The following is a 72,089-nucleotide window of genomic DNA, read 5'->3' on the forward strand; positions in this document are numbered from 1 at the left end:
AGTGTTTTTGGATTTGGTTTGCTATCATTTTGTTAAGAATTTTTGCATTTATGTTCACAGGAGATATAGGCTTGCTATTTTCTATTCATGTACTATTTTGATCTGGTTTTAGGATTGTAGTAATAGTGGCCTCATAGAATGAATTGGGAGATATCTTTTCTTGTTTACTTCTCTTGATGAGCTAGAGTAGCATAGATATTATTTCCTTTTTACTGGTAGAATTTATCTATTATCTAGAACTAGAGCTTCTTTCTAGGAAGATTTTTAACTGCAATTACATGTTTTTTAACAGACTTATGGCTATCCAGGTTATCTATTTCTTGAGTAAACATTGTAGTTGTGCTTCATATAAATTGTAAAATTTATTGATGTAACGTTTCCATAATATCCCTTATTATCATTCAAATAACTGTAACATCTGTAGTAATGTCTCCTCTCTCATTCCTTATATCGATAATTGGTTCCTCTTCTCTTTTTTTCTTGATCAGCCAGAGTAGAGTTTTATTCATTGTATTAATCATCTCACAGACCATCTTTGGTTTCATCATTTTTTCTATTCCCTATGGTTGTCCTGTTTCTTATTACACTTATTTTTGCTTAGTCGTTTATTATTTCCTGAATTCTGAGTTTCATATAGGCTGCGTGTAGTTGAGTTTTCTTATTTCTCTAATTTGATAAGCTCTATTTTTAGTTGGGTATTATGCCATTTATATTTAAAGCTATTATTATTAAAGTTGGTTTTAAATTTCTCTGTGTGTGTGTGTGTCTCTGTCTCTGTTTCACTCTCTCTCTCTATATAAATATGTATATACATATTTTGAGCCATGTGGGAATAAGTTACATAGTCTTTTGCTCCTAAGTATTAAACATAAAGATGTTCCCTCATGTAATCACATTACAATTGTCAATTTTATAAATTTACATTGATACAATACTTGTATCTAATTTAGCCTCAACACTTCAATTTTTCCAGTGGTTCTAATAATGTCTTTTATACTATTTTTCCCCTCTAGCAAGGGATCCAGTCTAGGGCCAGATACTGTGTTATCTGCCATCTCTCTTTAGCGTCCTCTAACCTGGAATGTTTCTGCTATCTTTTTTTATCTTTTATGATGTTGACATTTTGAAAAATAAAGACCCCTTTTTAAGACAAATTTTCCCCTTTTTTATTTGTCTGATATTTTCTTATGATTAGGTTGAGATTATGTACTCTCAGCTGGAGTACTGCATAATTGTGTTATATCTCTCTAGGTTATCACAGTCAGAGACATATGATATCTATCTGTCCCTCACTAGTGATGTTAAATTTGATCATCTGGTCAAAATAGTTCCCAAATCTTCACTGTTTAGTTACTAGTTTTCCTCTCTTGAAATTTATAATCAGTCTTTGGGAAGATGCTCTAATACAATGCAAATATTCTACTCCTAATGCAGAGTTCTTTCTAAGTTTATCATGCATTCATGATCTTGCCTAATTCAATATATAACATAGTGTTTATCAAATGATTATTTCGAAGCTTTAGCATTCCCTCCACATTGATCAGTTGGTCCTCAGTATTGACTGTAAAGAAGATATTTCCTTTCTCCATTTATTTATTCCTCTATTTATTATCAATATGGACCCATGAATTCCCAACCATTCAGTGGATTATAATTCATTGAGGTATATAGTTATTTTGGTGATCAAACTGTCCCAGATGTGGCTAGTCAAAGCCTCTTCAAACTGGCACTTGTATTCTTATGACATACTCTCATCATTCTTTTTTTCAGTATTCCTTACTTTCTGGCATAACAAGAAGTGCCAGAACCATCTTATACCTACTGTGCTCTATCCCTGGAATAAGACATTTCTTCAGGGTGCCTTGGTTCATTTTAGGGGAGAGTAGTAACAGAGAAGAAGACATGGGCACTAGGTGGGTTCATTAATACTGGGGTGTCATTTCTTCTTGATTCTTTCCTTGGACAGAGATGGGGAAAAAAACCACACACACACACGCACATATATATATACATTTATCTAAATTGTAGATACCTACATACATATACTTATGCATATGTGTACATAAACATGCATACACACATTGATAAACATATTGAAGAAATTATGAGTTCACACCAGTACCTCCAATTCTATACCCTACTTTTCTCAAGAGTGAAGGTATGTAAATAAGGTGCTCACAAATTACTTTGATTAGCTTCTTACTTCATTTCTTTTCCCTACAGTGTGGTTATGATAGTCAGTGGAAATATAATGAGGTCCATTTGTTACAGAGTTCTTTCAGTTTTTGAGTTCTTTTCTCAATTCCCATTTATATCAATTTATATTTAAAAGTTTGTAGAATATTACATGCCTTCCAATGTCAAAATTACACAGAAAAGTATAGTTGAGAAAGTATCACTTTCTCTCCCTTACGACTTCCACCTCACTCTCCCCTCAAGTTTTCCTAACACTTTTGTCTTTTCGAACAACTGTGAAACTTTGATTCATAAATCAAGCCATGACAGCACTTGAACTTGGGGAAAATCCAACATTCATAAATTAATTATTAATTTGACTTCTGCTATTTTCACTGTTCTCTTAGCGCCAAAAAGCTGTAAACACAAACATAAATATAGGGACTATTGTTTGGCACTATTTGATTAGAAAAGTGTTCTACATATTATCCAAAGTATACATGTGTACACATGTGGTTGTCTGCTTTTCATCAAAATGAGAACACAATAATGAAAATCTCCAAGGGAACTCACTGACCTCTGAGAATTTGTCTGTAGATCTAAGTACACGTAACACGTATGCTTTTCCAATTGTCTGTTTCTCAGGAATCATACCAAAATTCAGAAAAAAAGAAAAAGAAAAAGAAAATGCTGCCATTTTATAAGTTTATGTATAAGCCATTGTTTTTTGCTCTGCAGCAGTGTATACTTTTCATGGGGCACGTAAATAAGAGTTATATTTTGAAAAAATAGGTAAATATGTAGGTTATATTAAATACAATGTGTACATGTTCTTCCTAATGGTATGAGTGTGACTAAATATAAAAAAGCCCCTGAACTCTGACAATTTTTATTCACCTTCTTCATTTAAGTTTTGGTGGGAAATATACTCATTATATGGGATTATTTATTCACTGAAAAATGAATAGAGATTCAATGATAATAATCAAATTACACGTATAAAGTAAAATAGGATTTACCCAACTACCCATTTTCTTATACCTCTTCCTTCTTTCTTCTATTCCACTCCTAAGCCAGCCAGCAATCTGGCTCCTGTGCCACAAACTTGCTCAATACTTTTTCCATCTCAAAATCTCACTCTAGTCAATTCCTGTTCCAAGTTATGCCATATGTTAATTTCAAATTCTTTCTTCTCACTCTTCAGATCTCACTTTATCATATCAAGATTGTTGGTCACATCATAACTCTAGAAATTACATGGCAGTACATTGACAATTTTGTGGTGAATTAATAGCCAACATACTGTCAGATATTTTAATAATTGCAGATAAATCAGAAAAACAATAAATAACCAGTATCAGTACCAGATATTTGGCTTTAAATAATAAAATTTAATGAAATCTTATTTTCTTAGATTAATATTTCATAATTTAAGGCCTCCCTCCCACATTTTACTCCCTTATTTGGTTAGGAAATCTTTGTCAAAGTTACAGATGTCTTATTAAGCAGAACTAGAAAAAAAGTGTTACACTAAAATGAGAGTTGGGGATATTTTGATTATGACAAATAAAAAGTTCAAGGCACAATAAAACAAATAAGGAATAAAATGTTCCTATGTAAAAGGTTTCTGTGTAATTTTTTTTTATTTTATTGTTATTATTTTGTTTTGCTTTTTAGTGTGTATATAACTTTGCCACTTTGGTATGAAAGAGAAAGTTCTATTTAATAATATATGGAAGCTTCTCATCAGCATACTTGTCTTAAGCATAAAAATGAAATTTAGTTATCTGATGATACCAGATGGTGCACTATCCTGCAACATTAGCTCATGGTCTGAGGAAAATTGTAACACGTGGCAGACTCAGCAAAGAGATGGATTCCAAATCCTTAGCAGAGTTCTCAACGATGACAATAATATTTTGGCAAGGAAAAATCGATACACACAGTCTTGGCAGCAATCTCAAACTCAGATTGGTTCCACCCTTTTTCTTCACCTGAATTTCCAACTTTGTTTCAAAATAACTTTTCTTGCAGATTTGAGAGAAGTGGACAAACAAAAGGCCACTAACGGGGCTATAAATTTGTGAGGGTCAGCCCTGCGTTATCTACAGCACTGCTTCCAGATCCAGGCGGGTTGATATTTGGAATACTTGCCTCTGTAGCCTTGAAAGACAAGGGCAGATAAGAAATTTGATCAAAGTTAGGGGAAATAAAAGGGACTCTAATCATTTGGTGGCTTGGAGTTGTTCGAGCAGTCTATTGAGCATCCTGGAAAGCTTTGAATAATTAGTTTTAGAACAATTGACAACACTTATGGAATACAGTGACTAATATGGAATCAATGGACTAATATGTGGAACTTGATTGCCCAAGGGTTGATGCTGCCTGAAGACGTAACAATTTAATAGTGATTTTGAGGAATATATAGATAATAAATAAAGCCAGTTAAGAATTACTTGACTAAAGGTTCATCATACTGAGATGACCTCTGAGGGTTCCCCCATCCATTTCTATCCAGGGAGTCACTCAGTCTTGTGGTGAACACTAGGCTGGGCGAACCATGTCCTGGCCTGGCGGGCATTTTGAATATTCTCACTAAAATACAGTAAGTCTGGTGAACGAAAAATCTGTGTATATTCATAACAACTACCTCTTATCCGGCTGCAAAGAACAGTCTTGTGTGTTATTTACCAGATATTTATTTAGTACCCACTGTGGCTTCAAGAGTCTACTGAGGAGTTAAAACAAGAGAATGACTTGAAGATAACTATTGAAATATTTTCTGCTGGATTTTAGATGTATTTTTATTATCTAATTAAAAAGTTTAAGATAAAAAAATTTATCTCCAGGGATAATCTAAGTTTGTCTTCTTCTAAATACAGAATAAAGTCTAATACCCCTGCCCCACCCTTCCATTCATTCTCTTTCTCTCTCTCTTTTACTTCAAACAAATATCAAGAGTATACCATAAGCTAGGCACCATGCTCAGCTCTAAGGATCTGGGTGTGAGCTAAACAAACAAGATGACTACCTGCCTGGCTCTTAGACCCCAATAGAGGGCACAGAGGAATCATCAACTTGAATAGCATGCAATGACTGCTTTAGAAAGTGCAAGTGCTAAGTAGGTACTTCTCAGGAACCTGGCCTTTCTATGCTTCAGGGAAAGCTCCCTTGGGCAGGACAATCTGACAATGAAGAATACATAAAGTGGGTTGTGAGAAGAGTATGTCAACCAAAGTGTAGGTTGTGAAGGTCTGGAGGGAAAAAAGAAGATAATGAGTTTGAGGAACTTAATTTAGGACAGTCAGAGTGAAGACTGGGGTGCTGGGAGCTGAGATAGTAAAATGAGATAAAGAAAGCTAAAGTGATTCTTTATAAAGGGTAGGCTTTTCTCCCAAGGTGGGTAAAATGCCATTGGCAAATTATAAGTTGGTGAGTGGCAGAATCAAATTTGGATTTTAGAATAATTTCTTAAGAGATGGTGTAGAGAATAAATGTAAAAAGAAGAAAGACTGAAAGCAGGGCTAAAAACTAAGAAGGTTTTGCCCAAATCCAGGCAAGAGATGGATTATAGTGGCAACATCTAGGATGGGGATGTGTGACACTCAGGAAAGACAGCACAGATGAAGAAAATGTTTAGAGTTTGTTTCTTCATTCATTTGTTTTACAAATATTTATTGAGGATCTTCCACGTCCAGTACTTGGTACTCAAGTGTACTGGTATTAGGTACTGGTGCTGCAAGAAAGAACAAAACAGACAAAAGCTCTGTCTTCATGGAACTTACAATCCACTTGGAAAGATAATAACAAAAATAAGTTAAAATACACAGTATATCAGAGGATCCTAAGTAGTGAGAGGAAAAATAATGCAGGAAAGAGAAGGCAGAGAGCTGGTAAGGATATGAGATTTTAAATGAGATAGTCAAGGAAGTACTCACTGGGGTGATATTTGAGCAAAGATCTGCAAAAGATGAGGAAGCAAACTACGCAGATATGGGAAAGCAGTGATCCTGGTGGAGGGACCAGCAAGAGAGAAAACCCTGAAACATGAGAATGCCTGGTGCATACATCAGTATATGTTGGAGGTTAAAGCCATAGGACACACAAAAAGATTGAGGAAAAAAAGGGAGAGAGAGAAGAAGGAGAAGAAGGAGGAGGAGGGAGAAGAAGAGGAGGAGGAGAAAGAATTAAAGGGATATCTAGATTACTCTAAAAATAGACATTTAGATAGAACTCTTTCTCAAATGTGTTACAAAATTACCTAATCCTTGAATAGGATAGAGTATATAACATCTCTCTCTTATTGGTAAACATTATTGACAATACTACGTAATAGGGCTTGATCGGAGGCTAATGGATTTTGTAGATGTGTTCACTCCAACTCTGAATGTTTTGAGGATACTAGGATTATGATCTAGAAATAAGAAAGAAAAACTAATCTGCCTTTTAGTCTTCTTCTATCTATCCTCTTTCCTACTTTATCACATAAAAAATTTACTGGGCTGCACAAGCTAAATGCAACTCTTGTTTCTTATCAAGGAGAGAGAAGAAGTACTGTGAAAGGTCTTTGGCTCTAGAATCTATCATTGCCCAATTTCACCTCTATAAAACTATTCTAGATGGTTGAGGAAGTAAGAAATGACACCATGTTCAACGTTTTCCAGACAGTGTAGTGGACGGAGAACGGTGGCAAGATTGTTGTAGAACAGGCCAAGGGCGAGATCTAGATGTAACTGGATGAACCTCTTTGTGTGAGATTGGTGGAAAATATAAGAGGTATCATTTTTGACATCACTGCCTCTGGAAAACTCATCTTGACTCCTAAAGACTGGATCCTGTGCCTTTCACATGTTTTGGTACCACCTTTATCATAGCATTTGTCACTCTGAGTTGAAATTACTCCTTGTCAGCCCTCCAAACCAGACTGTAGACTTATTAAAGACACGGATTAGATCTGTTCCTTCACTAAGCCCTGCGCCTAGCTTAATGCTTAGCACTCAGTAAAAGTAGGTTTAATTCGTGAACCAGGGCATGAGCAAATTCGGCAGCCATATTTTCCCTACTAGGATCAACTGAAAGCTACCACCTTTTCTTTTTCATATCAGCTACTACTATGCAGCCATATTTCTCTTCACCATATTCTTGTGCAATCAGTATTTAATGGATGCTTTTACACTTATCTCTTAGACAATTTTATTATGTTAATATCAGCCCACCATCACTATATTCTGATATTTTTATGTTAATCCTAATGCTATCATGCAACATGTAGCTTTGTATCACCTACAAATTTGATAAGAATTTCTGCTAGGTCTATTAGTCAATTCTATAGGAATATTAGTTAAACTGATTTAGTAGCTCCTACTTCAACACCATCCCTCCAAGAGGTCTTCATTTATCTAGCAAAGGATAATATAAGACACTGCCAAAAGTCACTAACATGAGCATCTCTAATTAGCCTCAAGCATGTCGTCCAATTGCAAGGTAGTGATTTTGAGATTTATGTCCCAGCATTTTTAAGCATAATCATTCTTTTCTATGCAAATAAGGATTACATTACTGTCAGCACTTTCCTAAGTTAGCGTGAAGCACTTGATTAGAAATGCTCGAAGAATGCATGCGTGCATAATCTTGAGTCTTCTATAGAACAATGTGGAGCAGGCTCAATTGCTGTGACTGAAAAATAGAACAACGTGACAGCCAGATGAAGAATATGCCTGCCATAACTCAAGAAAGCAGTCACGAATAGACTAACTGGCCACCTCTGGATCATGGATATTAACAGTTCCAATATTTATTAACTAGTTAATAATATTTTTAAAACCCTACAACTTTTGATATGTTTCTTTGATCTCTTGGTATAAGAAACGTTGTGGTTGGAATGAGAAGGTAAACCTCTTTCTTCCTTTTTTCTAGGCTTATCTGAGTAAACTGTACACAATAGGAAAAAAAATTGATGTCACCTATCATTAGTGAGAGTTTGAAAGCTGTCACCTCATTCTGAAGCATCCCATTCAAAATTAAAACCTATCAGTCAGGCTACTCCAACTGAAAACAAAATTGAACTCAAGCATAGTAAGATAAATAAGAACAATAAACAATTACAGTAGGTACAATGCTCTATTTTTAAGTATAAAAATTTCTATCATGACCTTTAAGTGCAAAACATCCATATATCAACTCCAGAGGAAGCTTAACCAGTTTAACAGTTGAGAAAACACTTCATGTGCAATTTAAAAAAACCTTTGGTTCTCTTTCCCTGTGTTTTATATTAATGTGCTCTAGGAAAAAGGCTAACATTCTGTTAAATCTAGAGAATAGATGCACCTACCTCTGTGGGAGCTATTCGGAAAACAGAAACTTGTCTCAGATATAAAACACATTATAGGAAGGAGAAGCAAATTTGCGTAAATAATTGAAACTTCACTTTAATTGGGGGAGAAAAAAGCTTACCATATGATTTTCTCAGAAAATCATTGAATGTTCTAACTATAATAAACCCTAGTCGAATTATGTTTAACCTTGTCATTTCATAAATGAATTTATGCCAAGTGGCCAAGTGATTTGTTTAATATTACATAAATTATCATCTCTTTAGGGCTAAAGATTGTACATTACTTTTCTGTTTATACCCTAACAAACTCAGTGTGGTGCCTTGCACACAATAGGTATTTGAGTATAATTAATTAATTGATTGGAAACTGTTGGAATCATCAATTCGACCCCACTATCCACCTAGAGACACTTACATGAATTGTTGGAAAGTAATTTGAAGGCAAAAATGTAGAAAGTGGATAATGTCCTTGAAAACCAAATCTATAAGGTGAGAGCAAATCTATCAAATAATTAAAGTAAAAAAATAAAATAAAATAAAAATTGGAATTTGGTTAGCTGCTTTAATTTATTTAACTGTAATAATCTGCAAAGTTTCCTAGTTTAACTGGTTTTCATTTTCTGTAATTGCTTCTTGGCACTGACTAAACATGTACATCAAAATAAAAATGTTTGAAGAAAAAAATTCTCTTTGAAGAGATTGCAAAGTAATCAAGCTCTCTTTTGAAAAAATGATAACGAGAGAGAATGATAACGAGAGGGCCAAACTGAGAAATGTTGGAAAGTCTAGGGAATACTGTTGTAAACAGAGATGTAGGATCCTTTCAGAAATATTTGTCTAAGTATGTCATTTCGGGACAGCTCCCTGCCACATATGTAAGTTTTCTTGGAAGCTGTGTTCATTTCTGCACTGTCAGGATGGGATCATTTTGTACAGTTTACAACGTGGACAGGCCCTGAAGGGAGGGAAAGCCTAATTTTTCACTTTCTGGTTTTGCTTGGCTAATCCTACCTCCACATCGACTACAGTAAAACTAGGATTATCCTAACAGATTCCGAGAAAACCAAAAATAGGGTTAAAAAAATACAATTTAGTAGAATGAGATTCTGCTCACATAGACCTCTGTCTACCCATGTACATCCACACTATCTCAATTCAAGACAATAGATTTAAAGGACTCTTTCACTGATTTTTAAATTCCATAGAGTACTGAGATTTTCTCTTTTCTCTTTTCTTTTTACTAACACAACAGAAAGAGTACATCTTGACTACATCCTCACAGCATCTTTTCAAAAACAGTTTTGGATCTATTTTATGGGATTGCCTTTAAAATCATTTTATGAGACGCCACAAAATCGGAATCATTGCCTTATATTCACCTTATGTTTTTTGGTGCAATGTCACAAACTTGCTTAATTCTATGTATTCACCAGAAATTGCAACAAATTGTTTTTAGTAGTTTAAAAGAATTAAGCCTATGCTCAATGGATCCACCAATGGAAACTTTCAAAATATGTTTCAAAAAATACATAGCTGAGGAGAAAATAAGTAAAAGTAGTTACCCCAAATTTTTCATTGAAGAGGAAAATGCTCATTTGAATATAAACTTTCTGATCTGTTTAAAGGCATTTAGGGCTACTAAATTCACCTTAACATATGGGGATTAAAAGAACAGATTTTAGAACCAGACTTCCTGGGTTTGAATCTTGGCTCTGCCATTCATTGACTGTGTGATCTTTGGCAAGTCATTTTACTCGTTTGTAAAACATGTATAAAAATGGTGCATGCTCAAGAGGAAGATGGGCACGGATGCTAGCTCAGGGCCAGTCTTCCTCAGAAAAAAAGAGGAGGATTGGCAGCAGATGTTAGCTCAGGGCTAGTCTTCCTAGGAAAGAAAAAAAAAGTAGTGTATGCTCATAAGGTTGTGATGAGGATTAAATGAAATATATTTTTTATGTATTATATTTTAACATATATTAAATACATATGTAATTATATAAATAGAACAAGGCTAGCACATGGTAAGTACTACATAAGAATTGCTATTATGATTAAGAAAGGCTTTGTTTATGGTTTTAATTATGGAAGATCGTCCACAATTATGTTTCCATGACAATAACCTTCTTGACACTAACAGAATCAAAACACGTAAACTCTCCTCATAACTCATTCACTACACAGATGTTTACTGAGCACCTTATATGCCAGGAACTGCATCAGGCATCAGATATTTAACATTGTTCAGATTTTATTTTGAGGTGATTGAAGCACTCTGCATGATACTTTTTAGGGCTAGGTGCTTGAATGGCACAGTCAAAAACAACTTCTGAGAATATTTTAATTGTGGGAGACTCTCTTCCTCTTCCTCACTCAACCTCATTCCTTGCCTTGATCTATGTAAACTAACATTTAAAGGCCAAGCTTTCTCTTATAAGCTTAAAAAAAATTATCTCTTGAATACTGATCCAAAATAAACAGTTCAAATAAGATATTCTTTGGGAAAATGTTAATAAACTTGCCTCTGGCAAATTATTTGAGTTTCCTTGTATTTCTTTCACTTGGCAGGGATTTTTTAAAAAACAGGAATGAAAAAAATGTCGTAAGACTTTACAGATGGAGACTTTTATTCTAAAGAGACGATTTTCTTGTAAAAGCACTATTCAAGGTTGAGAATCATGAGGCTTTTAATTTACATACAAATTATGTAAATTAGACTGAAAAATAATGAAATCACCGGAAAGCTTAGAATCCTTGGTGTTGGACTGGATTCTCCGCATCTCGTCAGTCAGTCAGCCCTTACTGAGTGCCTGCTCTTTGAGACCGCGTGATAGGTACTAGAGATACAGTGACCACCACAACGAGCACAATCCTTTCCCCACGGACCTTAAAGTCTTGCAGGAAAAATAAAGTAATAATTACGAGTAACCAAGTAAATTATCATAATAAATAAATAACTACCGGAAAATAAATGAAGAACCTTTGGAATGCCGCCATTCAATAAGGTCCATATTTGGGCATTTTTTTCATTATTTTAAGATTCTATGTCTTCAGATTTCTTCACCCTAAACTCTTGATGGCCATTTCGCCCAAGTTTTAAGCTGTTGAGAAGAGGAAATGAGAAATGTTATCTTTATCTTTTTTAGTCAGGGAGAAGCAAATTCAACTACGCCAATGCAGGGCTGGGAAGAACAACAATGAAGGAAGCTAACACTAGGATGGTACGCATGGACAGCCGAGGTGTAGACTGGCTATCATTATTGCTGTTGATTCCTCCAGTTCACTTGCTATCCTTTCTTTTTATTAACAGCTAGGAAGGATTTTGCTAACTAGCATGGCTGCAATCATCAACAATTTGGTGAAATTCCAAAATCCACAGCCCCTAGAAATTTTCCTGGATCCTCTACTTGGAGAAACACTGCAAGCAACTTACAATACACTAAATCAGAAAGATTGGCCTGGAAAACCATTTATGTAATTTCTCTGCTTTTGTTTTGGGGAATCTTCCAAAAGAAGTGTCTAGAGAATCAGATATAATTTTGAGCAGGGTATGCTAACGTGGCTTCAACAATGACTTTACTTTTCTTGTAACTTTGCACTCAACATCATTTTTTCCAGTGGTGTGTCATGCTGTCCCAATTGACTGTCTGGCCATATTTTGCTCTGGTGTTTGCTATAGCAAAAAGTGTGGATATAAAATTACCTTCTTCAATTTGATGCTAATTTCAGTGAAATGTCCCAGGATACATCCTCTCCCCTCTTCCTCCACTAAATCTATCTGATTTCAAAGAGTCCATCAGTTCTAGACTACATTTTGAATAGGAAATAGTAACTCTGACATGTTAAATAATTCAAGAGCCTTATTTTAGCTGTGAATTTCTTCTTACTTAGTCCATCATTATGATACTTACTAATAACTAGCAGACATATTTCTTTCTTTTTTCTTCCCTTCTCCACCATAAAAGTATGTTGCTTATAGCACAAATTGGAAGATGGGGGGGGTCAGGGAATCCTCACACAATCCTACCCATTTTGATTGCGTGCTGCTTCCAACTGCGTACTAACCCTCAGCTGTTGGCCTCCCAACTGACAGTCACGCCCTAACTGAAATTTTAGGAGTGGCTGTTTCAGCTCACACCAGGCAGCAATCAAGAGTGATATAATCCTGATGCTGAATCTAGGTTGATGCGACTGCCCACTTTGCAGCTAACCTTGCCCCTAACAACCAAAAACTGGACTCCAATGCTTACATACAAGGGGCCTCTTGAGAAGACTATTACCGGACTTCTATATAGTATTCCTTGGCATACTCAACTCCACTTCAGTTAGTTTCCACACTTTTCCAGGGAATTTAAACCAAAAAATCAAGCAATACAGAACAAAGCTTGAAACATTCGTCTTACATAATGTGTGGGTGTTTATATTTGTAGAAGGGAATAGAAATTTCAATATTTTGACTTGATATTTTACATTTTTTTCTTTTTTAAAATTTCAACTGCAAGGAAATTGAGTCAAGGGAAGTGAAACAATTCAAACAAAAAAATGTGAGAACTCAGCATTTTGTTCTTATGATACTCATTTATATGCTATTTTTAATTTTTAGCCCCAAAATAAAACATTAAAACCGTGATGCATTTCTAGTTCAATTATTTAAATTTGCTTTGAAATTAACTTTTGACTTTTCTGTTGTTGTCTCTTATAATCCTTGGTAAATCACCTATGTTCTTTCTAGTTTACAAATTGGTTTATTTTTTAGTGGTCTCTTACTTTTGATCTCGTGGTAAGCACAGAGTTTCACTGCTTTCAATTTGTTTGCTAACCAGTTTTATTGTTTATTTTTTTTTCTATTTTAGAAACAAATTCATAACATCTGGAAGTTTTAAAAATCCATTATAAATCCAAAGAATTCCTATGCTGGAAAGAGTGACCTTCCTTTTTTCAGAGTAATGGAAATACTGGGAGTAATTAACTTATTGGAAATTACATGAATCCTAAAGGATACAAAGGAAATAGGTTACTTCACATGCATTTTGCTGGATTAAATGTTTCATATTTTAAATCACACACCGTTTGATACCTATTAATTGTCTACTATATGCAAGGCCATAGAATAGCTACTATGAAGTATAAAATGATGAAGAAACTCCAATCTTGCCCTGGGGTAGCTTTGAGTCTAGTAAGGGAGGTAAACAGCTGAGAATTAAAAGAAACTAAGAGCCCTGGGAGAGGTAAGGGAGGCTAGAGGAAGAAGCGAATTATTGCAACAGGGAAGATCAGAGAGATTTCCTATATTAGGTGATCTTTGGGTCAAGTCTTAAAAATTGTGTAGGATTTGAGCATATGGAGATGAGCAAAGATCATTTCAGATGGAGGAAGCATAAGCAAAAGCATGGAAACAAATAAATATGTTAGGGTTGGAGAAAGAGAGCCATTTGATTTGTTCAGAAGGTAGTGCCTAAAACAAGATGAATTACATATCAGAAATTACGTAAAAGAGCATTTAGCCCCTTGTTGGGGTGTGGGGGTGAAATGAAGAGGATGGTTGAACATGAAGAATAAATATAAAGCAATATTAATCTACTCAGTATCATCACCCAAAGATTAGTACTTTGAATAATCAAGATGGCACAACTTTTATGTGGAAACTCTCTACTTGGAGTGGTTTGCTTTCATTAGTCAGATGTTTTGACTTAATCACTTCATGAAATGTATCTAACATCTGTAAAATGGTGAAGGGTAGAGGCGGATTCCTGGTCTAGATCCCGTAAATTTTAAGAAATGCCTCTATTATTAAACACCTAATATTTTTTCCACATTTTTATTTACTTACTTTTCAATAAGTTTAAATTCTTGAGGGGTACAACGTCACATGGATTCTGTGTCCAATGGCCTTAACAGGAAAGTTGCTTCAGAATTTGGCACAAACCATGTCACTGTTTCTATGGGCACAAGTGCTCTTTCCCCAGATTACTCTGATTTCATTTGGTTTCCCACCAGAAGTCGCTGTGTTGTTCTTTGCTTTGTACACGTAAGACAATTCTTGCCCAAATAGAATTTAGTTTTATCTGAGGCATAAGCATCTTCAATGTTAAGACGAGCTGTGTGCTTCCTTTGGTTTTAGAGACCCCACTTACAGCAGCAAAAAATGTTCTTGGACAACAGCCTTCCTAACATACCTGCTATTTTTGAAGTCCTGTTCCCAGCAGGCCTCTGCAGGCCCCAAGATGGCAGAAAGAGAACACCTAATATTTTAAATACTCCATTCCAATCCAGTCATTCTTTTCTACATTTATCAATTACATATTCTGTACAAGGGACTGTGCTCGCTGCTGTGCATGATTTTAAAAAGGGGGTATGAGTGAAAACTGAGAGTAACCTGTAAGCAGGAATAAAGTAAATAGATAAATAAATATTAATATAAAGCAAAGCTACTAAAATGGACATTGCCACATGAAAGCCAAGACTCCAGAGGGCAGCACTTCGATCCTTGGGAACAAAAGGAGCCCATTTTCCATAGACTCCTTCTACCAAGAATCTAACGTTGGTATTACTCCATAAGCAATAGCATACCTAAATATACAGCTTCTTTAAACATGATTTAATGTATAGACGAAAACGAAGTCTTCAGACAATTAAGCAGAATATTTTTTACATGAGCAATAATGCTGACCTACGAGAAGTTAGCTGGCTAGAGTAATAGTCATGATAAGTTAAACGTGGAAAAGCCACATTTACTTCCATTTATTTTGGGAGAGAGGCAGAAGGCTCTAAATTCCTGTGATCTTAAGAATTATTTGGATGAAATGACCCTAAATATGGGCCCTCATTGAATATCTGAATATAAGAAATATTGATAAGAATTAAAATCAATCTCCATTTGAATCACACAGATCCAATGAGTCTGGCTTCAGCCTATTTCATGCTTCTATCAGAAGATCGTGATTTGGGCCTTCTTTTTATCTTCAGACAGAACTGGCTACATTTGAAAAGCTATTGCAGCTGTGTTGGATACTGCTGAAAATTCCTAAGTATGACTCAGATGACAAATTAAATCTGATAGAGAGTCTCCTGGGGATTTGCAGAGTGGAGGTTCAATCCTGAGAATGATTAAGTTAGCTGAAGACCCAACAGGGAGCTCCTAAACTCCTACAAGACGTTGCATCCCAGCCTCTGTGTCACCTTTGGAGCAAAATTTATAATCACACTGTTCTGGAACGAGTCAGGGTATTAGGTAATGAGACGAATTCCAATTTTCTATGAATTTTCAAATATAATTATAATAATTATGATGTCAAATAAATCATCATTGAATCATAAATATATTAAGACTTCATTCAGGAGGACAGAATCACAATACTCCAGAAACTTTCACAATTCAAACATGTACATTAAGGCAGTTTCCAGGAAAGTTTACCTGCTCAAATTTTTGCCACCCTTTAAAAGTATATGTGTATATGTATCATATATATATTTCTATATGTATATAGACATAAACACAGACACACTTATAAACACACACAAACACATATGTGAATCCTCTTGCATGCCCTAAGAATGGACTTCATCATTCACTATAAATTAATGAGTATTTACTCAAAATTTTTTAAATTATAGCAATACTGGAAATTACCTAAAGATTAATGATAAGCCAGAGGACAGTGTTCTTTCTAATTTGCCAGTCAGTCTACAATTTTATCCTTTCTCTTCTCTCCATCCTTTTACAATCCCCCACTAGAAAAAATACTGAAGTAAGTGCCAAATTTGTATTCACCCAATTCCTAAATTGCATAAAAATATCATTACCACAATCAATGACTAATCCAAGTGGAAAACATGGTGAAAAAAAATCTGGAAAATGTGCTGTTTAATTCCAATTCCAATGAGTAATTTTCAGAGTCGTGTAACCTCTTTGAACTTTCTGTTCAGTCTTGGGGTAATTTTCAGCTGAAAAATACAAGAGGAGAAATGTGGAACCTCGGGTTTAACTGTAAAGGATATAAAAAAGACAGGAATAGAGATATTTATCGTTTCCCAAATGAGTAAGTTGTAGCTCACTTCATTTTACTAAATGTCAAGGAAATGTGAGCCCTGTCCAAAAGTAAAATTTCTAAGCTAAAGAGAAGTGATTATCAATATAGTTCTATAGGAACAAAGATAAGGGACAATTAACTCTACCTCGGGGACGAAGAGGAAATTAAAGAAAAGCCTCTTGAGGAATTGGTCACAGGAATCACTCAAATATTTGCCTGTCAGGTCCCACCACCAATGTCATTGCCTCAATCTTGGATATGTCTGTGGTTAGATATGCCCAAGTCCTTCTACTACAACATGACATTTTTCAACCATATTTCTGGCTTTTCTACAAACATATTGGCATTGGTTCAAATTCTTTTAAAGGGAGCACAACTCTCCAAACGCGGCATCACCAATGTAAACTAAGTGAACTCCGGATCCACCTCTCCAGGAATAGCAAAGAAAATTTGCTTTGTATTTTACAATTGTAGTAAGATACCCTATTTTAAGCAGCAATTCTGCCACGGATTCAGTGTATTTTTAAGTGAATCTTATCACAGATACATTTTAAAGGGGCTTACAGTGATTTGAAGGCATATAGAAAATGTCCATGAAAATAATGCATCTCCTTGGCTTAAAAAAGAAGATCACACATAAGGCAGTACAAGTGAGAAAGAGAGGGAGAGAGAGAAAGACTTCTCTTCCATGTGTTTTTCATGATGGAGATAACCGATTTTCTTCTTGCTATTATTGTAGAGAGCACTGCTGACATTCACTGGCCTACTGAGTTCATCACAGCTGTGCTTATGCATCTCCCCCAAGATGCGTTTTCCAATGAACTGGAAAGGATTTGAATTTTTGGTTGATAATCTGCCACACCCTTGCTTTGCTTCATCTTTCCAGTCACTCTTTTTGTTAGAGGAGAGTCAGATTAATCAGTGTTTTGGCTGCTGCAGGTGTTTAGATTTGTGTTAAAACTCCAAATGCAATCCAGAGAGCAAAACGAAACGTTATGTGAGCTGGTTAATGTCAGTGAAGTCAGGGATATATAGAAAAAAAAATATGTCTAGATTACTATGAGGACACCAGCTCTTGGACTGCATGATAGGATTCACCAGTGTGGGTATTTTACCCAGTCATGACACCAGCTCAGATCCACACCCATCTAGACACTGTATTAGAAAACACTGACATGAGGAGGAGGAATAGGATCTGGGATACAGAATGCAAAGGATTCTGGTACAGGACCTCTAAAAATGCTCAAGATAGTGAAGAATGCTAAATCAGAAAATCTGGAGTATGAGATTTCTTATCTCCGGATCTCTCATGGATATCTTGAAATACAACAATGCTTTTACGTGCAAAATATCAGCTAACTTTTCTTAAATGAGTGCATCAATCATGAATTTTTCCCATGAGTGTAAAACTTCTATTTAAGAATATTTTAGTTAAGAACTTTAGGATAAACCAAAAATACAATAGAAATTGTACATGTAATGCCCAAAACAAAGCATAAAAAGCATTATTTAAAAAATAATACATCTAATTTTTCACACTGGGAAATAACGAAGAAATTCAATAAACTTCAACTCTCATTAACCATCTAAAACACTAAGATAGTGAATAGATATATGAATTTTTTTGCAAGTGTCAAAGACACCAGGAGAAAAATGAATCATAGTTCTGAATGGGTTTAAATACAAGAGAATTTTTTTAAAGTACAGGATAAAGATGATTGGAAGACAGAAAGATGTATGTAATAGTCTTTTTCCCCAACATCTCCATTTTGATCCAGTAGAAAAGTTTATCTTCATGACAGTTCAATCGTTACTTTTTTTTCTTCAAGTAGTGACTCTCCACTCTAAAATCAAAAGATGCACAAGAGCTTGGTCCAACTAGTTCTCTTTTCCTGTCATCAGATGATGTCATCTATATTAGGACATCTTTGTAATTTTTGTAACTGGGTCTGTAGGGAGGCAAGTGAGCCACTGTCCATGCTTACAGAAAAGATATACACCTGGGAATGTACATATAGCGTATGAATTGAGTAAAAATTGGGTAACATGAATAGGGAGAAAGAGAAAGATGAAAACAAGTTTAAAGGACAAAAGTTTTGAGCTGGATCTTAGAGAAATGACTTCCGTGAATTGTTGTGAAGTGGGGAGAGTTTTATGTGCACATACATTCATGGAGATGAGTATGGTTAACATAGAAAAAATAAAATAAATGCTGATGACCTTGATCAGAATTGAAGAGCCTGTGTGGAACATACAGATGAATGAACTATGGATTGATGACTAGGGCGTAAAGAAATATCATGATTACTAGAAATAAGGATACTGTGGACAAGCATATTTTTCTTACAAAGATTTTTCATAAATGGCATTTACCCCTTTTTCAAATACAACCCAGAAATTATTCCCTAGATCCAGAAATATATTGAAAATTATTAATGTGTGTATTACGTATATTAACGTGGCCTGGAAATTATGCATATAAAAGTATAAATTTAGAAATATTTATACCAATCTTTATACTAATCCAGATAAAATGAGACCTTCTTCTGGTACTTTGATATTCCATGGGATAGGCTCTTTCTCTTCTTGTTTCTTACAAAGTCAAGACATGAAAAGTCTAAATTTCTCTCTAGAAAAATCTGTTCAGGCAGCATAAAAATTTGAGATCTCAGAAGAAATCACTGTTTGGCTGGCTACAGATATTTGTGAGAAATAGAAACAGCTATAGATAAGCATCTAACTCTTCAGATGCCATTCAAACATAGCTCAGATGCTGAGTCTTTTGACATTTACCTGAAATTGAGCTTCCGGGACCCAGGGTGGGTGGATGAGCGGAAGGGACAGGCAGAGGCTTTTCCTTCAGTTAATCTTTCACAGTTCCCTACTTAAATTGAGTTAGGGTGGATCCTGGCAAAATCCCAATAAAAAAAACTTCTAGGAAGATAAGGTTTGCAAATTAGCCTTGCCCAAGACAAGGGCATCAAGGGATTTCTCAAAATTACAGTTGTTAATGTTATAAGAGGAAACAAAAAGTACATATATTTAATTCTTTTATTTAAACACCAGGCAGAGCATTTTGATATATATTCTTAAGTTATACAAACATATATGTGACTAAAATATGTAACATCTTATACATAAACAGATGCACACAAGCTCCAGATGTGCTCTTTTTCTCCCTTTGTGGGTTGTGTCTTCTATAAGGGAAAAAGACATATTAATCATTTCTTTTACTGCTGAGGGGATGGGTGCTGCTCTCATGTTTCAGAAAGGGGCTGGAAAGTGAGGGAAGCCAAACTTTTTCCTATTTAAGGCCAAAGCACAGGAATCTCAGTGGCTGAGTTTTATGACGGGCCCGGTGCTCGAGGGCAGGGAGCAACTGATGGTGCTACTTTGAACTGCTTTTCTTTTCTCCTTTTTGCACAAAGAGTCTCATGTCTGATATTTAGACATGATGAGCTTTGTGCAAAAGGGGACCTGGTTACTGCTTGCTCTGCTTCATCCCACTCTTATTCTGGCACAACAGGAAGGTGAGTAGGTACTGATTTCCAGAAACTTTACGGGGGTTTTTATTTTTACTTCTCCTTACAAAGAGGTGTAAAGGGAAAATCAGTCTCCTAAAAGCTACTTTCCTCTGTAAGCTCCCAACGGTGAAGCGTAGAACTTAACAGGATGGTGCCTTTTTACATTTGCTCAGAAAGAATATTGTGACTTTCTATTTAAAAGTTCTCTGGTTTAAGATAAAGATGTTCTTGTACTAACTTGTTTGCATGTTAACGGTGCTGGAAACTTTTAAAATGGCTTTTAAAAGTTCCCCTCCTGGATGGTTAACATCTTGGAATGCTTCCCTCCGCAGTCTGGAAGTCATTGGACTCTTGTAATAGTTTTATGTTCTCCTTTGTATGCTGGATTCTTTGTAAGGATAGAATATTGAGTATTGTTTTCCCAATAGGATAACGCATTTAAAAAATAGCATGCATTAAGAATAGTCTAAAGGAAAATACATTATTAGAATTGTTGAATGTATTTCTATAAAATGACAAGATAATATCTTCAATGTTCTGTGAAACGGATTCAAACTGGTAAAACTTTTTCATAGTTTCTGTCTTTATGCTGTTTCAAGCACTTCCATGGTTGATTAATACATGTTTTCTAATAGCATATTGTTAAAGGTCTAGTGTTTTACACATCTTCTACATTTTCACGGCATTTGCATTAATGAAGAGAATATTTTTAAAAATATTTTCAACAGGAATGTTTCAGTGTTCTGCAAACAAGGTAAAGACACTATACTGCTTGACTTCAAAAAGTTAATTTGTTGTATTTTCTAAGTGCAAACAATGGTTTTCATGTTCTAATTTCCCCCAAACCACAGTTGTCTCATTATTTGATTATGTGAAAATATTTCTTTTAATTCATGTGTTCACCTTAGTCATGAAAATACAGGACAAATTGGAATACAAACTTTTACAGGAATAAATATTTAAATGCTAAATTTGAAGGTGCTAAAAGAAATCATTACACATCAATTTCCATTTGCACATAATCAAAAGTGTTTCTCTTTAAACCTATAGTTTTTGCAAACATGGTGTCTGAAAATAGTTTTCTGTTTTTACTGTCAAATATCTTTGATATCCTCACAAGTCATATATGTAAGCTGAGGGGGAGGGGAATACCCAGTGACATTTCTTCAGTTATGTTCAGCCTGTGGCTACAAAAGAAGCAACGCCCATGTTCCTTGTTCCCTTCATTTCCTCTCCCCCTTATTTCTCTTCTCCCTTCCTTTCCCTTCCTTCTTATCTCTCCACCCCTTTTGGCTGCCTTGGACCTCTTCCTTCCTTTGCTTCCTTCACTCATCACTCCACCCCCTTCCTAGGCAAGTCCATCTCTCCTCCTCTCTCCTCCTCCTCTATTACCCCTCCCTCATTCCCATGTGTCCTCCCTATGCCTCCATCTCTTTTCTTTCTTCTCTCCTCTTGCCCCCTACCCCTTTCCTTCCCTAGAACCTCAATCCTCTTTCCCCTTTCCCTCCCTATTCTGTCTCCCCCAGAAGATGCTACAACTCTAGTCCTTGGCTAGGATACCAAATGACTACTACCACACTCTCACCTCAATAAAGACTTTCATCTTTTTTAAAGCTCTTAAATTCTCCTGATTTCTGGAAAAATAATTCAGAGAGTTCCCATTTATTGGAAAACACCCAAATCTTTGGTGTCTAGTTCAAAAGATGGCCAAAATATTTGTAGGTGCCTGGGGTTACAATCTTTTATTAGCTCTATGGCTATTTTTCTTCTCAATTCAACTTTAGAAGGGAAAAAAGTGTTTGATACCTACATTACCTTTACATCGATAAATTCTTTTTATTTTCCCTTCCTCTTTAGATGCAGAAAATAATAAATAGCTATTATATTTTCCTAATACATTTGTAGCTTTTAGGTTCAAAAGAAGTTGAAAGGGATTCTGTTTAGCTTCTTGTTTTTGTTTGTCATGAAAAATACGTTTTTAAACATAGTACATCTTATGTTCTCTACAGGTTTTATTAAAAAAAAAAAAAAAAAGAAACCCTGCTGGTGAACTAAATGAGGGAGGTTACAGGAGGTGGCTGAATGAACAGCCCCTTAAGGACACTCATATGCAGTTCTGGGGCATACATGCCCTGAGCAGCCCACAGTGAAGTAGCACACTTCTAATGAACACCAACTTCTAGTCTACTTGCATGAATTTTCTGGAGCATAAAACATGTCCTCACAAAGAATTTTGGTCTTTTTATAAATTTGTGAAAGTTCTGTTTAATTCGTATATTTTATTCCACTAATAAAGAAATGTGGTCTGTTTTGTATTTCCTGTAGTTTATAAACATGCCAAATTTTAAACACAAGGACTCGCCCCCTAGTGGCTGACAGACGTAGTTACATCTACATAACCAAAGCCAAGACAAATGTTACACAGCTGGATTCTGTATTTTATAACGAGATTTAAAAATATTACGTGTGAATTTTAAATATTAAACACTACTTTCCTAAGAAAATTAGTATATTACTGATAAAACATTGCCAAACACACATACTCCCACACAAATGAGCTCATTCAAATAAGCTTGAATGCTATGGCCCTTTTCAAAATTCCACATATAACTATGCCACATATAACATATAACTATTTTTTCAAATATTTGTCAAGTTTCTGATGTAGTCCTTATGTGACCTAAGTATTTTAGCTACTACTTATTAGATAGATAGATAAATGGATAGAGAGCTATTGCTAAGTAATATTGCTTCATTGGGGCAAAGAGATAAACTTTATTTTAACTAAAAGTGTTCTAATGTTTGAGATGATATTTTGGTACACTTGTAATTTCAGTGTGATAATGAACTGTGCGTCTTTAATTCCTTTAGAATTACAGAACTGTAAATGGATTTAGAATCAGTTCCTTATTACAGATTATGTCTGTTTTCCACTATATTTAAAGAGAGAACTTGTAACTGATCAAGTAACATTCAAGTTTTCTGCTTTGTGTTCTCCCTAAAATCAAACATACTAAACCAATGAAAAAATATAGCATAAAATCACTGGAAATAATTGTACTTTTAAGAGGAGAGACTGTGTGATTGCTCACAGATTTCATTGTTGGTCATATAACATAGGTTCAGAATTTTGGTTGTGATTACACAATGAGGAAGTGACAAAGTTAAGACTAGAACTAAAATTCTGTTAAATCCTAGGTAATTAGAGAACATAAAATAAACATTAAATCCAGAATTTTCTTACTTTTGTAACTGTTTGTCATTGAAAGGAGATACTAAAAATTATATAATGCCCTAGAAAATGTATGAGCTAATGAATTTCTAAAGGTGAGAAAAAGGTAGATTTTTTCTGTTTAACACTCAACTTTGAATTGGTAAATCTATTTTTTAAATCACTTATGATTTAACCAGAAATTATCTTGAGTTCTGTAATAACATAAATTCTAAGTGAATAAAGTACTGATACAAGATTTTGTGTTTTTCATTCATGATACCTTGCATTTCTTTACTACTTCCAGAGTATTCAACATCAGACGATCTAAAGGTCTGTAGGTGAATAGGAATTCTGATTAAATTCTGGAATCAAACATCTTAGTAGTATGAGTGAAAAGACCAAAGTCACTGGAAGAATTCTGGGAAAGAAGGAAAGACTGTGACTAGGTACCTTTTAACTAATTCAGATTCCTGGGTTGATGTCTCAGCTACAGGCTTCTTTTAAAAAATCAAGAATCGTTGGCTGTAAGTTTCCCAGGAGTAGATTTGAGACTAAAAAACAGCTCCTCAGAAAGCCCCTGTTCCACGTCTAGAGTCGCACGCCAGACCCTGAGCTGTCACTCAGAGAGAAGAGCGCCCTCTACCAAAAAGCCATGGTTTCCATTGCGGATGACTCTTCTTTGGTGCAGAGTTCCAAAGATTATGTAGCCCAGTTCTATTATTTTGTAACATGAAATGATATCACTGCCTTGAAGTGATTAAAGTGGATTTCTTAAGAGTTAAAGTTTTAAAAATGAAAGATGTTGTTGCCTTTGCTGGACATGAAGAACATTTGTAAAGTTTCCAGGTCTACAATAACTTTCTGGAAATGTCTCAGTGGACTGTTTCTTGTAAAACAGTTTTCCCTGTAAAACAGTTCAGTCCCATTGTTTTCCATGCTCAAAAAAAAAAAAAAAGGTGGGGGGGGTGTCATATGGTGTAAAAAAATCCAAAGTTTTCAAAAGGGAAACTTTGCCTGTTTCATGTCAAGATGACAACGGAAAAAATGAGATAGCTATTCTTACACAAATCATTTGCTAACTGCAGTTTGGGAAGTTACATTAACCACTAGAATTTCTGTCTGTGCCTAATGAAAACACAGCAGAAGTGGATTCCTTTCAGATTAACTAATAAAACCCTTGTATTTTCCATGACTGAGGTCAAGAATTGCCATTTAAAATGTAATCTTAATGAACAAAATGAAAAGTTCAAAGAAGAGAGCAAAAATTAAAAGGCCCAAAGGACGTAAAAACCAAAGATAAAGGATCCAGAAACCATTAAAAGTTAAATTTGCTTTGAAAACTCACATTGAGAAATTACTGCTTCAGTAAAATGGCATTCATTTTTCCGAAACTTTGTTTTCTATATTATTTGGTGTGGAGACTGGCAAACAGGGACAGTGTTCCTTGAGTTAATTAAAATCAGAGAAACACTCTTTGGAGCTGCATGGTATGTTTATGATGTCCAAATTTAGAAGAGAAGCCTCTAAGGAAGTTATAAGTTCATTAATATGAATCATTTACTAACTATATTTTCTGAAAATCAGTATCTTAGTGAGACATCCTAAATATGTTTTTGGCATTGGATACAGAAGCCTTATGTGTCTGTTGTTGCTGCTGTGCTGTTAGGATCCTGCTTCTTTGTATAGAGTAAAACGTACCCTGGGTCTCCCAAGCACGTTAATCCTGCTGGTGGTCTGGATGTCATCAGGGTGGCCTTGGAGATGTAAGTCATTTTCAGAAGGTCAGGAGAAAATAAACAACAGATTTCAACTCCAGATGGTATCTTCTTTTTTTGAGATCAGACAGAAAAGATATTCTGTTGGAAACTGTTATCCCTTTACAAAATCTGCCTTTGCAGGCTCTGATTTTAAGTTGACAGGGTTTAGAAACCATAATGGGACAAAGCTTTGAAGCTGGCTTCTTTAAACCTGCCCTGCCCTCCAAGCTGCAGAAAGGGACTAGATGCGGTAGTTACGAGTAGCAAATTAGAGACAGCTTTCCTAGGTTCTCGTCTTAGCTTTTCCCCTCACTATCTAACCTTGGGAAAATTATTTACCATCTCTGTGTCCAGATTCCTCATCTGTAAGATGAAGACTATGATAGCACTCACTTCACGAGGACTTTGAGAAGATTAAGTAAAATAGACTTGCAAAGCCCTCAGAACAGTGCCTACAACGTGGGAGATCCTGAGCAAGCTCTGCTTAGTTTTAGTTTTACTAACACTGGAAAATAAAACTACTGTAAGGAAGAAATTAAAGCACTTAGTGACTTAGTGACAGGAAAGGTAAGATATAAAATTTTGGTTATCAGACGTAAAATTTAAAGATGTTTGCCAACTGTAATAAACCAAGTAGAATATATTTTCATCAGTATTCCTATAATTTGTCACTAATCAGATTATATTGTAATACAATTGCTGATGGGTAGATATATGATCCTTTTCATTTTAATTCTCTAATTATTTCTATTTTTCGCAGGACAAAATATTTATCACCTTAAAAGAAATTTCTAATTGGAGACATAAAAATCAGATATCTATGAAGAATAAAACAAGGGAACATCTAGAAATGATGAATCATTAAGTTTTTTTGTCTTTTGGTGGGAGCAAAATAGGCAGAATCTGCCTTGTCCATGCAAAGCAGCATTGAAATTAAAATTGAAATTAGCCATCTCTAAAGGTTTACAGATATTTCCTCCAAAGTCCGTTTTGTTAACTCATCTAGCATATTTTAAGATATTCTGATAAATATATAAGCAGCAGAAACATATTTACTAAAAATATATATTCCCCAAACATTAGTCTCATTTAAAAGCCCAACTATTTTCATCTGTAGACCATATAAACCCCCTATAGTCACACATGGAATGTTCAACTTTCTAAAGTAACAGGAGAATAATGTTATGATCCTTTGCATGTCACATCTGTTATTTTTAGATTTTCAGGTTAAAGAACACCTTTTCCCAGATAAGGATTCAGTAAGAAGAGAAGAGAAAAAAATTAAACTTGTCACTCAGGCTAAATTAACAATTTGATTAGATGCTTCAGGGCATATTATTTTTACTCCAAAAATGGAATAAAGATAAACATAATTTGCATTATTTTTTAGAATTTTAGTCATAAAATTATGTCAAATCAGTATAAGTTAACATTTGAAGAATGGAAGGAAAAACAACAAAAAGGAAAGCTTTAACTACATCTAAAAATATTAGATTATGTTACTTGGTTTTCTTTTTCTCTAAAGTTCCAAAACAGAGAGCTCGGAAATAAAAGAAGCTGAGAGGGGATTATGTCATATACTAGCTTTATTTTGTTTTATAATTTAGATCCCAGTAAGGAGATGATTTAGTCTACTGCATTGCTTGTGTGACCACAAATAAATTATTTCAGAGCTGTACTTTGTAATAAGGAACAGAAATGCCAAGTGACAGGAGAAGTCGAGTTTAAAATTAATTATAAATGGTAACAAGGAAACGTAGTTTAACCAATAACAGCAAAGGAAGTAATTGGAAAATCTATTACTTGTCCAATAATAAAAACGAGATTATTTGATATTTTATTTAACATTTTGGCAAAGGTATTTAACTTATTTTTTTAAATCAAAGCTGCACTGAATTTAGATGTCTCAGAAAAGCAGGGACTAGGATGAGATGACTATTATTTCTGAATCCTATTTTCTATTCCATTTCTAAAGGCTGCAAGTGACTAACTGGAACATTTTATTCCTCTTGAAAACAAAACATTCTTTTTCTTGACACGCCATGATTTTCCCACGTATGGCTAGGCCATGGTACTAAAACTGAGGGCTGGGAGACACTTGTGTAAGAGGTTTAGCATCTGGTAGAACATATTGCCAACCATATTTTGCCTTGCACAGAATAGAAAACATAGAGGAAACTGTGTAAAACTCTCCATTCTGTCAACAAAGGTGACTGAGGTAGAGTGACAGAGACAAGTCTGACTTTCAGCCATAAGTTTCTACAGGAACTGACTTTTCAGGAGAGTCAAATTTCTTTCAAATGAATATGAAATAAATTACAGTAACAAACAAAACTGCAATAGTTCTTACTTTTCAAATAGTCCAACTTCCTTCTTGTACTTAGAACCCATCATTTTTAAAAAAAGAGAAGTACATTAAAATAACTCAGCCTTTATATTGAGACCTCTCTGTTTTAAAAAGCACAATACACATGGTTTCTAATAAAATTCGGAAACCAGAGGCTAAATAACAATTTTCGTTTACATAACTTTGGTTTAGCCCAATTCTAATAAATTTCTTTACAGTTTTAATAAGTCAATATTGTGCTCATTTATTTAACAGTTTGCAGAGCAAAGAAGAAACACTGTATTTCTAGTGATGTGCTGATACTTTCAATGAGATGTAGACATGGGAGAATGAATACAGAAGGGAAAAATCATACTAATTTTAAGGCGGAGGACGCACATAGGAAGAGAAAATATTTAAAACATGAGATACTTCACCCTGGCTTTAACTGTTATTCTCATTTGTCTTTACTACATCATCAGTATTCAGTAGCTAATTTTTATAGCACAGGTCGTGTGTTAAATGCAGAAAGATATTCTTGATCCAGAGACAAAGAGCTGAAAGAATCATTAGTATAAACTAGTGGTATTTTTTTCTTTTTTCCCAGCTTTATTGAAGTATAATTGACAAAGCTGCGTATATTTAAAATGTACAATGTGATGATCTGACATACATATACATTGTGAAATGATCACTATGATCAAGTGAATTAATGCATCCATCACCTCACATAGTTACCTTTTGGTGTGTGCGTGTGGTGAAAACACATAAGATCTACTCTCCTGGCAAATTTCAAGTATACAATACAGTTTTATCTCCTCTAGTCAACATTCTATACACGACTGGTATTTTCAAGGGAGCTGGGGAGACTGAAACCCACATTATTAATGGGGAAATCGTGAGCTGAAACTAATCTATTGGAACGTTTCATATAAAGTTAATTTAGAGAAAGTTTTAAAATGGTTCATTTTAAGAAAAAGAAAGCCAACGCAAAGATCAAAGAATGCATTTCATGCAATTTATTAAACAATCTTCTATCTCACTAAAATTTTTAGACCTTTTCTGAAAACCAGTGAGCTTAGTTCTTAAATAAAAGATGTCAGTTCTGCCTAGAGAACAATGAATTTAATGCCTAGACCCTCTTATATTATTAATGTTCATAATAATAGGAAAAAATTATTTGCGCTTCTCTTAAGCATACCTTTCAAAACACCATTTAAATAGGTCTACTTCGTTTGAATTAGGTAATCATTTTGGCATTCAGCTTTTATGCTCCCTAAGTACAAAGGAATGCTCCTTTAAAAGCTTAGGCAATATTTCTTTTCAATGTTCTCATGTATCTGTTTTAAACATGGAGGAGGAACTAGAATAACTTTTCTAAATAAATAGATCCTTTCTTGCCTGCTTAAAATGGCAGTAAAACAATTATGCTTTCTTTTAGTACCTGTAGACTACATTGGGAAATTATAACACAAAGTGAGAGTGGACTTTTAAACTTCTGGAACTGATCAAGGGTGTTGCACAAAATCATTAAAGTTGTATTTGTGCACCTAGTGCAAATGAGGAACAGAGGCAGTTTTGCTCCTCATAGAGTCTACAGGTTCTGAAGTTCTCCTGTTTTTGCGAACTTTTACTAAACCAGCTAAACCTCTAAACCCAAAGTATTTAGCATAATCTAAGTCATTATTACTTAGGATATGGAGAGAATATAGAAACGGGATCTTAAAAAGTCATATATATCCAGATGGAAAAATCTCAGGACCCACTCACAGCCCCTTGGCCACAAGGCAGCAAAAAAGTGTAGTTGTTAAACTGTTTCCTCTTCCCAAGCAGGCCTCTTTCAGCAGACATTTTAAAGGTCTTGGCTCTGGGAAAATAAAATTTCACTATTTCACAAAACTACAAATATTGAACAGTATTATCATTTGTTGTTTGCAAAAATTTTTGCAGATGTCTAGAAATTTCTTGTTTATTTACTCAATTACTGGCAAGCTATCATAGTAATCCTCAAGAACTAAGCTTGGATTTAACCACAATCCACAGCTAATGCCTTAAGAATTGAGACCAGGTTTTACTTTGGCAACCCCTAAGCTGATTCATTGTTAATAGCTGCTGAAATTTCAGTACCTTGCATATAATCAGGAAACAAGTCTAAAATTTTGGTTGAAGCAAATTTTTGACCATTTTAAGCCACAAAAACACATGATCATGATTCATATTTTTCCATATTATTTTTACTTACTACTTGCCAATATTTGTTTTTTTTAAAAAAACTTTTTTTTAGTGATTTGGAAATCTCTTCACACTCATATGAGATATGCAATATGTTATGTCATATCATATTGACCTACCAGTGCCCAACAGAGCTAGCAGTGATATTCAATACATACAATAAGTTTTGTTAAAGTTTTCCCAGGAATCTGGAAGAGTTTGGGGCTGCCAAGAGTAACTCCGTATTCTCCCGAATTTCTCAACTAGGTTAAGAAAATCCAGAAAGTCTTGTTAGTAACAAAATCATCTTTATAGTTTAATGCTCCCATCTACTGTTAAAATAAAGAATAGCAATTGAGTAGAAAGGCTTGTTTTCAATTATACAATTAATAAAAAATGTTTAAGTGCTTGTGGGATTTCCATTGGTGTTAAATTCTTACTACAAACAAAAGTAAAATACTTACTGTCTTAAGGATAATTTACTATGGTGTGCCAATTTGACATTAATAAACAGATTTAGTATTTTAAGCATTCTCTTACTACTTAGCAAATTATGTAGGGACAATATGATATTCTTCGTAATTTAATTTGCAATTTTTTTGCATAAGCATGCTTATAAGAACATACCCACAAATTAGTTTAATGAAAGGAAAAAATTATCTGTTTCAAACTATTTCCACGTTGGCTACTGGAAATGGTCTTGACAGCATAACAAAATCACATTTCAGCAAAACGTATGAAAATATCACACCATCTAAATTATTTTCCAGTTGCTGAAGGAGGATGCTCCCATCTTGGTCAGTCCTATGCGGATAGAGATGTCTGGAAGCCAGAACCATGCCAAATATGCGTCTGTGACTCAGGATCTGTTCTCTGCGATGACATAATATGTGACGACCAAGAATTAGACTGTCCCAACCCAGAGATTCCATTTGGAGAATGCTGCGCAGTTTGCCCACAGCCTCCAACAGCTGTGAGTTTAAAGATAATCTGTACATCTTCAAGATTCATATTTAAATGTATGAATAGTTCCTATATCATAGGAGCCTGAAAGGAAATGAAAGTAGCGTCTGTCAAACAATTATGTTGGTATTACAAGTAAAAGGTGAATGTCAGTTTAAGCTAGGAATTGGATGTGATTTGGGCTAAGAAACAGATATGCAAATTGGGATACACTTCATGAGAAGGTTGCTCTTATGTTTTGTTTAATCTGTTATCTTTTCCATTTATTAGCCTACTCGCCCTCCTAATGGTGTTGGACGTCCAGGCCCCAAGGGAGATCCAGTAAGTAAACATTCTTCAGTGGAAGGAAATTAATTCCTTGAGTAGTTCACTTTGGTTTTTGTCTAACAGCCTTTCCATATTTGAACTTTCTTCATTCATATGTTTCCTTGAGTACCATACATTTAAATGACACAGAATAACTCAAATTGAGAATCCATAATTGTACATGTAAAGGTTCAAATTTCCCAAGCTTTGTATAATGTCTTCATCCCCATTTTCAGTTTGAAAAATAAAATATAGGTCAATATACAAAGGAATGAATTATACCGAAATTATTCACAGGATTTGGGCAAAAATGTATGTGTTCCCAAGCAGATGTATCACTTTTATTGATTCCTTCTGTTACAAAGCAGAGAAGCTACAATTTGGTAATGAATCTGAATCACTAGGACTTTTCACTGTTTTACTAATTTTTATCTCTGATTTTCTCAGGGCCCTCCTGGTATTCCTGGGAGAAATGGTGACCCTGGTATCCCAGGGCAACCAGGTTCCCCTGGTTCTCCCGGCCCCCCTGGAATCTGTGAATCATGCTCTACTGGTGGTCAGGTAATACATTCCAGGCCTAAAACATGCCTGCCTTTAAGACTCGCTAGCTCATTTTCTTTTCTTTAGCCTATATTACCTCTCACCTTTGTGTGTTTCTTATGTCTATTTTCTGATTTTATGTATTTAACAAATTCTTATTTAGTGCTTATATGTGCTGGGCACTATTCTAAGTGCTTTATAAATATTCACTTTTCCACATAATGCTAATGCTTTGGCTACTATATCTTTGCAAAATTTCCCACTTCTCAGCAGGCATATAACGTATGCACTATGTTTGAGCAATGAACTATCACATCCTAAAAGAATTAACCTAGAGAATTTAGGAATTGCTTATTGCCTTTATAACTATACCTTATTGCCTTGATAACTCCAATGGTAAAGCCTCTGAAAGTCTGGACAACACTCCGTATTGACTTCAAATCAACAGGATTATTCAGCCCTTTGCAACTACTTTTGCCAAGCCTTCAGAGTACAACATGCTCCTCTTGAAAAGCATGGCAACCAACTAATTCTGCATGTAAAACAAATAAATAAGACAAAATTTCTGCTGTGCGTAATTAGAAGAAATTAGAAAACACATATAGACAAATCGCTATGAGTTTATAAAAAGGTGTTTCAAACATCAACTCAACAAGAAGCCAAGGATGTCATCTAACTTACTCTTATCCTGGTACCAAACAGAACCCATTGTTAGGCCTAGAATTCAAAATAAAATAATTTCCAATGAAATCCAATAAGCACACGAGCCTTTTTATCATTCTTGTGCTTATTTTCTATGGGAGTGTTTATTTTAGGTGATTGTTAGGCTTATTAACCAGAAGCGAGGGGATATAAATTTTACTTGTATCATTAACTGTTGGGAAAGTTACTTGTCTTCATTTTTCTGCTAAAAATAAGAAGGTCAGATTATATTATCTCAAGGCTCCAACAGTCTTTGATGTCATGTTTCTAATGCTGTGGATATCGCTTAGAAATATTATTTTGAGTAAGAGCATACAGGAACAAATGATTGCAGATTAACATTGCATACAGTTAGTTAAAAGATTTGTGCATTACATAAGTATTTCTGTAGGTTATCTAACATCTAAAGCTAGAGAGTGACAGAACAAGCAAGGTGACTAAATAGTATATACTACACCCTCTGGCATGCAGAAACTTTCTATCAGTGAATAGTAGATGTTGCATGTACTTCTTCTAAATGCTTTTGAAAAGAACTATGGTCTATATACCAATATGATCATATCTATCTGGTCTCTTTGCTACAGAACTATTCTCCCCAATATGAGTCATATGATGTCAAGGCTGGAGTAGCAGGAGGAGGACTCGCAGGCTACCCGGGGCCAGTTGTATGTACAAGTGTTTCTCAGCATTTTAGAACATTATTCAGCCTTCCAGTTGGCGAAATTTCAAATGGTGGTTCTTCTGTTAATCCAGTATTACTACAGAATTGTACAAACTAGGTTTTCCTCTAGTAAGGCTGGGAAATAAAATGGTAGCATTATCATGATCCTTCTATCCTAACTCATTTTTCCTCACCGCCTCTCATTTCATGCCTGTTTGCCACTCTTTCCTTATACACCTTATACACCTATACAGGGGCCCACCTGCCTTCATGCTTAGGTCTCACACTCATATATTTCCTAATTTAACCAAATTTTACTTTTCACTTCCACTTTTCCTCTTTCTCATCCAAGTTGTTCAGAATCTTCTTTTAATGTATTTTCATTCATTAAATGCTACCTTCTAGATGACAACCTGAGTGATAAATGCCCAATATCACCATACATCTCACCTCAAATCCTGAAATCAAATACAAATATTTCCGGAATTCATCAAGTCTTTAAGTTCTTCTACTGTAAATGATAGCTATTTTCATTGTACCTGAAGGGTTTTCCTCAATGTAAATGACCTAGAGTTTTCATAGAAGAAAATAGCAAAAAGAATATTGAAACCTGGGCACATGTGCATGATGCATGGTCCCCTGTAAAAGACCCTTGCTGTAGACAGCCTCTCGGGAGAAGCTACACTAGGGGAGGCTCTCATTTCACTGCCAGTAACAGGTACGTAAGTGTAAATGGAGCATGATGCTGATTCTCGGGGATTAGGGAGGATTGCTGCCCGATTATTGGACTCCATATTAGTGACTTGTAAAACTAGAGAGGACAAAATTTTAGCCACTAGGTCCAAATGACCAGTTAAAAAAAGACCCTTCAATTTGGTATAAAGTAAATTATATAAAGAGAATTTTATAAATCTTTAAAGTTTTGAGTTATGACTTTTTTGTATCTTTCAAAGCCAGAAGGAAAATTATATTAATTACGTAAACATCTGGTCTTACTCAGCTACACTCACATTATGAATCCTATTTTTCAATCAAAAACCTGAAAAAAACCTAAACATGCTCCTAAAAAACACACTTAAACTAAAAAAGTCACTACTTATTAACATGCCAGAAAAGAGGTTACAAGAGAAAATTTAATTACAAATTGTAGTTTTATAAACTTATTACCAGTATTTAGAAATAGCATGCTACAAAACTGAAGGGTTTCTAGTTTAACCTATATTTCTGAACAATGACAAATAATTGATTATAATTCTAATTCAGCATTGTCCCATGTATGATGATTCTCATATGCACATCTAAATCTTCATGTCAATGTAACTCAGTGACATAGCTGAGAACTTTGGTGTTGATTTATAGCATTTTTAGAAACTAGGATTTATAGTATGTGGATAAATATTTTTCCTCAGTGAGTTTGGCTGCCAGACAAAAAAACACTTCTTCACCAGTACCAGTATCATCCTAACATTGCAGAGATTCTCATAACATTTTACATGGACTTTTCCAGATTTTGAATCCCCTTTTGGGAAGAAATACTGAAAAAATATAAGACTTACCAATAATTTTTATTGATTCTGTGGGAATTTCATTTAGAGTGATATTTTTGTAATGGGATCCTCACTGTAGATCTAATAAGATCAATCATATCCATGAATAGTTACCACATTTTGACATATGTTCCCATTTTTTAGAGATGTCCGTATCATTCCTAAACAGAGACATCTCTATGATGCCTGGATAAAGTGTATTTCAGTGCACTTGTTTTGTATTTACCCTTTAAATTTGCATTCTAGGGTCCCCCCGGCCCTCCTGGCCCCCCTGGCGCATCTGGTCATCCTGGCTCCCCTGTAAGTACAGCCATGAAATACATATATAGTGGTGTTTTCTTCTTCGTGCATGTTATATAAGTCAGGATAATACAGATCCTGCTATAATTTAGCCATTCCAGTGTGCATGATCCCAATTAAGTAGAGAAGTCACAACCAAGAAACTATCATTCCTTCAAAAATGTTGGAATTTCATATTTAATTCCTTTCCACCAACAACTATTAGCAATTAAAATCTTGGTAAAATTAAACCACATGTTTAATTTGCCTTTAATATGGCTTCAAATTCGAAACAATTCAGTTTCAGTGGAATGAAGTGGATGGAATGGAATAAATTAACTTTATTCTGATCTGAAAAATTTTGGTTTCAGTCTTTATAAATTGGAATAAAATCCACTGACTACATTCACAAATCCTGATTTCATACTGTCTTCAAGTTGTAAAGGGATCCTATGAAGATTAAGTCACTTAAAAAATATGTACATGTTATTCTATCCACTAGGGTTCTCCAGGATACCAAGGTCCCCCTGGTGAACCTGGGCAAGCTGGTCCTGCAGTAAGTAACAATTATATCTATATTTAATAAATTGACAATTCTATATAGAAACCACCTTCATTTTCTTAAACTTTATCATAGCTCCCTACAAAGAATATATTAAACTTATGCTTACATTTAAAATTTATGTAGTATTTTTATAATAGCTTAACTGGTTTTGTACTGGTTGCAAGGATCTTTGGGAGTCTTTTCATGATTTAGATATCTTGGATACTTACTATTCAATCTAGGAATTCCCTGGCTGATTAGCCATCACAACAGTCCATTTCCTGGTGTGGATACAAACCCTCTATCTTAAACAGGGATTTAGTTTTCCTGTAGTCCCTTAGTTCACCTTTATATCTACTCTACTGATATAGAATTTTTGAAACTTAATATAGTAGAAATAAACATAATCTAATAGAGTCGTCCAGAAGAATATGCTGTGTAAATAGAGAAGTAAGGGGAAGTTAGTTTAATTTAATATTTCAAAATATTTGGAAATACTTATATATTTAAAAATTCAATATCTCAAAAACTGTAGAAGTACATTTGGGTGTATAAATACACACATGTGATATAAAATACAGGTACATTATACTTTTGATTTTCATTAAAAATAAGTTGAATAAACAGTAAAAGCTGAGATAATATAGGTATAATATTAACTCAATATGTCATTTTCATGATGAGAAATATTGAGAATATTTTCTAAAAGGAAGTTCCTTCCAGGAATCCACATAATATGTAATAATAAATTGATTATAACAGAAAAATCTACAGATATATTTGTTTTTTATTTCCTTATTTTCAGGGCCCTCCAGGACCTCCTGGTGCTATAGGTCCATCTGGTCCTGCCGGAAAAGATGTAAGTTTTTAAGGATTGAGTGGGGATATGGCAAAATTTAACTTGGAATATTCTGAATAGCATATACCATATGTCAGAATCTCAGAAGGAAAACCTCACTCAAAAAATTTTGATAATGACATCTTAGCGGATATTAATCTTTGAATATCTAAACAGTATTTACATATATCATTTATTGAATTCTAAACTAACAGAACCCCTAAAGTCAAGAAGATTCATCCAGTGAATAAATCACTTACTGGGAGGAGAAATGTCTCTTCTCTCTGCCTCTTGCAATGAAAAAATTGATATCAGTACTTTATGAATTTCAAAACTTATAAACACTTTTAATATTATGCTATTCTTTCTTTCCCATTTAATTTCCAATGGCAAATTCTTATCACTGGATTGAGAGATAGTCACAATATTTCAGTGACGAGAGAAGCCTGCATTGTTCATACATTTATATTGAGATGGGAGAAGCCCTCCTCACTCCTTCTATTAAGAAAGCTGATCTGACAACTGTATGTTTAGCCCAATCATTTTCATGAGGCCTTGAGGAGAAAAATGCAAAGTTATCAGTTTGCTGATTGGCTACAATGTGTTTTCTCCTGCACAAGCACCTATGTATTGTTTATTTCCCCACCTAGGGAGAATCAGGACGACCCGGACGACCTGGAGAGAGAGGATTGCCTGGACCTCCAGTAAGTCTTCAGTATCCAATGAATTAATTGCAGTAATCACAATGATCTTAGCCTGAAATTTATTATACAATTAAATTGAATTAAACTTAAAAATAGAAGGCATTTTACTAGTGGATTGTGATTCTATGTGAAGGTTCATTAATATCTTTTCTTTTCATTGGTTTTAGGGTATCAAAGGTCCGGCTGGCATACCTGGATTCCCTGGTATGAAAGGACACAGAGTAAGTAGAGTTTCTAAACGGACTATAAGCTGGTCCCTTTGTGTTTACTTGTCTAACTTGTCTAACCAAAATTGATTCTGACAACTAATTTATTTGATTTTTTAAAAAGTCTATCAATTTTATTTGCTAACCAAACTAGTTATTTTACACAAAGTAATTATGCCAGTTTTAAGTGTACAGAAAGGCTTGCAAAAGAATAATTTAATTTTCTTATCACCGCTGTCAAAAAAGAATAAAAATGTATTATTGAGAGCTATGTTATTCATTGATTTAGTCAATACGATTTATAGATTGAATCAAGCAATTTTATTCCATGCAAAACATAGGTAGATTTAACCAACTGAGCCAAAAATCTGTCAATTTGCTAGAAATAAAATCTATGAAATTGATATTTACTATGCCACATTAAGGCAATTTCCTAATTGGACTAAATTGTACATCCTAATTAGTTCCGATTCTTTACTATAAAATCAATGTCAAATGTCTTCAATCCATTTAAAAGAACTTTGTATTAAGTTACTGTTGAAAATATTGATATGTGGTAAAAGCTAGTTAGAAAAATTTCAATGTAATGTTTTCAATCATTCTGGATTATGAACAGGTTTTAAAACTTTTACTTCCTAGGGCTTTGATGGACGAAACGGAGAAAAGGGTGAAACCGGTGCTCCTGGATTAAAGGTGAATCACAACAAAGTCATACTTTCATAAGTAAATTTATTTAAATGTTATAGTTGTATTTATGATTCATATTTTGGAGTTTAGCTTTTCCCGAAATTCACCTGAATTTTGCATTTTAGGAGCTAAATAACAGAAACTAATTAAGATGTTCTAGTAAAGTTTCCCTGAAAGCTGATAACTTGGACTGCCTACATTAGAAATGATGGCGCACCCCTGAGGAACTCATTGATTACTTCTGTTTACTTCTCAAAATTTTTTTTAATTTTATTTTTCCTTTTTCTCCCCAAAGCCCCCCAGTACCTAGTTGTATATTTTTAGTTGTGGGTCCTTCTAGTTGTGGCATGTGGGACGCCACCTCAGCATGGCCTGATGAGCAGTGCCATGTCCCCGCACAGGATCCAAACCAGCCAAACCCTGGGCCTCCCAAGGAGATCACACGAACTTAACCACTCAGCCACGGGGCCGGCCTCAATCCTCACATTTTTAAAATGCAAAAATTGAGATTTATGGCAAATAAAATGCTAATAGAAACTTGATATTGTTAAAATGCATATCTTTTTCTTAGGTTCCATAAAATTTTTCATAATATGGAGTGTTTAATAAATTATAAATTTCTCTGGTACAAAATGGTAACATATTTTATACATTTCTAGGGTGAAAATGGTCTTCCAGGTGAAAATGGAGCTCCTGGACCCATGGTAATTATGTTTCTCGTATAATTTTCAGTTTTACTGTTAACCTCCATCTAACCCAAAATTCGCCTTGCTTCCTCAGCAACTGTTTTTCCACGTATCAAGTTCACAGTAAAACCATACTTCTGATTTTATTCTCTAGGGTCCTAGGGGGGCTCCTGGTGAAAGAGGACGACCTGGACTTCCGGGAGCCGCAGTGAGTACTGTTGCTGACCTTGTGCAATTACAGATAAGTGTCTCAGCCAGGTCTTCAGGCTGTGACAATCTGCGGGAAAATTTCTTTTCTATGAAATTGCATTTAAAGTCACCTCCATAAAATTTTAGCCATAATTCTAGGGAAACAAGTAAGAGTTTTTTAGTTATTATCTCTGTTGAGGATTTTGTTTTTTTAGTGTTAACTTTGCATATGGTATTAGAGCCATTATTTCACATTCAGTTCTGTAAAACAGAGAATCCAATTCTTCTACATGAGATCATTGCTGTATATCTCAGAATTTTAACAATTTGACTAAAAATATATAGTTAGTAGGCAGATTTTAATGTACTTGTGGAAAAGTCATCAATTGAGTCAGAATTTTAGTCAAAATATTACTTATAACCAGCCTTTTAGAATTAAGAAGATACTTGAGACAAACTTCTCTTTTTAGGGGTCTCGAGGTAATGATGGTGCTCGAGGAAGCGATGGACAGCCGGTAAGAAACTTCTCATCTAACCCTGATTTGCTTCAAGTTAATGAGAAATTATAGATTGTGGAATATTGGAATAATATGGATTGTAGACCCCAAACTCAACATTGTTCATAAACCTCTGATTCAAACTGACACTAAGCCCATAAACAAATCTAAAAACACTAAACCCATGAACAAAATTCCGATACTTTTTGTTATACTTTGGCCAGTTGCTACCATCTGTATGGTGACACTCTCAGTTAATAGCCAGTATTGGATATGACAATTAAGAGTCCTGCAAAATAGATAACCTGTTCCCTCTATTTTATAAATGAGAGCTCAGCGCTGCATAACCTGCACAGTCACAGAATCGTGGCAGAAGTGGGGTGAGGGGCTCCAAATTTTCTAACTTTAGACTTCACTCTCTTTTTATTTTATCACATTGTTTCTCCACATAATATTCGTCTATGAATCAATAATATTTTTATCTGCATAATTGTCTTCTGTACTGAGTATGTGCTCACGTGTTATTTACTAGTAGTGTTAGCTTTCATTTACTTGATGATGAGCTCTTGAAATTGTACTTCATTTTTTCAGGGACCCCCTGGTCCCCCTGGAACTGCAGGATTCCCCGGTTCCCCTGGTGCTAAGGTAAATAAGTATTTCTATAGAAGAATATAAATATAGCTTGGAGACAACAGAAAATCCTTGGATTGTTTCTTGAATATGACTTTTTTTTACAACTCAAGTGGATATCTTTTATCTACTTAGATCTTTAAAGCCCTCTTCTTGATTCCAAAAGGAGTGTTATTCCAGACATTCAACTATCCTAATACCTCTTCCGATGCCTTTCTCTTTTCCCAGTCTCTTTTGGGGAAACAGAGATAACACAGTCACACACATAGTTGCCATTTTTCTCTGCCTTTATGATTAATGATTCCTTCATAGAGTATATATTCATACTACTCCAGCCTTTGGGAGACAGATTTAAACAAGGCTGAAGGGTAAACTGGCTAAAAGATTAGAATTGGCAAGGGAAACTGACTACATAGAGTTTATCCCTTAGGGTGAAGTTGGACCTGCGGGATCTCCTGGTTCAAGTGGTGCCCCAGGACAAAGAGGTGAACCTGGACCTCAGGGAAATGCTGGTGCTCCAGGTCCTCCTGTAAGTAGCAAATATGGCCTTTGAGAGAGGGAGAGTGGTGCTACACTCATTTCATGAAAGCATATGTTTTAATGTTGCTATCAATTAAAATTATTTTTTGAAAACAAATGTTGCTTAGTGCTTTGCAGTGACTCTACTGTAATAAATACAGTACTAAAAAGGTAGTTTTTGAGGTTTGCATTCTTCTAGAATTTATGAATTTTTTGTTTATATGACAGAGTAAAGGATAGATAATAATCTGATACTTCAAAGAATGTGCCCCAAACTAATCACCAATCAGAAAAATTCAAAGAAAAAACAAGACCAAAACCTCTTCTATTTATTTTTATTTAATAATCTAGACCATGTGCATATTATCTCTAATTTATTCAGATAATGATTTTTTTTGCCTACCTTTTATGTGTATGCTATAGTCGGAAGAATTATCTAATCTCTCTCTATAAAGCACAACACCCCCCAATAACTTTATTTTGCAAATATATAAACAACTTCAAACATATGTACACTATTTGCATTATTATTAATATTTTTTTTTCCCCTCTAGGGCCCTCCTGGGGCTAGTGGTAGTCCTGGTGGTAAAGGTGAAATGGTAAGACACCCCCACCTCTCACCCTCTTCTCATCCACACATACATTATTGACTTCCTTTGCATTTTGCGTAACAATACATTTGCAATGTTTTAAGCTAGCTATTCAGAAAGAAAAGTTCAAGGTTGACTAATGTTAGTCTTCTTGGGTTGTTCTTAGGGTCCCGCTGGCATTCCTGGAGCTCCTGGACTGATAGGAGCCCGGGGTCCTCCAGGACCATCTGGTGCTAATGGTGCTCCTGGACAGCGAGGGCCTGCGGTAAGTTGCCTATTTTTCCTTTTTTGCCAGAAAGGTGGGGCTTAATTCTCACAACAAAAATATGAATAACAGGGTTTTTCTTCTTGTTCAGTTGAATTTATGTTGATTTCACTGTGGTGTTATAATTGAATCAAGTGTTACTGGTGATGATTCTGTTAGTCTATTCTCCCTGTTTTTAAGCCAAGATTTTGTTTCATTTAGGGTGAGCCTGGTAAGAATGGTGCCAAAGGAGAGCCAGGAGCACGTGGTGAACGCGTAAGTATTACCTCAATGGATTTGGTTATTTCTTAGAGAAATGCAATCTAATTAGAAAGTAAATAGGTAAAAATTTTGCAACCAAATTCAGTCATTACTCTTTTATGAACATCGTTTCTTAGGGTGAAGCTGGTTCTCCAGGTATTCCAGGAGCTAAGGGTGAAGATGGCAAAGATGGTTCGCCTGGAGAACCTGGTGCAAATGGACTTCCAGGAGCTGCAGGAGAAAGGGTACGTTTTCCATGGGCATCTAAAAAGCAAACAACGCTATAATCTACATAGAACTAGACCTTCAGGGTGAGGCATGGTTTTTCTTGAGTACTCAATCCCAAATATCATTTTGAAGCACTTAAAACATGAGCCTATTTCTTTTGCCTCTCAAGAATTATGAAAAAGTTTTAATGCTTTGGACTGAAATATTTACCTTTCACTATTTCCAGGGTGCGCCTGGATTCCGAGGACCTGCTGGACCAAATGGCCTTCCAGGAGAAAAGGTAGATAACTGTAGTTTCTGTCTTCATAAATGCTAGTGCTACAAATATATATATCCTTCTCTACAGTTTCCCATTAACTGAAACCTAAATGTCTGAAAGAAATATATTGGAGTTTTAAAAAAATAATAATTCCCAATGTAAAATAATGATGCCAACCCCTGCTCAGCCATTTTCCTAGCTTTGTAACTAAAGCTAGTCACTTAAACTTCATAAGAATGCTTTAACTTATTTGTTAATTGGGAATTATTTATCTCAACATCGTTTGCAAGAATAAGATAAACAAATTCTTGAAAGTCCTTTGAAAACACTAATGTGCTGTATAGATATGATCTCACGTCATCAAAGATATTTAACTTTATATGCACAGAAATATATTAAGCCCACTAAATATTGCTTTTTTAAGCATGTGATAGTCATCAGAGTTGCTTCAAAATGTTTCCAACAAGATAATGCAAGCTAATAGACAACTGATTTTATACAGAGTACGTCAGCAACATACCAACTCTCTCTCAGAGAACAAAGGATGTTCTCTAGTTGTAACATAAATATGCTCAATGTCTAGGTCAGTGAAGGCTCTTTTACATATTTGTTGACTTATTTCACCTCTTAGGGTGCCCCTGGAGACCGCGGTAGTCCAGGCCCCGCAGGGCCCAGAGGAGCTGCTGGAGAACCTGGCCGAGACGGTGTCCCTGGAGGCCCAGGAATTAGGGTACAGAGAAACACTTGTTTGATTGACACTGTCATTTAGGAAGAAGCAAGGCGAGTGGAGAAGGATCAAAGACAACTCAAATCAGACTACATACTTTATAGGCTCAAAACAAAGCAAAATTATTTTAAGAAAACAGGCTAGGATTGATTGAGGAAGAGCAGAATATAGAACACTTAACTAAGACACTTGATATACAGAAAAAAATGTGTGCGAATGTGTAAGTGGAAATCTCAAAATTTTACAGATAGATCTATGTTTTTTTTTTTTTAAAATGATCATTTTTAAATCACCTGGCTAATTTCTTTAATTTAGGGTGTTCCTGGGAGCCCAGGAGGACCAGGCAGCGATGGGAAACCAGGACCTCCAGTATGTACATATTTAACATTTCATTTTACAAGTCCAGTGAATAATGGAATGCATAGTTTGGTCTAGCCTTGATATATATTGTATAGTCTTGATATGCGTATTCTATATCTTTATCAAATATTTGTCAAACCTCTGTTAATGTAATGTTTTTTCTCATTAGGGAAGCCAAGGAGAAAGTGGTCGACCAGGTCCTCCAGGCCCATCTGGCCCCCGAGGTCAGCCTGGTGTCATGGGTTTCCCTGGTCCTAAAGGAAATGATGTGAGTTCCTCCCTTCATTTTTCAACAAATATTTGACAGAAGGCCTTTACCCCCCATCTGGAAGTGCAGAGAGGGCCAAAACTTGATCTCCATTTCAAAGCATGGAAGAGTATATGAAAATCCAAATACCATGTGAGAAGGGAGCTAAAATATGTTTTTGTAGTAAAAACTTTTTTGGGAAAGAATGATGATATTTATGGGAATCTAGTTCTAGAAAGTAGTTTATGTTTGTACTTATGTATGGAGGAGGCATATCAAAAGACTGAGGGAACAATATGGTGAGTGATTTTCTTTCGAGAATTAGTAAATATTGGTCACTTCTGCTTTAGGGTGCTCCTGGCAAGAATGGAGAACGAGGTGGCCCTGGAGGTCCTGGCCCTCCGGTATGTAGCTTTCATCAGCTTACATCCAGCTTTCTAATAGAGGCATTTATCTCCAACCCCATGACTTCTCTCTGTTATTTTTATTAACTCTGCTTCTCTGTTTTTCTTTTTTTTTTTTTTTAAGGGTCCTGCTGGAAAGAACGGTGAAACTGGACCTCAGGGTCCCCCAGGACCTACGGTAAGTTTACTCACATAAATTAGAGATGGAAGTGGGTGGCAGTGGGACAGGGGAAAGACTTTGGGAATTATATAATCTCTACCACTATGTCATTATAGTTCATGAAAGCATTTACAAAGCTTGCTTACTTACTTAGCTCACTAAATGCTGACTGGGTAAAGTTTATATTATACATATCTCCTTTGCCTCACTTCCACAGGCCAGACTCTGTCCTCCTTTGCACTGTTACTTTTTTTTTTTTTGAGGAAGATTAGCCCTGATCTAACATCTGCTGCCAATCCTCCTCTTTTTGCTGAGGAAGACTGGCCCTGAGCTAACATCAGTGCCCATCTTCCTCTGCTTTATATGTGGGACGCCTACCACAACATGGCTTGCCAAGCAGTGCCATGTCCGCACCTGGGATCGAAACCGGCGAACCCCATACACACTTAACCACTGCACCACTGGGCCAGCCCCATACACTGTTACTTTTTATATTAAGCAATCACATGCTGAAATGAAAACTGTGTGGACTAAATATGAAAGGATATTTTATAATGGAGCATCTTATTGTATTTTTCTACATAGGGGCCATCTGGTGACAAAGGAGATGCAGGACTCCCTGGTCCACAAGGATTACAAGTAAGAACTTGTTATTTAAATGTCATTGAGCACCTGCTTTTACCAGAGAACAAAGTACTTCCCTTTGATACCTGTATTTGTTGAGTTAACTTGTCAGTTAATTTTTTTTTGTCAGTCAATTTTTTTTGTGACACCAATAGATTACAGCTCATCGTAAGCTTAAAATTTGTGGGTCTGTCTTCTACTTTGACATAAAATGACAGACAATGTTAAGGCATAACTTCCATATCTATTCCAGAATGAGTGCATTAATAATTAAAAACAAATAATTAAGCTTACGTAATTCTATACTTTATACTTGTTTCCATTATAATTTAAATCCAGAAAGCTACATCCATCTCACCACACTCATCAATTCATATTTATATGCAGCAACAGAGAGAATAGAGGGAGATGAATAGATTTGTAAGGTATGAATATCACATCTCTGTCATTAGATTTTGAGAGCCACAAATTTTCCACCCTTAAAAAGACCACTTAAGCCATTATTTGAATACTTTGCAGAAACATGTTTACTTATGAGGAGGTTTTCAGTAAGCAATGTTTGAAGTAATTATACAATACAAATATGGTTCTTTGTAGGGCTTGCCTGGCACGAGCGGTCCTCCAGGAGAAAATGGAAAACCTGGTGAACCAGTAAGTTGCATGCCATTTTTTCAAAACTCAGAAACCAAAAGAATAAGCAGTAATCTTTCATCAGTTATTAACTTTTGCATTTTCTCATGCCAAAGTATCTGAGTTTTCACATTTAGTTTTGAAATAGTTATAACAAAACAAAGAAAAATATTCCATTGTAACTATTACATAGAAAGTTTGAATTTTGCCATAAAATAAAAGGAACTAAAGAAAGAGTACATAACTCAAGAATTAACAAATTGTACAGTGTGCAAGTTCACATGTATACCTTGCTTATATTTATATAACATGTATTGTGACGTAGGCCTAACCATACAATGCTGATCTCATAGGGTCCAAAGGGTGAAGCCGGCTCACCAGGAATTCCAGGAGGCAAGGTAAATATTTCCATTTATTTTCTAATTTCTTCAGCATGTTATAGAGCAATTGATTAGTGACACACTTTTAGTATACCAAACCAAAATGCTCTTTTTTTTTAGAAGCACAACATTCCAAATGTTTGGTGAACACACTTAGGGTAACTTGAGATATTTCCAATACATTAAATTTGCTTCATCTGGAAAATCAAATTCTCTGACATTAGTAAATACCATACAATTGCCTATGGGCCTGAAATTTCAAAAGAAAAATCTTTCCAGTATATTGATTCTATATAGGAAAACTGTTTTAGTAGAAGAACTATAAAAACTCACCCTTGTGAATAAAATAATAATAGTTTTGGAGCTAGCTCTTTAGACCAGGGGTCAGTTTCCTTGTTTAGATTCTTTTTAAGTTTCCAGTTCTCATTCAGTTGATCAAAATTTTTTTATAATTTTAAAAATTTCCAAATTGTTAAGAAAATATAAGAATCTAGTGGTCTGCATCAAAATAATACAACTTAGGATGTTTTTGATTTGTATTTAGCATTCGCTTTTCTAACAGAGATACCACATTTTGCTACTATAGGGTGATTCTGGTGCCCCAGGTGAACGTGGACCTCCTGGAGCAGCAGGGCCGCCCGGACTTAGAGGTGGAGCTGGTCCCCCTGGTCCCGAAGGAGGAAAGGTAACTCCAAATAATTCAATTGACCTAGATTTTACAAAATGCATTCCGTCTTTTTCTCGTGACCTACTATTTCTCCTTTAATTTCAGGGCCCTGCTGGTGCCCCTGGGCCACCTGGTGCTGCTGGTACTCCTGGTCTGCAAGGGATGCCTGGAGAAAGAGGAGGTCCTGGAGGCCCCGGCGTAAAGGGTGACAAGGTACTAACTTATTTTCTGTTATTTATGTAATAAAACAGACCTTTGTAGTTAAAGGAAAGCAACATTGCTGGAAAGTGATCTATTTTTAAACTTAATGTTACCATTTTCTAGTAAGCGAAGTTTGAGATGTGTTCCTACAGCAACCATTAATCAGAACACCCGCTATTCATCACACCAAGTCTTGAGGGTTGCTCCTGTTCTTAGCAGACTTTCATTGAAGAGACTTCTACTCTGATGACGCTGGCTTTTATTTGACAGGGTGAACCAGGCAGTGCAGGTGCTGACGGTGCTCCAGGGAAAGATGGTCCAAGGGTGAGTACTCGCCATCGGCAGAAACAGGACTTACCTGTATGTGATATGGAATAGTCCCATACCTCAACTTCTATTTTTCCCAAAACTCCTCACAAGTTAGACCATACTTTGCCACCGTCTGGGCATTAAGAAGGGCCAAATGGCTTGACTGTTAAAATTTCTGATTTATATCTATCACTACCTGGTAGTTCAATAGTGACCTGAGAATGGAAAAATCTCAAAAGTATGATAAAGGTTACCAGCTAAAGTCATAATAAGTCTCTAAAATCCAAGATAATCAATACTACTCGTGAAGAAATTTTTGATTTTAAAAAACACTGTAATTCTATGGTGCATTCATACGTGGAATACTACTGAGCAATAAAAAGGCGTGAACTATTGGTACATGCACCATCTCATACATCTTATACAAACCTCCAGGATATCATGCTGAATGAAGACAAGTCAAACTCCAAAGGATACATAATGCATGACTCCATTCATGTAACATTCGTGAAATAACATAATTGTAGAGATGAATAACAGCTTTGTGGTTACCAGGAGTTAGGAATGAGGGAGAGGGAGATGGCTGTAACTAGAAAGAGGTGGCAAAGGGAGTCTTATGGTGATTGTACATTTGAGTATCTTGATTATGGTGGTGGCCATTAAAGGCCGCATGTGATAAAATTGTTTAGAGCTACATACATGCATACCCACATACGAGTGCATGTACAACTGGCGAACCCTGAATAAGCTCTGGATTGTACCCATGTCAGTTTCTTGGCTTTGATATTTTGCTATAATCGTGTAAGATGTAACATTGAGGGAGGCGGGGAGAAAGGTGCACAGTATTTCCCTGTATATTCTTTTGCAACCTTCTGTGAGTCTATAACTATTTCAAAATAAAAGTATACAAAAAAGTTACAGTCAATTCTCTTCACTTTGGCAAACATCTTCTGGCTATGACTATAGCAAATAAACATAACTAAGCCATTATGTAGATATTATATTTACTGCAGTTGCCTTAAAGAAATTTATAAATACTTCGCTTTTGACAGACCAAATGGGTAGCCATCATCCAGTTAAAAAAAAAACACCTAATATTTTATTTATATAATATAAGTAAAACTTTAATATTTGGAAATGTCAATTTGAAAACTTTAGTATGTATAATGATACTTTGAGTAGTTAAATGAAACATTCTGAATTATCAAGCAGTTGAGTAAGGCAATGTACTTTAATTTTTAAAATGTGTTACTCTGAGATCTCATACCACATCTTATTTTCTTCTGCCATAGAAAGAAAGATGAGTCAATAAATTGCCACTGAATCTTGCAGTCCTTTGGTATCATGTCCATAGAATCTTGTGTTGATTAAGCTCTGTAGTATTTACACACTGAGGGAAGAGCATATCATTCAAGCCATAAAACAAATCATATTCTTTAGTTTTTAGATGAATGGTATGTCTATATACTCTCTGTGTGATTAGTAGGAAAAATGGTGCTTTTTATCTTCAAAGTTAAAAATGTATTTCTGTTTTCTTTAGGGTCCTACTGGTCCCATTGGTCCCCCTGGCCCAGCTGGTCAGCCTGGAGATAAGGTAACACGTAACACTTTTCAGAAACAAAAAGAAACTGTCCTTGGCTTTTTGGATGCAGGGCAATGTTATTATTTTTTCTCTTTTTTAAGGGTGAAGGTGGTGCTCCTGGACTTCCGGGTATAGCTGGTCCTCGTGGTGGCCCTGTGAGTGTTAAAGACATTTCAACATACTTTTTAACCCCACACAGGCAGCAACTACTCATGCTTCCCCCTTTAGCAATTCTGCCTAGGTGCTGAGTCTCAACAGTGGGATTCTGTCTTTAGCAATCACGACATGCAGGGCAAGTTAAAGTTCTTAAATCTAAAATTCACAGGAAACAGTTTAAAATCATGCCTTCTTTCCTAAATAATTCTGGAAAAAATATAAAAATTGCACAAGTAATATACACTTGTAAATGAGTTCTTAAACCTGTAGATCTTTGCCTGAGGCTCCTTCTAGATATAAAATTCCCCACTGCAGGATGCGTGAAGGAGAGATATACAGTCATGCACCGCATAACAATGGGGATATCTTCTGAGAAATGTGTCATTAGGCAATTTCATCATTGCGCAAACATAGAGTGCACTTACACAAACCTGGATGGTATGGCCTACTACACATCTGGGCTCTATGGTACTAATCTTAGGGGACCACTGTCATATATGTGCTCTTTGACCAAAACATTGTTTTGTGGCACATGACTGTATAGTAAATGTTTTTAATTTATTAATTAATTGATTAATTTCTCAACCCTTTTACCATATTATTAAATCTTTACATTTTTAGAAGTTATACAACTAAATGTGTTAAACACTTCAAAATTCTCAAATTATTTTTCTTGTAAATAATATCACAGTCAGAGGCAGAAGGAATCAATGATTCTGGTGTTGTCCACTCCTAATTTCCTTAAGAAATGGAAACATCTTTAGAGATTAAACTATGTTAGTTAGCTTCCAGCTTAAAGGCAAGATAAGATAATATCAAGGATGATGTATGCTCCCTATGGGAAGATGTCTTCACTGGGGCCAACGAGGGTATTTTTCACTTCAGGGGGAGCGAGGTGAAGTTGGGCCTCCAGGACCTGCTGGCTTCCCTGGTGCTCCTGTAAGTATGAACACTAAAACATACACGTCACACAGCCTAGAATCAGGAACTCGCTGAAAAATAGCAGAAGTATAAGTCAAGTCTGGATTCTAGCCCTGCCTCAGCCATTCATTCTCTATAGGGTCATTTTATCCCTATTCCTTTTTTTTTTACTTTATTTCTATTCTTGCTCTTTAGAAAAGGGAGACAAAAACACCTGTCTCGCCTTTATGCTATGGTAATGAAGTAACAACACCCAAGATTTAAGAGCACTCTGAGAATTTTAAAAGAGTTTCCATTGTAGGATGAAACTAATTAAAATTAGCTCTAAGCCCCGTCTTTCTCAAATGAATTTACTGGTGCTCACTTTCAAATGCACAATCCTTGGAGAGACATTCTCCTTTATGACAAATAATGTACATCTTAATGCTTTCTTGATCATTTTCTTTTGTCGTGGGAATATTTTGATTGACTTTGTTTTGCTATTTCTTCAGAGAGCCTTCTTCTCCGATTCCCTCTCAATATCTCTCTACCTGAAGAATTCTATTTTCTGAAGCAATGAAATGCTAAGCCAAGTGTTGTGAAGGATGTCAGCTCACAGTCTGTTGTTCTTTCTGGGTGTAGGGACAGAACGGTGAGCCTGGTGCTAAAGGAGAAAGAGGCGCTCCTGGAGAGAAAGGTGAAGGAGGCGCCCCTGGAATCGCAGGACCTCCTGGAGGCTCTGGGCCTGCTGTAAGTTTTCTCTTTCCCTAAGCCTGCCAATGGACAGCATGTGGGTTTATCAGTAATTTCATATTTCACACTGAGAGAGCTGGTCACGGTGACGAGAGGACAGTCTTCATGGGAATATAGTTCCGAGTTTGAAGCTTGGCTGCAACAGTCTACATATGACCTTAATCAAGTTACTTTACCTTCATAGAATTACTGGGTTTTGGCTTTTGAGGCTTTTTTGCTGTAGGTTGTCGTTTCTGTTGTCATTTTTTTCATCTTTATTAAGATACAATCAAAATATAACGTTGTATAAGTTTAAGGTACACAACATAATGATTTGACATATGTATATATTGAAAATGATTATCACAATAAGTAGAGTTACTGTTTTTCAAAGGCTTACTGCTTCTCCCAAATTTTGATTTTGGTGCTATTCTTATAAGCCATTTCCATTTCCACCTTCATTCCATATAGGGTCCCCCTGGTCCCCAGGGAGTCAAAGGTGAACGTGGCAGTCCTGGTGGTCCTGTAAGTATTGATCCTCTTAACTCTTATTGAAAAGTATGAATTAATATCAATCTGTATAAAAACTGCTTTGAAAGCACTAGATCCCTAAGGACAGTATAAAGATTTTAATCATCATACATGACTTATATGTAAGTTCCAAGAGGAAAAACAAGCCATAAGTGACCCCAGGGTAGAATGTGAATCCTACCACATTTCTTATACTTTATATTTGTTTTCAGTGGCTATTTATTCTACTTAACTATTGAAATTCAAAAATATGTTATCATTTCACAGGGTGCTGCTGGCTTCCCTGGTGCTCGTGGTCTTCCTGGTCCTCCTGGTAGTAATGTAAGTCCTTTTTAAAGTATTTTTCCACCATATATTCCATAAGAAGCATTCATATATGCATAGGATGAGAAACTTATCCATTGCTGCTTTTCTTTGTGTTAAATCTCATATGAAATTATTTGAATACAAGCAAAAAAAAAAGAGGAAAGAAAAATTCATTTTCATTACAAAATACTCAAATTTCAAGCATTTCTTTGTAGGGTAACCCAGGCCCCCCAGGCCCCAGTGGTGCTCCAGGCAAAGATGGGCCCGCAGGTCCACCTGGTAGCAGTGGTTCTCCTGGCAGCCCTGGGGTGTCTGGACCGAAAGGTGATGCTGGCCAACCAGGTGAGAAGGGATCACCCGGCCCCCAGGGCCCTCCGGTGAGTGAGTGGCTTCATTACTCTATTGATTGACAATACTCTTTTATTTTTAATCATAAATTCAGTACAGGAGAACATAGTCACCTAAAGAAGAGCTAAGGCTTCATTCTCTCTCACAACAGGGAGTTCCAGGCCCATCTGGACTTATAGGAATTACCGGAGCACGGGGTCTTGCAGGACCACCAGGCATGCCAGGTGCTAGGGGAAGTCCTGGCCCACAGGGTGTCAAGGTGAGTGTGGCCGTCTTTCACTGGACTCTTGTTTCCTTTGATAGACTTCAGAGACCACATAACCATATCTAGTATGGTATGAATAAGTTTTCCTGTAACAGACGCAAATTCTTGATATTTTCAAATTTTCAGGAAGCATGCATATTATTAAAAGGATGTTGAACACAAAAACAATGCACATCATAGACCAGCCTTGAACATAAACACAAATAAATTTATGTCACAGAAAAATATCTTGCCATCTCAAATACCTCTGGTTAGGAAACTTATGAGCATTCTTTAGCTTGTTGACTGTTAGCCTTGAAGAGGGAAATAATGTCAGCTAATAGACCTTTGAAAGCCTTTAATTGATACCAATTATCCATCAACTCTATTCGTTTTGCACTCTTGATTTTCTTTCACTAATATTGCTATGACATCCTAGTGCTTAGGGTCTTAAATATCCATTTAGCCAATGGGGTAATAAAATTCTGTTTTATTAGGGCTCACATTTTGACACTTTGAGCACCTCTCTTTCAACAAAATGTCATATAATATTGTAATGAAATTAAAATATAGCATTGAAGTGTATTCAAATGATATGAACATATCTAGTAAATGTATATGAGCCAAATGTTCATTGTAACCTAATTCTAATGGTCACCCTAAACCTATAGTTTCATGATGGCTTATCATTTTTTTTTACAATAGCCATGTCTATTTATACATCTCATATTAGAATGCATTCTGAATATGATAATTAATGTGATAACTCAGCCCTTTGGGATCCAGAGTCACTGGGCAAGTTGGAAAACACAAGAAGCTTGCTTCCTCAGAGCTTTTCTCTCATGTTGGGGATAGTTTTAGGAACAAATTCAATAGAAATTGAATAAAACAAGGTTTTTCTCTGGGAAATAAAGACATCTGATAACATCATATTAATTGATCTCTTAAGTTAAAATGCTTTTTATTTGTTTGTACACAGGGTGAAAGTGGGAAACCAGGAGCTCCTGGCCACAATGGAGAACGTGGTCCTCCTGGACCTCAGGGTCTGCCTGGTCTGGCTGGTACAGCTGGTGAACCTGGAAGAGATGTAAGTACTAGTTCTCAGGAAATGTCCAGTCAACCAGGTAATACTTGATAATTTATTTAAGCAAGGGTCAAATTGGACCTTAATGTCTACGAGTGTAAATACTGTCACATGCCAGAGTTCTCCTTCCTGCTCTATAACAGATGTTCTTTCTATTACAACTTACACTAGCCTCAACTATTCACGTTTGTTAGTATTTACCCAATGATTGATCGTTAGTGGAGAAGAATATGGTCTCTCGCTAAATAAAGAAATAAGTTGGGGGTAAGGAGAGCCCCAATTTACAACATTCCTTCTGGGTGAAAATGTTCTGCATGTTATCTGTGATTAGCTTTTTCTTACATTGTAAATTTCCATTATCAGCGTAAATTACTGTCTGTCAAACTTTTATTTATTATCTCTCCTGTAAAGATCCTTTTTAGACTTTTTTCCCCTAACTAATTCTCCCTCTTTCACCCCATGAAATTTTAGTACCACAGATACACTGCGTATCAGTTAAGGTATTTTGATCCTTTGAAGGGCCACACCCGTTGTAATATCTAAGATTTTTCACTCCCAAGAACTAATATTTATCCTCTTTAGGAGGATATTGCTCCCATTGAGAATGCACGGCTTAGATGGTATTTAAATAGTTCCAAAGAATTTTATTTCTTTTCTCCTTTTTTTTTTTAATCAGGGAAACCCTGGATCAGATGGCCTGCCAGGCCGAGATGGAGCTCCTGGTGGCAAGGTATAAAAACACGTGTACAATAGGTTTGTGTAATTAAAGCCATAACTGCTGATCATATTTATTTTGGATCTGTGAATTTTTCCACAGGGTGATCGTGGTGAAAATGGCTCTCCTGGTGCCCCTGGTGCTCCTGGTCATCCAGGCCCACCTGGTCCTGTGGGTCCAGCTGGAAAGAATGGTGACAGAGGAGAAAGTGTGAGTTCTAATAAGCACCATCTTTCTTTACTTGTCTATTTTCCTCAGTAAAGAGATCGGCAGGCAGAAGATTGAATGTCATATCTGCTAATTGAAAGATCCACTATCATTTGTTTTACAGTTTTCACGCTAGTCATTCCTTAGGCAAGTGTGGTAATAAAGTTATGTGTGACATTTCTGGCAGTAGTCAACGAAGAATTCATTACTAAAATTCAAAACAGTGTTGACTAAACCGAATGTATATTCCCTGGGTAAATGCAAGGCTGAATTAATAGGACTTTCTCAGCTTTCCTGCTCAGACCTCCTGGGAAAGATATTTACAGGACTTTGAAGGAGAAAATGATACTCACTTTCAATAACTATGCATACTATTATTCCATTACAATGAAATTATCAACTTTTAAATAAAACAAAATTATATCAATAAATAAGCAATTCCGTGTGTGTCTGTTCGTTTGTTTTTATTTTAGGGCCCTGCTGGTCCTGCTGGTGCCCCAGGTCCTGCTGGTGCCCGAGGTGCTCCTGTAAGTCTTTTTTTAAAACTCATTCTGCAGTGTAGGGAATATTCTATTTTCTGGCATGTTTAGGACAAGGGGATGACAAAATACATAACTATGGAGCAGAATTTAAATTTTCCTTTGATGATATAGAAAGCAATTCAAAATCCAAAAGTTCTTTTGGGCTAAGGATATACACATGGGGTTCCATGCAATTATCAGTCCAAAATCAAAACAACCACAAGAACAATCTTTATTGTTCCATGTATGCAGTGTCTGTTAATGGGATTTCTAATAGAATGTCATACGATGGACTTGTTATAAATTCTATTTTGTTTTTCCAATGTGTATATGACCTTAATTTGAAATGTGTTTGTAAAGGGTCCCCAAGGCCCACGTGGTGACAAGGGTGAAACTGGTGAACGTGGTTCTACTGGCATCAAAGGACATCGAGGATTCCCTGGTAGTCCAGGTAGCCCAGGCTCTCCGGTAAGTGCATCCATTTTGTTAGAAAACCCCCTTTAATGTGTTTTAGCTGATGAAATAGGCAACTTCTAGAGACCCATAGTAGACAAATGTTCATCTCCAAAAGTATATGCTAAAAGAGATGAGAAATGGATCCAAGGGCTTATTTGAAATAGCAGTTGGCATGAGACAATGGGGAGAGTAAAGGAAAAGGAGATCAAATTTCGCCCTGCTCCCCATGTTTCTTGATCTGATCATGAAGGTACACTTTTCCAAATGTGTTCAAAGTCTTCACTCATATTCACCCTGCCTTTTCTTTCAGGGTCCTGCTGGTCACCAAGGTGCAGTCGGGAGTCCAGGACCTGCAGGCCCCAGAGTAAGTGCCACAGAAAGATATTGGGAGGTCCATATTTTTTAAGTGTTTGCACTGTCAGAAGGAATTCCAGCATTGTGATATTATGATAATTTTTTAGGGACCTGCTGGACCCAGTGGGCCCCCTGGCAAAGACGGAACACTTGGACATCCAGGTCCCATTGGACCACCAGGGCCTCGAGGTAACAGAGGTGAAAGAGGATCTGAGGTAAGACATCACTCATAAATATGTATATTTAATTTGCTATAATCTTCACATTTTCAGAAACACTTTACAACATTTTAAAACTGAGGTAGTGAGTTAAACACAATGCTTTCACCCAACTTGATTTAGAAAATGAGCAATGACTTTAAGACATTCTCCACCATATTAAGACTTTCTCCATCACTCTATAACAACAGGGAGAAAAAAGCCTTTTTTACAGTTTGATCAGATAACAGTTATATCAGAATAAAGACATAAGCCCAGTTAACCAAATGAACTCTGCCGGTGCTGATCTCACGCTAGAGATCTCCCTCTTATGGGAATCATAATGCTTTGAAAGTAAGTGGTACATTCTGCTTAGACAGTTTCTGTGATTCCTATTCTGCTATTGATACCAACATTCCTAATTCCTTTCTATCCCACACTTTTAAGGTAAATGGAATAAAAATTATTATTCCCACAAGTTACTCATATGGGGATTGAAACACAAAGAAGTTAAGTAACTAGCCCAAAGACATAAAATTAGTGACAAATCTGGGATCAGAATCTAGGCTTCCTGATAGTATTCCCTTTGTCGTGTCAGCATTAGAATTGCTTACATTTATACAGAAGGAAACATGATAGAGTAAAATTTGTGCTCTAACACTACCGATTCTTAAACAGTAGAGCACAATAAATTTAATGATAATGATATAGTTATTACAAATTGGTTATCATTTGACCACAAAGCAACCCAAATAAACCTTTATTAAAATAATTATAGTACACAATGTATTAATTATTTTTAATTCATTTTTGGGGCTAGCAACATATTCTTTCAGTGGAGACCAAACAAGTACACTTCAATGATGTATGTTCTTCCCTTCCTAGGGCTCCCCGGGCCACCCAGGACAACCGGGCCCTCCTGGACCTCCTGGTGCTCCTGGTCCATGCTGTGGTGCTGGGGTTTCTGCCATCTCTGGAGTTATTGGACCTGAAAAATCTGGTGGTTATGCCCCATATTATGGAGATGAACCAATGGATTTCAAAATCAACACTGACGAGATTATGACTTCACTCAAATCAGTCAATGGACAAATAGAAAACCTCATCAGTCCTGATGGTTCTCGCAAAAACCCTGCTCGGAACTGCAGAGACCTGAAATTCTGCCATCCTGAACTCAAAAGTGGTATGCTGGGGAGTCTTTCACACTCATGGCAACAGGATTACAGAGAAAGCTGCTTATATCAGAATTTAGGGAAGAGGAAGCTTTTACAATGAATAGAAAAATTTTTATAGCAGAAATAGTACTTCAAGAATGTTAGTTGAGGGGCGGGCCCCGTGGCCAAGTGGTTAAGTTTGCGCGCTCCGCTGCAGTGGCCCAGGGTTTCGCTGGTTCAGATCCTGGGCGTGGACATGGCACCACTGATCAGGCCATGCTGAGGCAGCGTCCCACATGCCACAACTAGTAGGACACACAACTGGAATGTACAACTATGTAGTGGGGGGATTTGAGGAGAAAAAAGAGAAAGACAAAAAAAAAGAAGCTTGGCAACAGTTGTTAGCTCAGGTGCCAATCTTTAAAAAAAAAACAAGAATATTAGTTGAATTGAAACTGCTTGATATTGTGAGTAAGAAAACATAAATTTTGCAGGTGTACTTAAAACATGACATGAATACCTTCAAGATATTCCAAATGTAAGAAAATTTAAAGACAGTTTTGTAGAAACGCCTATACAAATCATAGGTTGATATGTTTCTGTATATCATCACAAAGTTATTTGAGTGATAAAGAAATGTATATCACTGTGTTTTCAGGATCAAATATATGTAATTTGATGCAGACATAATTTGCAATTTAATTATTGCAATATTTATTTATTCTAATTTAATTTTTGTAACAAATCTAATTATTAAATTTTAGGAAACAATTAATGAAAAATTCCAGAAAATTATATAGAATTATATCGAATATGGTAGTAATGTAAGGGTTTGCAGGTATTGGGTTAATTCTTTCTGAAAGGCAAAATTACTTCAAGCTTTCAAATATCTTGACATGGAAACTTGCCTTTGTTAGGAGTCATTTCTGGAAATTCAAATAGGTGACAATCAGCAATCATAGGGACTTTAGGTTTAGACCTATTGACATAAATCTAGATTAAACGAAGCTTACATTATTAAGCAAAACTACCTTAAATAGATGGTCATCTTTAAAAACAGAGAGATTTCAGTAAATACAATACACCAATCAAAATGTCTTGTCTTAGTTTATCTTCATTGTTCAGTATCAAGATGCTATTTTTACTTCAGTGCTTTCTAATTGTTATAGCTAACTCTTTTACCTCAATAATTTCAATCTAAAAGTTTCTCTATTATGCTATACTATAAAATACAGATACATTAGCGGGCAACATTATGAACGCCTCACTAGGTAAACAAACAATATCATTCTGGTCCAAACATTATTACTGGATTTTATAACCAATTCCCATTGTCCCTTTTTGTGACTATTCAGGAGAATATTGGGTTGATCCTAACCAAGGTTGCAAGCTGGATGCTATTAAAGTATTCTGTAATATGGAGACTGGGGAAACATGCATAAATGCCAGTCCTTCGAATGTTCCACGTAAGAAGTGGTTGACAGATTCTGGTGCTGAGAAGAAACATGTTTGGTTTGGAGAATCTGTGGATGGTGGCTTTCAGGTAAGAGAGGATATACCATTTTTCTAACTTAGTGATCCCTACTTACTTAACTTTTTTGGTTCCTCCCATTTGTTCATCACAAAGCAAAGTTAGTTAATAAATAGAGGAACCCGAATGATTTTGTATATTCGGGTAGCTACTTTTATAACTTGTCTCTCTAGAGCTAAGCTAGATTGAACTATTCTTTGTATACCACCACTTTTGTTTCAATTCTTAAGACTTTTTTTACTCTAACATTATATGATATACATACAATAAAAGCGTATTCACATATAAAATACTCATACATAAAATATATGAACCTCCGCTAGAATGCCCATAGTATACTGCATGAATCCCTGACATAGTGTTGTAACTAAAAATGTTTGATGAGGTTTATTTGTTCCCTATCACAGTTTAGCTATGGCAATCCTGACCTTCCTGAAGATGTCCTTGATGTCCAGCTGGCATTCCTCCGACTTCTCTCCAGTCGGGCCTCCCAGAACATCACGTATCACTGCAAAAACAGCATTGCGTACATGGATCAAGCCAGCGGGAATGTGAAGAAAGCCCTGAAGCTGATGGGGTCAAATGAAGGCGAATTCAAGGCTGAAGGAAACAGCAAATTCGCATACACAGTTCTGGAGGATGGTTGCACTGTAAGTAACAACATTTTTATAAGCATGGATCCTAAAGAGCTTAGCATTTCTAGTTCACTCATGCTAATTATTTTGGAAAGAAGAAATAAAAACAATGAGGGTGAACAAAAGATAGCATTTGGTGTGAGAATAGAATAGAATCGAGCAATGCATGACAGGGAATGTTAAAAAACTACCAAAAATAAATACATATTTTCAACCTCCAGGTGAAAACTAGTTGAAATGAAAGCAATTGAAATTTAAATCCATCATATAAACTTTGTCAGATAATCTGGATGGTTACTATATAGTCTGCATAATAGCCATCATAAAGACTCCAAAATCTCTGCTTTTCTTTTCATTTTAAAGGTTAGCTTTAAATCAATTCCTTGTTGTTACCATTTATGAACAAAAGGAGAATTCACTTCTAATATTAGCAAATTCCATTGTGAGAGACCTATCCACTCCTTAGTAAACAGCTATATACCTGGTAGTAATGACCATTACCAAGGCTTCTGAGAATGCCCTGGCCTATGGCAATCTCCCTGCTGGGTTTACCCTGAGGCCTTTTGAGGCTTTTGGTTAGCAAGATGGTTTATCAACTGGGAGAATTATGGCTTTGAAGTGGACCAGGTCTCAGACATATGGAAGATAACATGGGAAATTGGCAACTCCTCTCCAGCAACTTTTTTTTTAAACTTGGTCAGTCAGAGAAAGTGTCTAAGTAATTGTCATGTCATGATTGCTTACATTTTTCTGCTCTTTTTTACAGAAACACACTGGGGAATGGGGCAAAACAGTCTTCGAATATCGAACACGCAAGGCCGTGAGACTACCTATTGTAGATATTGCTCCCTATGATGTTGGTGGTCCTGATCAAGAATTCGGTGTGGACATTGGCCCTGTTTGCTTTTTATAAACCAAACTCTTATCTGAAACCCCAGCAAAAAGTTTCACACTCCATATGTGTTCCTCTTGTTTTAATTTTGTCAACCAGTACAAGTGACCAACTAAATTCCAGTTATTTATTTCCAAAATTTTTGGAAAAAGTATAATTTGACAAAAAATGATACTTTTTTTCCTGTTCCACCAAATACAGTTCAAATGCTTTTTGTTCTATTTTTTTACCAATTCCAATTTCAAAATGTCTCAATGGTGCTATAATAAATAAACTTCAACACTCTTACAAGAACACTGCGTTACATTCTTTGAATCCTAGCCCATTTGCAGAGCAATGACTATGCTTACCATTAAAAGATTACCTTTCTTTCTGAAACAGTCAAACAGGAAATTAGAAAAGACCTCCCTGTTTCAACTACCTCAACCTGGTGAGAAACACAGATGAATTCTATATATGTCCCAGAAGACAAAAAAAAAAGTATAAATTGGTAAAACATAAATTTCATTGATTTACTTCCTAAAATATTGGTGAAAAAAAAAAAAGAAGGTATAATGTAGTAAAAGAATTTAAAGAAATATTTTAAAAGCCACAATTATTTAAATCTTGGATATCATCCTCTTTTAAAGGTGCTTTTCTCCTTTCTTGTCATTGCTGGTCAAGATTACCAACATTTGGGAAGGCTTTAAAGACACATATTATGGTGCTAATGTACTTTCACTTTTCAAACTCTAGGTCAGAATTGTTGCCTTGCATTCAAAACGTAAATGCACACCATCTGTACATGTCTCCGGTCAAAAAGATTTATTGGCGTGTCACTTCAGGGGACTCTCTCCCTTCATCCTGTAAAAGTCAACAACAACAAAAAACAAATTATGGGGCTTCTTTTGTCATAGTAACACAGAGAATTTGTTGAAATTTAACTTTGTAAGCTTGTATGTGGTTGTTGATCTTTTTTTCTTGCAGACGCCCGTAATAAAATATCATAAGAAAACATTCCTGTTTTTTGTCACTTTTCATAGATTTAACAAATGCATGTCTACATTCAAGAACTCTAGTGATTTTCTTGAAAAAAAGCATATTGAATTCCAACTCTCTAGCTTCATAATGCATAACCTTCAGGAATATGAGATAATATAACCTATGCTCAGAACAGACATAATGCTCAGTGGGGAATCATGCAGATTTTTAGATTATATTTAGTGGAACCCCTGAGGCATATTGAAAACTAAGTGCATTCTATTGGAATAAATCTCTGAAAAATAGTAACATAGCAAATTAGGGTGCCCCCAAATGGGAGTAATCAGGGAGGAAAACGCTATTAATTTATCAGGAAATAAGCAAGGTCTGGCAAAACAGACATTAATATTAAGAATAGTTACAAGCTTAGGCTTGTTCTATCACCTCTATATACTGACTCATTGCCGTCTTGGGTCAGTTCCTTCTCCACCATCAAGTTATTAATCTTTTAGTTACTATAAATACAAATAGTATGATCTTGTACATATGACTTTATAGTTTCAAATTTACTCACTCTATATGGTTGATAAAAATAATAATACTTTCAAAAATTAAGATCCCATCAGTCAAATGTCAAGACTCTTAGTCTACTTATCCTCAAAGCTAGAGACACCCAGTCTTAACAGTTCTCGTGTCAGTTATCTTTCTAGAAATATTTTGTTTACATATATATAGAGAGAGAGATAAAGAAAGTCTATTTGCATTATGCATTAAAAATTAAATTACTTGGAGTTTTATTTTAGACATCTTCAAAGTCAGTAATATTTGGTCAAGTCTTTCTCATATTGCATCACTCTGAAATTGGGTCTCCTGCCTCCATCCTTCATTTATAAGGACTCTTAGAATTATATTGGGCCCAACTGGATAATTCAGAATAATCCCCATGTCAAGCTTAGCTGATTAGCAACCTTAATTCTGTCTGCAACCTTAATTTCTCTTTGCCTTGCCATGTAACATAACATTCACATGTTTCGAGGATCAGGATGTGGACATATTTGGGGCTAGTATTCTTCTTACCTCAAAAGCGATGCAAAGAAGCAGGGAGAATAGGAAATCCATGTTGGTGGTGGTCACAGCTGGAGTCCGGGCACAATAGCCAGATTTCTAAAAAACCTTGGCCAGTAGTGCCAGAAATGGCATCCAGTGTCCAGCTTTATTATGGTTTCACCATGCTGCTTCTTGGGTATGAGTTTGAAGATGACTCTGAATGTCAGCATTCCCTTCATATCTTCTCGCTTATGATTCTGGGTTCTATAGCTTTCCCTGAATTTCCCTGAACTTCAGATAAAGTCTATAAATTACATTTCTACTTAAATCAGCCCAAGTTGGTTTAGACTGTTTGCAGCTAAGAATCCTGACCAGGCTAGTAATCCATCACAGCAGTGATGGCAGGCAGCAGAAATTCAGGAAAATGAAAAGACTATGGGATCAAAGGCTTACACTGGTTAGGGAAACACGTAAGAAAATCCAGTTTGTATCCAGGGATGAGAACTTAGCAGTCCATGGAAATAGAATTCATCATCTGTGATCACCTGGTATGATTTGCATTTTGAAGTCAAGGTCTGAGGTCTAAGAAAATGAGTGGCCTCTACTATACAATAGTATATTTAAATTTCACAAGAAACTGCAGGACTGCGTGAGGGTGTGGCTGTTTTTACTGGTGGTACACAGAAGTAGAATGACAAGGTCCATTCCCTAACTTCTTGGCTCAAGGTGTAGAAGGGAAGCTATGACCTTTCTCTGGCTGTGCTAAAATGAAAACATAAATATTTTTTTAAAAATTTAAAAACTCTTCTCTTTGCACAGGTTTGAGATAACCAAAAAGCAAATATAAATCTCAGTTCTGCAGATCACCAAACTTTAATATAAATAAATGGATTTTCCAATTCTCTGAATGCTGTATACTTGGGAAATAATACGACCTCAGAAATTGGAATGGGGTTTATGGAAAAATTCGCTTCAAAAATTCCTGTTTCACATTAAACTTCTCTAGCCATCTAAAATAAGACCCCTTATTTCCTGCCTGGGAATATTTCTGCCTTTCCTGAAATGCAAGACGCCAACAAGAAAAGACTAATTCTCATCATACCTCACTATGACCACTGCTTATTGTCTCCAGATTTATAACTAGAGTCAGGTCCCAGAATGCTTCAGGGGGATAACAATTAGAATGTCAATCTCAGGAGGAGGCTTACACATAAAAAAAATAGAAGGATTTAATTAATTAAAATTGTCTAAAATCTGGGCCACATGTGTGGGAGTGGCTTGTGAGGTACTAGAAAAGGAAGAATTGTGCGATCAGATTAGACGAAATTTGTCAATATGTGAATGTATCAGAGTTCTAGGAAGGTTATAATTACTAGCATGGTTGACTGAACCAGGCCTCAGAGCAGCCAAAACTAAATGAATTTGAGACATCACAAACTTTTTGGCAGAAGGAGAATGTAATTCGAAAACTTTAGACTGTTGGAATGGTTTCTCATATGTGATACACCGCTCAGCTTCTAACTGTACTCCCAAGGTGGACCACCAAGGTCTTGAGAAATACACAGTGAGATGTGTGCCAGCACTTTTGAAAACCTCCTTGTAAGTGTGTCTTTAGACTGGAGATGGAAATAGAAAAAAAACAGGTGAAATAAGCTTCTTGGTTTCAATGGAGATGACAGGATTCCATACCAGAGGGCATCTCTAGACTACTGGCAACAAAGTAAAAATAATTGTAAGAAAATAATGCACCCTATTAGACAGGCTGCCTGTGACAGTCATACTTAGTTTTTCATAAACAAGGACAAATAATTTCAATGCAGGTGAAGAGAGCTTAGTTGAGCAACTACACAGGCCATAAGGCTTTCATCCGGTTTCCAGACTTTGAGTTCGTAGAGCCAGCATCTTGAATGAAGAAGTTCAGTGCTTTGGAGGAAGTCTCCTGCAATAACAACACAAATAATGGGAAGTAAAGATGGGCCAATCATCAGGGGCTGGCCCCGTGGCCGAGTGGTTAAGTTCACACGCTCTGCTGCAGGCGGCCCAGTGTTTCGTTGGTTCGAATCCTGGGCGCGGACATGGCACTGCTCATCAAACCACGCTGAGGCGGCGTCCCACATGCCACAACTAGAAGGACCCACAACGAAGAATGTACAACTATGTACCGGGGGGGCTTTGGGGAGAAAAAGGAAAAAAATAAAATCTTAAAAAAAAAGATGGGCCAATCATTGTTCTAGTCACTTTAAACTTATTAATTAATGTATTACTCACTTCAGTCTTGTGAGGTACTATTATCTTCATTCAATCCAAAAAAGAAAATAAGGACAAAAAGAAGAATTATAAGACTTCACTTCAGTCGTCACTTTAACTGATGTGGTTGAACTTTAACTCAGAAAATTATGTGTGCATTTCATGGAACTAAAGACAATATAGTCCATGGCTTAATTGAGATCCCCACTAAAGTTTTCAAATCTTTCATAAAGCAAGCAACATGGAGATCTTGAAGAACATCATTCCAGGCAGAGGAAATAGCAATTGCAAAGCCCTTAATAGAGGGATGTTCTTGGTGTGTTCAAGGAAGAGGCAAGCCACATGGTTGGAGCAGAGTTAGCGCATGGGAGAGTAGTGCAAGAAAAGACCACAGAAATAGACAGGGAGACGGACTGTACCGAGACTACAGGAAGGATGACCATAGGTCCGGATTTGCCCTGGAGAGCCCCAGTTTATACATATTTTTTTGATGTCTCATAACATTTAGCATTTTAGAATTCTCATAAGTATTCTGATGTGGGGATATTATATGGCCACCCTACTTTTATTTGGCTGCTGTGAGAATTTTGACCTTTGCTCTGAGGGAGATGAGAAGCTGTTGTGCAAATGGACGTGATCTGGCTTACAGTTTTAGAGTGTTGTTGTGGCTGTTCTTTTGAGAAAATATTGTGCTGGAGCAGAATCTATGAGAACAGTTAGGAGTCCATTGCACTTATCTGGGCCAAGGAACATAGTAGCTTCGACCAGGGGGGTAGTAGTGGAAGAGACAAAAGACTAGTCAGGTTCTGGATATATTTTGAAAGTATAGAAAACAAAAAGTGCTAACAAATTGGATGTGTTGTCTAAGGGAAAGAGAGATACAAAGCATGAATCCAAAGCTTTTTGCCTAAGTAACTGAGAGAAGAGAGTTGCCAATAGCTGAGATGGAAGAGACAATCAAGGTAAAAGATTTGAGGGGCTCGAGATTTTAGGCTCGAGATCATAGGGCTTATTACATTCTGAATGCTTATCCATCATCTAAGTAGACTTGCTTAGTTGGCAGTTACATACAGATCTGGAGGTCAGAGGAAAGGTCCAGGTTAGAGAAATAAATTTAGGAGTTTCAGCATATGTACAGTTTTTATATCCATGGAAGTAGACGTGATCATCAAGTAATTGAGCATAGAAAGAAAGGAGAAAATGTATAAGGACTAACTCTGGGCTATTTCGATGTCTACAGGTTGGAGAAATGAGGAGGAAGCAGCAAAGGAGATGGAGAAGGAACAAAGGGAAACCAGGGAAGTGCAGTCACCTAGAAGCCAAGTGAAAAACAAGTGTGCTGTTAACATTTTAGAATTACAGCATATTAAGAGGATAAGTAAGCTTAGAGTTGACGTATTTCAAGGCCGCTAATTACAGATTTTAAAAAGTGAGGTTATGTAAGTTTTCTTATGTCCAAAGATGCCAAAGAGAGATGGAATCTAATCACAGTCATATTATCACTTTTTATCTCTTTCTTGATGCAGAATTAAATGCAACTGTCTTTACCTTTAAACTGGCATTTTAACAAAAAAGTTTCACTTATAAAACTTATTTTATAAATCTTGAGGATAAATTTACACAGTAACTATAGAATATTTGGAAAATGCAGAAAACTAAAAAGAAAAATTAATTATCCATGTCCCACATCAATGACATTTCTTTAAAGCTTCTTGGAATATTCTAACACAATTTTGATAATACTATATATGCCATTTTGTATGCTGCTTTGTCTTTTAACATGATACCATTTTATTCATAAAAAATATATTTTGATTTTGGTAATAAACAGGAAAAATATAGAGGAAACTATTTTTAAAAAATAATGGGCTCCGAAATTAGAAATCACATCAAAGTGACCTTACTTTTATCTAGTTTATATTAAAAGTTTACTTGTCTGGGTTCTATCCTAGAGGAATGTGCTTATTTTTAAAAGTGAGTCATAAACTGGAAATATTTTCCTTTCAGACATAACCCTCCATTGAGTCATAACTCACTAAGTGAGTTTGATACAATATTGGTGAGAACATTCTATAAGAGAGCATACGTGAAAGATCTCCTCAACTCTTCAAGGCCCCAGGCTGCCACACCCAAGGTTTAGAGATCCTATGAAGAATTGCTTGTTGAGCCAAGGCCACAACAAAAAAAAAAAGAGTCTATTATCCACAGCCAATATTTTTCTAAACAAATTCTTCTCTGATGACAATTTTGCTCCTCCTTTTGCTTTTCATCTCTTTAAATCTGTTCAAAAAATATGCCCCTTTAAAACTCCTGAGTGTTTTCACTAAAATGCACAGAATTACTTGGTATCTGTTAATCATATCTGGTATGGTTCTTATTAAAAAGGAAGGCTACCCTATGTGGTCCATAAAATTTATGAATGGGAATTACTATATTTCATACAAGTTTAGCAATGATGTCAAAGCAATGTTATGCTTGTTGCAATTTTGAAAACGAGACATCCCATAATTAAAAAGGTGGGAGAAAAAAAATAAAAAGATTTAAGCTCTGTTTTAGAGTGGTTTCCCTGGAAATAGACTCTAAGATGGTGACTTCTGTGCATAAGATTTACTGAGGAGTCATCTCGGGAGACACAGAAAGGCAGGTTTAGACTGAAGGAGAAACTGACCAAGAGCAATTGACAGTGAGGCTCCAGGCAATGCTACAAGAAGCTCTAGAAGTCAGATGGCCCTTCAGAGTAGTTATAATTCACAGTAAGAGGGGTAGGTCTTGTATCCTTGACTCAGACAGTCGTGGACTGTGGGCCAGAACCTGGAAGGGGTGGAGGTTACCTTCAGTAAGGTAGTCTTGGTGACTGAGGGCAATTCTCAATGAGGGGCATGGCTGTGAAGCCTCAGTAACAGATATTCTCAGGGGATTATAGGTCCATGCTTTGGCTTTCAAGAGAGAATATGGGTAAAACAACAAATTATCTATTACAGGCTCCTACTCCATGTTCAGCACTCTGTAAATGCTGTAAGGAAATATAACATATGCTTACACCTCTTTGGGAATGTGTTGTCTAGAATAGATAAGTTGAACCCACATGAAATGGTACAAAAGCATTCAAGATAATGAACAATTAAGTGCTAAATGGTGCTAGGCCAATCAGATAAGGTATAGATAGTGGATCAGGAAAATAATTGGCCAATGATGATTATCTCATGACCATGGGACAGTGAAGAATGCAGGCTATCTAAATCCAGTCATTTCAATTTAGCAACATTATGGGAGCAATTATTAAATGCAAGGCTTAGATACAAGTGCTCAAGAAGATTCAAGGAGAGGGAGATACCATTAAATTTAGTAAACAACATGTCATAAGACTCAATAAATTGTATTAGAGAGATATGAGGTAATAGAAAGGACAACGAAGGAACATTCACGTCCACTTGGAGGCCCTCAAGAAAGGCTACATGAGGAGGGTGACATCTGAGGCAGACCTTAAATAATAAAATGTTTTCAGGGAAAGACAGAAAGGAGATTCATGTAAAGAGATAGGTGTATTTGGCAATTTAAATTAGCCCAGTTTCAGATGGAGCATGGTTTTCATGTGGTGATGTGAGAGTGAAGGCTGGAAGTATAGTCTGGACCAGAGAGCTTAGAATATGGAGGTTACAGGTCTTTTTTAATCTGCTTCTTAATGTAGAGCCATATAAAGGTTTTAAATATTGAAAGACTCTTGCTTGAAGCAAACACAAGGTCAAGGGAAGTGTAGGGAAACAGGAGCAGATTTACAGGCAATGAGGAGACACCTATTGTGGAAGAAGGAAGGATGAGTCTACATTTTAGGGAAGAAGACACTAAGACTAAAGAACCTTGGCAAGGCATGAAACTACATTTTCTTTTTCAAAGACTAGGCAGAAAAAAGAGTCACAGAGTGTAGACATACTTGCTTGGAAAATTAGGTTAAGAGGGGAAATTGGGGACAGCAAAAGGAGGACATCAAAAGTCACGCAAGAGATGTTTCTATTTAGTAAGGAAGGACAAAGTGGAAAGTTACACAACTCCAGTCTCCCTCACAGCTTTCTACGTGGCAGTTCAACATGACACTGACTCATTTGGAAGGGTGGTTGACCATGATAAAATGTGTGACTGATTTGAGAATACTAGGACAAGGGTGGCTAAGAAGACTTGGAAATTATCCTTATACAGATGGTCGATGAAATCATCTGGCTCCAGATGAAATCATTAGGGAGCAAAACTTGCAAAAGAAAGGGGAAAAGGACAGCATGGTGTGTACTTGGTGGGAGGGAGGATGTGGGGGAAGCCTCATCATGAGTCTGATTTGGCATCCTGTAGCTTTTAACGGTTTAAAAAAAGGAGGACTTAATTTTGAGGGCTAACGTAGTGATTAATTCGAGGGCTATGAGCAGAGAGGAAACTGAACAGAAGGAAGGTATCAGTAGGGCTATTGATAAAAAAAATTTGGGTCTGATTTTCAAATTTTGTCTTGAATTTAAACCACCTGGAGACTGTCCTCAGTGGCATCAGCAAGAACACAGACTTGAAGGAATAAGACAATCACTGCCTGTAAGAACCCACAGCACACAGCATTGCGCAAGGAAACACGTCAGATGTCTCAGGCAGCAGCTTGGATGGCGGCTTCCTATTTGAATCTTTAGGGCTTCTATTTTGACTACAGATGTCTTCAATTTCTGTTGCATTTTTCTCATTAAAGTGGCTAACAATTGTGATCATTCTATATCTCCAGCTGCCTTTCGTTATAAGATCTACCTCATAACAGTTTCAACTGTTGGGAAAATTGTTCACATTAACATGCCACTGCTACCTTCCTCCATTTATTACCATTTGAATCCACATTTTTTACTTCACATATGTACAGAACAATTTCTTATAGTATGGATGGCATTTAACATAATTGCTTATACGCATAGGCTTTTGGTGTGCGTTCCTTAATTTGTGGTGAATCATATTCTTTGATAAAAATAAATGCAATCCCAAGGTTTTTGTTTTTTTAACTTGTAGGATAGTCACACGGTAAGGTGCCAAAGTGAATTAAGTATCATTTGAGGTGTTTGCTGATGGCATCACAATAAAAGCCAGTAGAGAATTATAAGCATAAATTATATAGGATTATGCTAAATTAGTACAGTTTCATTTTTAGGGTTCCCTATTGTAAGTCTCACTGGTGTCTCTGCCTAGATTCGTTTTCAACCAGAATTTTCATCTTTCTTCATGTTTCCCTCTATTAGTCTTCTTGAGTTTAGCCATAAAAGTGTAAAAATGAGACTAAGAACTGCATTATAACATCAGAGGTGGCTTCAACTCTCTTTTCCAAAGTTCATGGTTACATTTAACAACCAAGGTTCAGGACTCTGTAACTAAGAAGTAATATCCTCAGTAATAGGAATATAACTTTCCTCCTTCTCTCTTTTCCCCTTAAAGATCAGTGTTCTCAGTGATCTGTCCTAGCTCACTGCTCTTTCCAACTGTCTTGAGTGATCCCATTCCCCCCCAAAGCTCTAACAAATCCTCAGTGTGATGGCTTGCCTATCTTCAGCTGTAACCTTAACCTATCTCCAGCTGGATGCTCCATAGACACATCACATATACCCTCAGCCTATCTCCTTCTCTATTCTTCATCCTAGCAAATGCCATCATATTTCATCCAGCTACCCAAGCTGGAAACTTAAGAATAATCCTAAATTCCTTGTTGCCTCACCGCCGTCACTCTTTTATCAGATTCTATTGATTCTATTTCTCCCCAAATCTCACAAATCCATCTCTCTTTCTCCATTCTCAGTGGTCTTCTCATTCCCTGTTTCTTTCTCTCCAACATTGTTCTAACTAATCTCTGGTTTCAGTCTCACTCACGTTAAAAATTCTCCCTGAGTATTGCTGCCAAGGTGATCTTTCCAATACGCAAAACACAATGCTTGTCTTACTTGCTTAAAACATTTCAGTATTTTGATGTTTTAGATGGTTCAGATCTTGTTCAAAGGGATTGGCTTGCATGCAAGATATTCAACATCTTTGGCCCATCCACAAAATGCCTAGAATATTTCCCAGTTTTTGTGATGACCACAAATACCCTCCTCACACATTTCCAGAGGCTCTCTAGAGGGTATGGTGGCACTCCCATCTGAGAACTAAAAAGAGTTTCGGTAAAAAATCTCTTCCAGAATAATTTTCAGTCTCTTTAGCTCAGCATACAGGTCCCTTCATGATACCTCTTCCTACTTAGTTTATCCCTCAGCAACTCCTTGCATGGAATCTACTGCCATGCCGGCCCACTTGGGGTTCCCCAAACAAGCCATATCTTTTAAAAACTCCATGCCTTCATCTACATTGTTATTTACATGTGGTATGCCTCCATTGCTCAAGACACTGCCTTTGTCTCTCAAGACTCATTAATAAAACCTTTTATTCTTCCTTTCTTCCCCTCCTCTCCAAATCTCAGCCTAGTTTAGATGTCCTGTTCCTATGGTTCTACTGTGCATTCTTCATTAAGATCAGTTATCACCATGTATTTATTCAATTCAGTTGGTGTGTTGTTCTGTTTTACCCACCAAATGGTAAAAACAGCATGTAAAGCATGAAGTGACTTCCCATAGCATTGACTGGATAATCATTTTACATTCCAAATTAAAAAATCAATGAAATACACATGCAGAATGTGCACCCACAACAGATTCTCAGGCTGTAGTCTAAATCAGTCTGCCATCATTGTGAAATTAGGTTTGTCATGTGGATTTTAAGTTCTACTCTATTTAATATCTGTATTTGTAATTTTTACAAATGAGATTTTAAGTTACTTGTCATCTGGTAAAATTGATGGTACTGGAAGATACCCCAGTGTATCCTACTCTTTCTCCTACCCCTAGCACACTTCTGGCCACACTGCCTCCTCACATTTATAGGAATTCTGAATAAACCAATTTGAGAAAATGACTTTAACTATACTTTCCATATCTAGTGGGAAAAGCACAGAAAAACTATATGTGAGTGTTTTCTGCGTCTTCTTTTTCACCTAATGCGATTAGACATTTTAATATTTGTCAGGTTCTGATAGAATTTAATATCTTATTGTTTGGGTTGCATTTTGTGTTTCTAATGATATTAAATATCTTCTACATATTTATCGGCCTTTATATTATGACTTTTGTGAATTATCTATATAGGAGTTTGCATATGTTTACTTGTTTTTTTCTAACTAATTCCTAAAGGCATTTTGCAAGTAAAGTATATTAAGCTTTTTCTGTCATATTTATTACAAAATTTTTCCCAGTTCGAACATGCTCATAAGCATGCTTATTGAGAGTTTTATAATATAGATTTAAAATGTACTTTTGAATCTGATTCCTATATTTTACTTTATTATTTATATATTTGTTTCCCTTCCTATTCCAAGATTATTAAAGTACTCAAAATATTTTATGTTAATATATTTAGATTTTTTTTAATTGAAATATTCAGTCCATTTCAGAAATGTTTTGGTGCAAGGATTAAGGAAGGAAATGTGGGAAAATGACAAATGTTCATCAAGTCTCTGTAATACTATTTACTGAATAAATGAGAATTAATTTAACCATATCTTAAATTCTAATATAGATATATGGATTCATTTCCAAATTCTCTTCTTTCACCATGGCCAGTAGCTTTTATTATTTATTTCATTTCTGGTAGGGCCAGTGACCCCTTCTTTACTCATCATTTATGTTCTCTGGGGAATTCCGTGTCACTTTTCTTGAGTATTTTTTGTTCCAATGAGCTTTAGAATGGTTTTGTTATGTTCCACATTTTTAAGATCCTATAGAGATTTTGAGTGGGATTGTATTTAACTTAGGGAAAAGAATTACATTTTTCAAATATCAAGCTTTCCTGTGTGAGAATAAGTTATATTTATTTCCATTTTTATCTTATTTTACATATCTCAGTAAAGTGTTATAGTTTTTGTCAATCATGCTCTACAAATTTCTTGTCCTGTTTAGTTCTTAGTGTTGTACGTCATTATCGCCCTTGTGGATAGAATCGCTTCTTCTATTATGTCTTCTAGCCAGTAATACTAATAGAAACAAGAATAATAATAATACAATAATAATCATATATGCTTCACAGTAGTACATAAATAAAGTATTAATACTCTAAATGTACATTTCCATTTACACAGCATATAATTCCTCATCATTCACTCATTGAATGTATTTCAAACAAACACAAAACCAAGCAGTATGTTGGATCCTTGTAAACAGTTCCTGCCCTTGTAACAAACACAATTAATAGAGAAGACTGACATTAATAAAATAATCATACAACTATATGAGCACAGTAATTTGTGCTATAAAAGAAAAGTACAGGGGGCCAAGAAAACTTGTACCAGGGGACTTTATCTAACCTGGGTGGTAGTGAAGGGTGAGGAGTCTAGGAAGGATTTTGTGAGGATGTAGCATCAAGCAGAGCTCTAAAAGATGAGCACAAGTAAAATGGGCAAAGGGATACATATGCAAATGGCTTTTGACAGTCTGGGGTGGGGGCTGGCTGTTAGGAAATGGACAGAAATCCATTGTGTGTGGAGCAGAGAGTAAGGCAGATAGTGGCAAAAAAGCTTGAGAAGTAGGCAGGAGTCGGGTCATGCCAGGGCCTCATAGAGTTTAAGGATTTTGGTCTTTGTCCTAGAAGATACCACGGAAGCTTTCTAAGATGCGTGTGTGTGTATGTGTGCGTGTGTATTGTGTTGGGTGAAGGGGAGAGTGAGGTGACATTCATATTTATACTTCAAATTGACAGCTCCAGCTCTTGTGGGAAGAATGGATCAGAATAGAGCATGAAGGTTTGCCTGAAAATCTGTTAGAATGCTATTAAAGGAGCCCAGGTAAGAGAGAATGATAATGTGGAGTAGGATAGGGATGGTAGACATGGAAAAATGAGAC

At 35.9% G+C, this 72,089-nt stretch overlaps 1 protein-coding gene and 1 pseudogene across 2 annotated transcripts; one reads left to right on the forward strand and one right to left on the reverse strand.

Annotated features, from left to right (window-relative positions):
* Positions 1-14,348: 14,348 nt before the first annotated feature.
* Positions 14,349-14,680, reverse strand: LOC103542004 (large ribosomal subunit protein eL33 pseudogene; annotated as a pseudogene).
* Positions 14,681-19,750: 5,070 nt separating this feature from the next.
* Positions 19,751-59,898, forward strand: COL3A1 (collagen type III alpha 1 chain). Of its 2 annotated transcripts, XM_008508902.2 has the most exons (51): positions 19,751-20,066; positions 30,339-30,541; positions 30,802-30,852; positions 31,285-31,398; positions 32,664-32,744; positions 34,534-34,587; positions 35,069-35,122; positions 35,916-35,969; positions 36,599-36,652; positions 36,820-36,873; positions 37,498-37,551; positions 38,205-38,249; positions 38,386-38,439; positions 38,891-38,935; positions 39,509-39,562; positions 39,978-40,076; positions 40,621-40,665; positions 40,823-40,921; positions 41,123-41,176; positions 41,299-41,406; positions 41,616-41,669; positions 42,280-42,378; positions 42,691-42,744; positions 42,905-43,003; positions 43,333-43,386; positions 43,511-43,564; positions 44,132-44,185; positions 44,768-44,821; positions 45,154-45,198; positions 45,767-45,865; positions 45,953-46,060; positions 46,319-46,372; positions 47,898-47,951; positions 48,041-48,094; positions 48,981-49,034; positions 49,638-49,745; positions 50,199-50,252; positions 50,526-50,579; positions 50,780-50,941; positions 51,064-51,171; positions 52,136-52,243; positions 52,917-52,970; positions 53,058-53,165; positions 53,636-53,689; positions 54,044-54,151; positions 54,450-54,503; positions 54,601-54,708; positions 55,576-55,873; positions 57,200-57,387; positions 57,783-58,025; positions 58,777-59,898. In XM_008508902.2, the coding sequence occupies exons 1-51, from the start codon at positions 19,988-19,990 to the stop codon at positions 58,921-58,923; spliced, it is 4,401 nt and encodes a 1,466-aa protein (XP_008507124.1). In that variant the 5' UTR covers positions 19,751-19,987; the 3' UTR covers positions 58,924-59,898. The 2 variants fall into 2 exon arrangements, with proteins under 2 accessions (XP_008507124.1, XP_070436501.1); XM_070580400.1 differs by lacking the exon at positions 32,664-32,744 and having other exon boundaries at positions 19,783-20,066.
* Positions 59,899-72,089: the final 12,191 nt, after the last annotated feature.

Source organism: Equus przewalskii, chromosome 17 (assembly GCF_037783145.1).
Source record: "Equus przewalskii isolate Varuska chromosome 17, EquPr2, whole genome shotgun sequence".
In the NCBI taxonomy this organism is placed as follows: domain Eukaryota; kingdom Metazoa; phylum Chordata; class Mammalia; order Perissodactyla; family Equidae; genus Equus; species Equus przewalskii.

Bases quoted from the DNA above. Each gene is read 5' to 3' on its own strand.
- COL3A1 (XM_008508902.2), top strand. From the start codon at position 19,988: ATGATGAGCTTTGTGCAAAAGGGGACCTGGTTACTGCTTGCTCTGCTT. The intron at 34,588-35,068 runs GTAAGTACAGCC...TCTATCCACTAG, and splicing joins CTGGTCATCCTGGCTCCCCT to GGTTCTCCAGGATACCAAGG. The intron at 42,379-42,690 runs GTACAGAGAAAC...TCTTTAATTTAG, and splicing joins CTGGAGGCCCAGGAATTAGG to GGTGTTCCTGGGAGCCCAGG.